This window comes from Taudactylus pleione, unplaced genomic scaffold, assembly GCF_031769625.1.
Source record: "Taudactylus pleione unplaced genomic scaffold, aTauple2 ptg000270l, whole genome shotgun sequence".
Taxonomy (NCBI): domain Eukaryota; kingdom Metazoa; phylum Chordata; class Amphibia; order Anura; family Myobatrachidae; genus Taudactylus; species Taudactylus pleione.
In genome coordinates, this window is record NW_028284672.1 from 1,338,022 (window position 1) to 1,410,110 (window position 72,089).

The 72,089-nt window shown below is 46.5% G+C and overlaps 3 protein-coding genes across 5 annotated transcripts in view; all 3 read left to right on the forward strand.

Moving 5' to 3' along the window:
• APOA5 (apolipoprotein A5) overlaps positions 1–3,660 on the forward strand; it is an 8,383-nt gene extending 4,723 nt beyond the window's left edge. Inside the window, exons 2-3 of the mRNA XM_088481403.1 lie at positions 1,372–1,477; positions 2,784–3,660. Of these exons, the coding sequence (XP_088337529.1) occupies positions 1,372–1,477; positions 2,784–3,660 (983 nt within the window). The remainder of the gene's footprint in view (positions 1–1,371; positions 1,478–2,783) is intronic.
• A 28,480-nt stretch (positions 3,661–32,140) lies between these two features.
• ZPR1 (ZPR1 zinc finger) lies at positions 32,141–59,009 on the forward strand. 3 transcript variants are annotated; one of them, XM_088481354.1, is made up of 14 exons: positions 32,141–32,410; positions 35,528–35,689; positions 38,350–38,440; positions 38,522–38,592; positions 41,170–41,256; positions 42,169–42,291; positions 47,668–47,733; positions 52,044–52,110; positions 52,770–52,840; positions 52,923–53,012; positions 54,177–54,287; positions 56,787–56,876; positions 58,146–58,211; positions 58,314–59,009. In XM_088481354.1, exons 1-14 carry the CDS (start codon positions 32,297–32,299, stop codon positions 58,446–58,448), a joined length of 1,344 nt encoding a protein of 447 aa, XP_088337480.1. In that variant the 5' UTR covers positions 32,141–32,296; the 3' UTR covers positions 58,449–59,009. The 3 variants fall into 3 exon arrangements, with proteins under 3 accessions (XP_088337480.1, XP_088337481.1, XP_088337482.1); XM_088481355.1 differs by having other exon boundaries at positions 35,528–35,668; XM_088481356.1 differs by lacking the exon at positions 35,528–35,689.
• A 9,774-nt stretch (positions 59,010–68,783) lies between these two features.
• The window catches only part of BUD13 (BUD13 spliceosome associated protein), a 28,685-nt gene continuing 25,379 nt past the window's right edge, over positions 68,784–72,089 (forward strand). The window contains exons 1-2 of the mRNA XM_088481357.1: positions 68,784–68,947; positions 70,187–70,277. Of these exons, the coding sequence (XP_088337483.1) occupies positions 68,811–68,947; positions 70,187–70,277 (228 nt within the window). The 5' untranslated portion in view covers positions 68,784–68,810. The remainder of the gene's footprint in view (positions 68,948–70,186; positions 70,278–72,089) is intronic.

Below are 72,089 nucleotides of genomic sequence, written 5' to 3' on the forward strand. Positions count from 1 at the left end.
GACCCCTATGTCGTTTGTCCCCTGTATTTAAGCACACCCAGCACTGGGTCACTAATGCCCGGGGCTGGTTGCTCTTTTTTTGGGGGGGAGGACGCCATTTTTTTCTCTTTTTACACAGGTTTTTTTTTTTTTATTTACCACAGCAGCACAGACGGGTCTCACGGACCCGTTAGTGCTCTGTGTCAATGACACAGATGCAAGTAGCACGGATCTCCTGGTCCGTGCGTGCATCTGTGTCATTGAAATACACAGCAGCACAGACGGGTCTCACTGACCCATCTGTGCTCTGTGTCACTGTCAATCACACAGATGCATGTAGCACGGATCTCACGAGTCCGTGCTACATGCAAATGAGCACCATAATGCTGATTGGCTGAGAGCCGTGACAGACGGCTCTGTCAGCCAATCAGCACTTTGCCCATTAAAGGCAAAGGCATTTTTTTTTAAATGGCCGCTCGAGGCAAAACCTCGAGATCCGACAGCAGATCTCGAGGTTTTGCCTCGGGAGAGGGATCCGGGGCAGACAGGGAGATCCGAGCTTGGGCTCGGATCGCCCCGGATCCCCGAAGTTCGGGTGGGTTCGGTTCTCAGGGAACCGAACCCGCTCATCCCTACTGTGAACCTGGACAAACCATGTTGCAATGTAAGGGGTGCAGATACATATATATTGTTTGCATACAAGGTAAATAATGGCTGCTTTTGCATGTAGCCCACAAATACTGCACAGCTTTATTTTTACACTGCAATTTAGATGTGGACATGCCCATCCCAAATGTAAATCTCTCTGTACATTTTACATCTGCCCCACCTGCAGTTCAGCATGGTTTTACTGCGGATGGACCGACATATCGGTAGCTTGCACACACTAGACCAGGTCTGGCCAACCTGTGGCTCTCCAGCTGTTGAGAAACTACATTAGGGAATTCTAAAGCTGTGGCAGGGCATGCTGGGACTTGTAGTTTCACAACAGCTGGAGAGCCACAGGTTGGCCAGGTATGCACTAGACGATCCAGTGCCCAGCCGCCTTATATGTCTCACCCTACCACATCCCGCTGCATGGGGTCATCAGCCGCATAGTCAGGTTGGCCGCATGTAGGGCTGACCTGATGATGTAACTGACGACTGCATGGGAGTGTGCATCGGACGAGATAGAGCATACACACTAGATGATTTTGAACGATATGTCGTTCCGATGCGTCAGAATCAGGCATATCGTTCAAAAAATCGTCTAGTGTGTACGAACCTTTACTCTGTTCCCATAGCTGAAACGGATAAAATGTTTGGCTCAGCTGTGATTACACCGTAGGGATCTTCCGTGCTCAAAGATGAGTGATGTGATCATCTGTTTGTCTTTGATTTAACTCTTTATAGGCTGCCAAGCAAGCGATTCTCACAGTGGATTCTGGGATTATTTTAATCAACTGACCATTGAGAAAAATAGATGGAATCTGCAAGAAAATGCTGTCAGAGAAGTCACGTAAGTGTGCCATTACTGTACATCTCGCACTGTTACCTGTACCTCCAAGAATTATGTTTCCCAGTCTCTTGCACTAACTAGTTAGATGTATGAACTATTAATGAAGTGTGTTTTGCAATACAGTCCTCCAGCATGAGGAACTTCAAACCAGTACTCTACAGTTCGAGGACTCCTCTCCTTCCACGGTCAAATGCTCAATGTAATGTGCTGCTTCATCACCAGCTTGCAGGTGTTTCTAGTGCAGATGGATTGCCGTGGTGTTGCGATCCTGCAACCCGACACCCCAGGATCGGTAAACTCCAACATGTTCGATTTCACTTATTTGCCAATAACGATCAAAATATGAACGTGATTTGCAAATTAGTGAAATTTAACATGGATAATTTCACTGATCCTCCTACGGATTGGAGAACATCGATGGCCGCCGGTCGGCATTTCCGATGCGAACGCAGGATCAGGCTATCCATCGCCTAGTGTATGGGGACCTTTAGCCAGAACTAACTGCTGGGATCATTACTACCATTTGTAAAAGTTTAGCTCAGGCCACAGATCCTGCTTAAGTTCCTTTTCCCTAATCAGCTACTTTGAACATTCTGAGTTCCTGAAAGGGCAGTAGGCAAAATACTGTAAAATGAAATCATTCAATTCTTGCACACACTTATATATGAGGAAAGTGCCTACATACTTATCTATGAAACTCTGGAAATGTAATTATAGGCCTGATTCAGGAGTGCATGCAGTGTCGATGTCGCAATGTGTCCTGCTAGTTACCGCTGGGGGCAGCAAAACACATTTTGTCACAGAGAGACACAATTTCTGTGGGTGTTCCTAGGAGGTCCAGGGAGGTGGCTAGTCAGATGCGAGCATGTTGCGGCCTGCGTCTTTTTTTGTAGTTGTCCTGGCGGACATGTTCCGATGAACATTCTGATTAGCATTAGCGTCCACTTCAGAATCAAGCCATATGTATTGTATCATCCATGTAAAACTTTTTTATATTCTATATACTGTTATAAATATAATACAAGATTATGGGGCCCATTTATCAGCAAGTTTTAAAACTTGTTGCATCTGATAAAATAGTGCTCCAGCCAATCAGCTCCCAACTGTCATTTTGCTAACAGATGACAGTTAGGAGCTGATTGGCTTGTGCACCATTTATCATACGGAATGAGCTTTAAAACTCTTGATAAATGAGCCCCTATATTATTGAACGTGGTTATAATCTATACCACTATTTTTAATGCATTTAACTACCAGTGTGATTGATCCTATTCATATAAATATTATTTTCTCTCTTCCTCAACAGTGGCCTTAAAAACAGCTTTCACAATGGAGTGAGCTATGTGGGTGATTTCTTTGGGCCCATGAAGAGTGGTTTCCAGAAGCGCCTGTATGAAGATTCAGATGGGCTTCGCAGGTTGATACAAAGGGAGGTGCAGGAGCTGCAAAGGAAGATTTATCCTTATATGGATGAAGCGCACCAGAAGATAAACCAGAACCTTGAACTACTACGAAACCGTTTGTTGCCTTATACTGAAGAACTGAAATACCATGTGGGATGGGGGACACAGGAGCTCAATATGCAGTTTAATCTTCTGAAGAATGATGTAAGTAATGGGGTGTCAAACAAGGTATCACAAAACATCCAGGACCAAATAACTTTGCACACAGGGAAAATGAGACAACTGCTTTACCCTCTGACTGAGAGATTGTTAGCAGAGATCCGTCACGCATCTGAAGAACTCCATGGAAATCTGTCCCCCCATGCTCTCATCTCCCAGGAGAAACTAACCTTACAGGTACAAGAACTGTCTCAGAAACTGACTCGGAATGCAAAGGAGCTGCATGAGAAGATCCACAAAAACTTGGATGATTTGAAGGTACAGCTTGTGTCCTATCCCTGGGAGGTTAGAGAAAGGTCTCCTGATAGTCAGGTGGCTGAGCCTGTAGCCCCCTACGTGGAAGAGATGGCAGCCCAGGTGCAGAAAGAAGTGGAGGAATTCCATAGGAACACTCAGATGCAAATCGATGAGTTTACACGGACCATTAACACAGAGATGGAAGAGATGCAGTACAGGCTGTCCCCTGCTTCTTCTGACTTCCAGGACACAGTCAGTTCCATAGATGACGTACAAGAGAAATTGGAGTCACTATGGAAGGACATATCCAAGCACTTACAATAGAGAGGACTGTGTAAACTTGGGAGTCCTGCTGACAACAAGATGACCATACTGTACCCTACACCTAAAGTGGAACTAAACGCTGAAAGTGAAAGCACTTATTTTAACATTCCATGTACTGTGCTAGGCATCTATGTTTACATGTGAACCTGATTAATCTGTGTATTATATTGACTGAAGTTATTTTTACAAATAAGGGAAGCTGTAATTACAATAGTCAGTAATGCTCTTCTTTAGCAACAAAAAGCAAGGCAAATTATATGATAATGGAAACACATTACAAATATTATCTAGTTTTGTAAATGTGCAATATACTAACAGGCACAAGGTAAAAACTAGTCTGCTGCATCACATTGTGTGGCTCGCAAATGTGTTTTCTTATCAAGAAGCCAGTGACTACGCATGTAGGGTGATTGAAGGAAAAGTTAGATAGTAGTAAAATTACCTCAGTCTGCCCCCTGCTCCACCCCTGCTGTCTGCTACCGCCCCCTCTCTATCCGCTGCTCCCGCCCCTTCTCTATCCGATGCTCCTGCCCCTTCTCTATCCGATGCTCCCGCCCCCTCTCTATCCGATGCTGCCGCCCCCTCTCTATCCGCTGCTCCCGCCCCTTCTCTATCCGATGCTCCCGCCCCTTCTCTATCCGATGCTCCCGCCCCCTCTCTATCCGCTACTCCCGACCCTCTCTATCCGATGCTCCCGCTCCCTCTCTATCCGCTGCTCCCGCCCTCTCTCTATCCGCTGCTCCCGCCCCCTCTCTATCCGCTGCTCCCGCCCCTTCTCTATCTGATGCTCCCGCCCCCTCTCTATCCGATGCTCCCGCCCCCTCTCTATCCGCTGCTCCCACCCCTTCTCTATCTGATGCTCCCGCCCCCTCTCTATCCGCTGCTCCCGCCCCTTCTCTATCTGATGCTCCCGCCCTTTCTCTATCCGATGCTCCTGCTCCCTCTCTATCCGCTGCTCCCGCCCCCTCTCTATCCGCTGCTCCCGCCCCTTCTCTATCTGATGCTCCCGCCCCCTCTCTATCCGATGCTCCCGCCCCCTCTATCCGATGCTCCTGCCCCTTCTCTATCCGATGCTCCCGCCCCTTCTCTATCCGATGCTCCCGCCCCCTCTCTATCCGCTACTCCCTCCCCCTCTCTATCCACTGCTCCCGCCCCCTCTCTATCCGCTGCTCCTGCCCCCTCTCTATCCGCTACTCCGCCTCCTCTCTGCTGCTCCATCGCATTCCCTTCCCTTACTCCACTTAGGGTCCTCCCAGGCTAGGGGTCTATTCACTAAGCCTTGGATGGAGATAAAGTGAACTGTGATAAAGTACCAGCCAACCAGCTCCTATCTGTCATTTTTCAAACACAGCCTGTGACATGGCAGTTAGGAGCTGATTGGCTGGTACCTTATCTCTGTTCACTTTATCTCCATCCAAGGCTTAGTAAATAGACCTCTAGGTCTGTCTCGTCTCCCTAGCAGTAGGAGCCATCGAAGCATGTACCCCAGCTCCTACTGTGCATGTATGTTGGAGCCAGGACAGACCTTAATGAATTATTATATAGATTACATTATATGCACTTACTGAGCTGGTCATGTTCCCTCTCTGACGTTCCATGGTTATAATACCTGGTGGTGCAAATCACATGTTTTATTTACACACCATATATGACTACACACAATTTAGAAATAGTTTACATTTCTTCTCTTTTTCTAAAGAAAATGTAATATAGTAAAATTCCCCCTTCAATGTTTAGGATTACTGACACTGTACACATTTGTACGTTTATTTGCCAGAACGTATACTGTAGTCAGTGTTTAATAATCTAATATTACATATGGTGTCACTCTGCTCCAGGATGCACTACTGGCGTTCTATGTGACAAAACCTTGTGTATAATGAAACTTGAAATTTCAACTATGCTGACACCGGCATTGCATATATTTTGGGTCCACCTCTGAAACAGAGTGCCCTAGGAATATAGTGAGACTCTATCGGACAGAGTGTCGGGGGACAGGTTGCCGGTGGTGAATGAAGAGGATGATAGTGGAGAGGTTCTTATGGGCACGGGAACATGAGTAGGGAAGACAGTGCCAGGCTATAAGGTTCCAGGGGAGAGGGAAAAAGACCCAGGGGAGAAGGGTAAGATAGACAGGTGGAAAAGGGTTAAGGGAAGAGGGTAAAAAAGTGTAATTGTAATGTTTACATCCTGTGTCATTTCATTGATTACTCTGCAGTCTGTTCTGTATTCTCTCAGTCTCTCTCAGGGGTATATTTACTAAAGTGAGAGTTTTTAGAAGTGGAGATGTTGCCCATAGTAGCCAATCAGATTCTAGCTATTATCTTCTAGAAGCTGCTAGATAAATGACAAGTAGAATCTGATTGGTTACTATGGGCAACATCTCCACTTCTAAAACCTCTCACTTTAGTAAGTATACCCCTCAGACTCACTCACTGTCAGTCCTCAGAGGACATGGCTAATGCAGCAATCTGTCTAGTCTCCAACATGCGCGTGCTCCAGTGACCCCCACTGCTAGATAGAATGGACAGACTTTAGCCTAACAGGAGCGAGGAGTAAAGGAGGAACACACTACTGGGAAACTGAAGGGGGGGGGGGGTTGTTATTAAGTGGGGGTGTGCAAGACTGAGTGGGGGGATAGGCGTTGCAGAGGGGACAGCTAGGGGAGCAGCGTGACAGAACAGGGACGGAGTGGTCCGGAGCAGCCAGCCGGACACTGAGGTGACCAGGCATATGCCAGGTCCCTTTACTAGTGTAGTATATAAAGTATACCTTGCAACTAAGGCCATCCTAGGATATGACAAACATGCTATCCTACTGTACCTCATGTAATAATAGGACTGTTCATGCTTTGATAAATCTGCCACTTAGTGCATATAAAATGCAGTATCAAAATCTCATTAGTGCTTGTGTTTCAAGTTTGATGAATAGGATCCACAATGTATAAGAATAAATAGCTTTGTTAAGAATATATAGCTTTATTAACAGACTACAGGGTTATATCCACAAAATTGAAAAGTGACTAGTGACAGGTAGACATAATTAGGGTGGGATACAAATGGTGAATAGATTGGACAACCAATTACCAGATAAAAAAAAGGTCATCAATGTAGCAACCATAGAAAACAATGTGTGCCCCAAAGTATCCATCTGGTGCTTTTAATACTCCCATAGCCGACAATGACCAAAAGGAGCCATCAGCCAGCTATGATATTACTGCTCAGCACAATGCTTCCAGACTGAAGGGAGGACATGTCCCATTTAACTTCCTATTACAATTCCAGGATTTTCCTCAGTTGAGGAATGTCCAAGCTACTTAGATATATGAGTAGCTGCAAAGAGGGCTGGCAAAAGCTCGGGGGGGTGGGAGGTTGCAGACCTCTCAAAGGGGCATATTCAATAGGCTGCGAGAATAGCAAAAAATCTGTACCTGCGAGGTTTTTCCTGCAGGTGTGGGTTTTTTGCTATTCTATTAGGTGCGTGTTTTGTTTTAAAACACGCGCTGGGAGGTTTTTATTTACACACATCCTGAGCAAGCGTGATTTTTCATAAAATCGTTGATTTTATGAGAAATCACCGGAACTTGCTCTGACACCCCGGCGACACCCCCCTGAGGACTAATTAAGCAAATGGAAGTATCCAATTAGCTAAATTAGGCCCTCATTCAGAGCTGTACGCTCTGAGCAGAGCGCACGCTCTGAAAGAGGGCCGCCCTCCATAAAAATGGAGCGTCCTCCTGGACGCTCATATAACTGTGGGTCACCACCCACAGCCTATACGAGCGTGCAGTTTGATGGCCACGATGGTCGTGACCATCGCGACCATCGAAACTGCGAGCCGGAGCCTGCGGTTGAGGTTTTCAACCGCAAGCCCCGGAGTGATTTTGGCTCTATCAGAGCCAAAATCACTCCCACTGACATCACTAGTGATGTCAGTGGGCACGCCCCCGGCACGCCCACCAAAGGGGGCGTGCTGTCAATCAACATCGACAGCACGCCCCCTTTGATCAGACACAACGAGCGAAGGACTTTCCTTCGCTCGTCGCGTCTGGCGCATGCGCACGACGGAGCTCCCTCCGTCGTGCGCATGCTCAGTGCAGACCATCGACCCACTTGCGAGCGGACAGCCGCCTGCGAGTGGGTCTGAATCAGGGCCTTAGTCCTTAATTACTTACTTTCTGCAGCACTATCTTCGGCATCTTCTTCTTCATCCAGTGTCGGAAGCCGGGTCTTCTGCAGCAGCAGTGAGTATGTCAGTGTGTGTTGTATGTAATTGTGTATGAGTGTGTGTGTCCATGAGCGTCAGTGTTCCTGCCACAGTCTCACTGTGGTCCCCCCGAAATGGGCGCTGGAAGAATTACATCTCCCAGCAGCCCTTGCCCCTCCCACCATGCCTTGGGGCTCCCAGCAGCCCCCTCTCCAGTAAGAAGAGAGAGGGGAAGCCACCGGGAGCCGTGGAGAACCCCGCGCAGGTAAGTGGGTTTTTTTTTTTAAATTTACGCGGAGCAAGGTTTACAATGATGAAAACCCACATCCACTATTTTTTAAATTGAATCCCGCGGGTATCGGGAGTGTGCATACCCGCGGGATTCTGAAATTGGGTGCGAGGGACGCAAGGATTTAGCCTAGCTAATCCTTGCACCCAATTGAATATGCCCCAAAGAAGGAAAACACTTTATTTGCAATAGTAACTTACGTGGAACTTTCGGAAACTGAGCTTCTGGACCAGATGAAAGGGACCATGCTGAAACATCTTCAATTTTTATTAGCCTTTACTTTATGATTAAAGTATATTTTATTTTTTCATTATTTAAATTTCTGTCATTCTGCAGTTATATATTATTTCATATAATTTATCTTTTCACAATCTGTTTGTTCTTTAATAAAATCTGTCTTTATTGTACATTATATATTTATTTATCTGGAAAGTAATATACAGTTCGCAGGAACCTTGTTTTGCCTGTTCTGTGCTCTGGAGCACTTCACCCCCTTTGCCCAGAGTTTGTTCTGGCAAAAGAACCAGCATTAGGTGCTCGTTCCTGCACCTAGAAAAAGACGAGCAATACGAAGTAGTATATTCTCAATGCCCACCTTCTGGTCTATAGTGATCAGAAATCTGCGGGTTTCAGGGACAGTCTTCTCATGCAAGGCCAACCCTGCATGAGATCCAGAACTGGTCTGTAAAGAATGGTCATGGAAATGGTTACTGTAGATCAGGGGTCTTCAACCTTGACCCTCCAGCTGCTGTGGAACTACACATCCCAGCATGCACTGCCACCTTTTTGATTTAACAGCATGCTAAAACTATGTGCAGTGCATGCTGGGATATGTAGTTCCACAGCATCTGGAGGGCCAAGTTTGAAGACCCCTGCTGTAGATAGTGAAGAAGCTGACCGCAGACCACCCCATTTGCTCACGTCATATTTTATTTGCTTTGCGACAGCTGGCTTTTAATTGGCCTCTGGTGCTGACAAATTAAAAGCAGCTGTAGCTGATGCTATGAAACAAAATACTCGGAAATTTTATATACTGATGGTTATATTGGGTATCACAACTGCTATATATCTGCTTGGCCTTTTAAACTAATTGCCAGTATGGGCCTCTCCAACTTATAACTCTCCAACTGTGCATGCACCACCTTTCCCTGGACGATGTGCTGTATGAACAATATTGGTGAAAGATTTCCCCTGAACTACTGTATCTGTAGCGCAGGACAAACGATATTGAGTGTACACACTGAAAGATATCTTTAAACATATCTTTCAGTGAAGTCATCCTGCCACATCTCTGAACAGGCATTTCTTGATGATATCGTCAGATTGGCCTGCATGTACGGACGACCAAAAGACATAATTAAAGACCTGCGGGAGCGCACATTATTGGTCATTTACTGCATACACACTGAATGATATGAATGATATACCATTGCACGATATCGTTATCGTCCATATCGTTCATAAAAATCGTCTAGTGTGTATGTGGCTTTACTCACCAACTGTGCATGCGTCATCTTTCCCTTACTCCCCATTTGTGCATAAGCCACCTTTCCCTTTCTCCCCAACTGTACATGCATCACCTTTCCCTTACTCCCCAATTGTGCATAAGCCACCTTTCCCTTACTCCCCAACTGTGCATGCATCAACTTTCCCTTACTCCCAACTGTGCATGCATAACCTTTACCTTACTCCACAACAGTGCATAAGCCACCTTTCCCTTACTCCACAACTGTGCATGCATCACCTTTCCCTTACTCCCAACTGTGCATGCGTCACCTTTCCCTTACTCCCCAACTGTGCATAAGTCACCTTTCCCTTACTCCCAACTGTGCATGCGTCACCTTTACCTTACTCCCCAACTGTGCATAAGTCACCTTTCACTTACTCCCCAACTGTGCATGCGTCACCTTTCCCTTACTCCCCAACTGTGCATAAGTCACCTTTCCGTTACTCCACAACTGTGCATAAGCCACCTTTCCCTTACACCCCAACTGTGCATGCGTCACCTTTCCCTTACTCCCAACTGTGCATGCATCACCTTTACCTTACTCCCAACTGTGCATAAGCCACCTTTCCCTTACTCCCCAACTGTGCATGCGTCACTTTTCCCTTACTCCCCAACTGTGCATAAGCCACCTTTCCCTTACTCCCCAACTGCGCATGCGTCACCTTTCCCTTACTCCCCAACTGTGCATAAGCCACCTTTCCCTTACTCACCAACTGTGCATGCGTCACCTTTCCCTTACTCCCCAACTGTGCATGTGTCATCTTTACCTTACTCACCAAGTGTGCATAAGCCACCTTTCCCTTACTCCCCAACTGTGCATGCGTCACCTTTCCCTTACTCCCCAATTGTGCATAAGACACCTTTCCCTTACTCCCCAACTGTGCAGGTGTCACCTTTCCCTTACTTGCAACTGTGCATAAGACACATTTTCATTACTCCCCAACTGTGCATGCTTCACCTTTCCCTTACTCCCCAATTGTGCATAAGCCACCTTTCCCTTATTCCCCAACTGTGCATGCATCACCTTTCCATTACTCCCAACTGTGCAAAAGACACCTTTCCCTTAACTGTGCATACTTCACCTTTCCCTTAATCCCCAATTGTGAATAAGCCACCTTTCCATTACCCCCCAACTGTGCATGCGTCACCTTTCCCTTACTCCCAACTGTGCATGCGACACCTTTACCTTACTCCCCAACTGAGCATAAGCCATCATTCCCTTACTCCACAACTGTGCATGCATCACCTTTCCCTTACGCCCAACTGTGCATGCGTCACCTTTCCTTTACTCCCCAACTGTGCATAAGTCACCTTTCCCTTACTCCCAACTGTGCATAAGCCACCTTTCCCTTACTCCCAAACTGTGCATGCGTCACCTTTCCCTTACTCCCCAACTGTGCATAAGCCACCTTTCCCTTACTCACCAACTGTGCATGCGTCACCTTTCCCTTACTCCCCAACTGTGCATAAGTCACCTTTCCCTTACTCCCAACTGTGCATGCGTCACCTTTACCTTACTCCCCAACTGTGCATAAGTCACCTTTCACTTACTCCCCAACTGTGCATGCGTCACCTTTCCCTTACTCCCCAACTGTGCATAAGTCACCTTTCCGTTACTCCACAACTGTGCATAAGCCACCTTTCCCTTACACCCCAACTGTGCATGCGTCACCTTTCCCTTACTCCCAACTGTGCATGCATCACCTTTACCTTACTCCCAACTGTGCATAAGCCACCTTTCCCTTACTCCCCAACTGTGCATGCGTCACTTTTCCCTTACTCCCCAACTGTGCATAAGCCACCTTTCCCTTACTCCCCAACTGCGCATGCGTCACCTTTCCCTTACTCCCCAACTGTGCATAAGCCACCTTTCCCTTACTCACCAACTGTGCATGCGTCACCTTTCCCTTACTCCCCAACTGTGCATGTGTCATCTTTACCTTACTCACCAAGTGTGCATAAGCCACCTTTCCCTTACTCCCCAACTGTGCATGCGTCACCTTTCCCTTACTCCCCAATTGTGCATAAGACACCTTTCCCTTACTCCCCAACTGTGCAGGTGTCACCTTTCCCTTACTTGCAACTGTGCATAAGACACATTTTCATTACTCCCCAACTGTGCATGCTTCACCTTTCCCTTACTCCCCAATTGTGCATAAGCCACCTTTCCCTTATTCCCCAACTGTGCATGCATCACCTTTCCATTACTCCCAACTGTGCAAAAGACACCTTTCCCTTAACTGTGCATACTTCACCTTTCCCTTAATCCCCAATTGTGAATAAGCCACCTTTCCATTACCCCCCAACTGTGCATGCGTCACCTTTCCCTTACTCCCAACTGTGCATGCGACACCTTTACCTTACTCCCCAACTGAGCATAAGCCATCATTCCCTTACTCCACAACTGTGCATGCATCACCTTTCCCTTACGCCCAACTGTGCATGCGTCACCTTTCCTTTACTCCCCAACTGTGCATAAGTCACCTTTCCCTTACTCCCAACTGTGCATAAGCCACCTTTCCCTTACTCCCAAACTGTGCATGCGTCACCTTTCCCTTACTCCCCAACTGTGCATAAGCCACCTTTCCCTTACTCACCAACTGTGCATGCGTCACCTTTCCCTTACTTCCAACTGTGCATGCGTCAACCTTTACCTTACTCAGCAACTGTGCAAAAGCCATCTTTCCCTTACTCCCCAACTGTGCATAAGCCACCTTTCCCTTACTCCCCAACTGTGCATGTGTCACCTTTCCCTTACTCCCCAGCTGTGCATTCGTCACCTTTCAGTTACTCCCCAACTGTGCATGCGTCACCTTTCCCTTAGTCCCCAACTGTGCATGCGTCACCTTTCCCTTACTCCCCAGATGTGCATGCATCACCTTTCGCTTACTCCCAACTGTGCATAAGCCACCTTTCCCTTACTCCCCAACTGTGCATGTGTCACATTTCCCTTACCCCCCAACTGTGCATAAGCCACCTTTCCCTTAGTCCCCAACTGTGCATGCATCACCTTTCCCTTACTCCCCAACTGTGCATAAGCCACCTTTCCCTTACTCACCAACTGTGCATGCGTCACCTTTCCCTTACTCCCAACTGTGCATGCGTCAACCTTTACCTTACTCACCAACTGTGCATGCGTCACCTTTCCCTTACTCCCAACTGTGCATGCGTCAACCTTTACCTTACTCCCCAACTGTGCAAAAGCCATCTTTCCCTTACTCCCCAACTGTGCATGCGTCACCTTTCCCTTACTCACAATTGCGAATGCGTCACCTTTACCTTACTCCCCAACTGTGCATAAGCCACCTTTCCCTTACTACCCAACTTTGCATAAGTCACCTTTCCCTTACCCCCAACTGTGCATAAGTCACCTTTACCTTACTACCAACTGTGCATGCATTACCTTTCCCTTACTCCCCAACTGTGCATGTGTCATCTTTACCTTACTCACCAAGTGTGCATAAGCCACCTTTCCCTTACTCCCCAACTGTGCATGCGTCACCTTTGCCTTACTCCCCAATTGTGCATAAGACACCTTTCCCTTACTCCCCAACTGTGCAGGTGTCACCTTTCCCTTACTTGCAACTGTGCATAAGACACATTTTCATTACTTCCCAACTGTGCATGCTTCACCTTTCCCTTACACCCCAATTGTGCAAAAGCCACCTTTCCCTTATTCCCAAACTGTGCATGCATCACCTTTCCATTACTCCCAACTGTGCATAAGACACCTTTCCCTTACTCACCAAATGTGCATGCGTCACCTTTCCCTTAATCCCCAATTGTGAATAAGCCACCTTTCCATTACCCCCCAACTGTGCATGCGTCACCTTTCCCTTACTCCCAACTGTGCATGCAACACCTTTACCTTACTCCCCAACTGTGCATAAGCCATCATTCCCTTACTCCACAACTGTGCATGCATCACCTTTCCCTTACTCCCAACTGTGCATGCGTCACCTTTCCTTTACTCCCCAACTGTGCATGTCACCTTTCCCTTACTCCCAACTGTGCATAAGCCACCTTTCCATTACTCCCAAACTGTGCATGCATCACCTTTCCCTTACTCCCCAACTGTGCATAAGCCACCTTTCCCTTACTCACCAACTGTGCATGCGTCACCTTTCCCTTACTTCCAACTGTGCATGCGTCAACCTTTACCTTACTCAGCAACTGTGCAAAAGCCATCTTTCCCTTACTCCCCAACTGTGCATAAGCCAGCTTTCCCTTACTCCCCAACTGTGCATACATCACCTTTCCCTTACTCCCCAACTGTGCATAAGCCACCTTTCCCTTACTCACCAACTGTGCATGCGTCACCTTTCCCTTACTCCCCAACTGTGCATAAGCCACCTTTCCCTTACTCACCAACTGTGCATGCGTCACCTTTCCCTTACTTCCAACTGTGCATGCGTCAACCTTTACCTTACTCAGCAACTGTGCAAAAGCCATCTTTCCCTTACTCCCCAACTGTGCATAAGCAACCTTTCCCTTACTCCCCAACTGTGCATGTGACACCTTTCCCTTACTCCCCAGCTGTGCATGCGTCACCTTTCAGTTACTCCCCAACTGTGCATGCGTCACCTTTCCCTTAGTCCCCAACTGTGCATGCGTCACCTTTCCCTTACTCCCCAGATGTGCATGCATCACCTTTCCCTTACTCCCAACTGTGCATAAGCCACCGTTCCCTTACTCCCCAACTGTGCATGTGTCACTTTTCCCTTACTCCCCAACTGTGCATAAGCCACCTTTCCCTTAGTACCCAACTGTGCATGCATCACCTTTCCCTTACTCCCCAACTGTGCATAAGCCACCTTTCCCTTACTCACCAACTGTGCATAAGCCACCTTTCCCTTACTCCCAACTGTGCATGCCTCAACCTTTACCTTACTCCCCAACTGTGCAAAAGCAATCTTTCCCTTACTCCCCAACTGTGCAGGCATCACCTTTCCCTTACTCCCAATTGCGCATAAGCCACCTTTCCATTACTCCCAAACTGTGCATGCATCACCTTTCCCTTACTCCCCAACTGTGCATAAGCCACCTTTCCCTTACTCACCAACTGTGCATGCGTCACCTTTCCCTTACTTCCAACTGTGCATGCGTCAACCTTTACCTTACTCAGCAACTGTGCAAAAGCCATCTTTCCCTTACTCCCCAACTGTGCATAAGCCAGCTTTCCCTTACTCCCCAACTGTGCATACATCACCTTTCCCTTACTCCCCAACTGTGCATAAGCCACCTTTCCCTTACTCACCAACTGTGCATGCGTCACCTTTCCCTTACTCCCCAACTGTGCATAAGCCACCTTTCCCTTACTCACCAACTGTGCATGCGTCACCTTTCCCTTACTTCCAACTGTGCATGCGTCAACCTTTACCTTACTCAGCAACTGTGCAAAAGCCATCTTTCCCTTACTCCCCAACTGTGCATAAGCAACCTTTCCCTTACTCCCCAACTGTGCATGTGACACCTTTCCCTTACTCCCCAGCTGTGCATGCGTCACCTTTCAGTTACTCCCCAACTGTGCATGCGTCACCTTTCCCTTAGTCCCCAACTGTGCATGCGTCACCTTTCCCTTACTCCCCAGATGTGCATGCATCACCTTTCCCTTACTCCCAACTGTGCATAAGCCACCTTTCCCTTACTCCCCAACTGTGCATGTGTCACTTTTCCCTTACTCCCCAACTGTGCATAAGCCACCTTTCCCTTAGTACCCAACTGTGCATGCATCACCTTTCCCTTACTCCCCAACTGTGCATAAGCCACCTTTCCCTTACTCACCAACTGTGCATAAGCCACCTTTCCCTTACTCCCAACTGTGCATGCCTCAACCTTTACCTTACTCCCCAACTGTGCAAAAGCAATCTTTCCCTTACTCCCCAACTGTGCAGGCATCACCTTTCCCTTACTCCCAACTGCGCATGCGTCACCTTTACCTTACTCCCCAACTGTGCATAAGTCACCTTTCCCTTACCCCCAACTGTGCATAAGTCACCTTTACCTTACTCCCCAACTGTGCATAAGCCACCTTTCCCTTACTTCCCAACTGTGCATGCGTCACCTTTCCCTTACTACCAACTGTGCATGCATCACCTTTCCCTTACTCCCCAACTGTGCATGTGTCATCTTTACTTACTCACCAAGTGTGCATAAGCCACCTTTCCCTTACTCCCCAACTGTGCATGCGTCACCTTTCCCTTACTCCCCAATTGTGCATAAGACACCTTTCCCTTACTCCCCAACTGTGCAGGTGTCACCATTCCCTTACTTGCAACTGTGCATAAGACACATTTTCATTACTTCCCAACTGTGCATGCTTCACCTTTCCCTTACTCCCCAATTGTGCATAAGCCACCTTTCCCTTATTCCCCAACTGTGCATGCATCACCTTTCCATTACTCCCAACTGTGCATAAGACACCTTTCCCTTACTCCCCAAATGTGCATGCGTCACCTTTCCCTTACTCCCCAATTGTGCATAAGCCACCTTTCCCTTATTCCCCAACTGTGCATGCATCACCTTTCCATTACTCCCAACTGTGCATAAGACACCTTTCCCTTACTCCCCAACTGTGCATGCGTCACCTTTCCCTTAATCCCCAATTGTGAATAAGCCACCTTTCCATTACCCCCCAACTGTGCATGCGTCACCTTTCCCTTACTCCCAACTGTGCATGCGACACCTTTACCTTACTCCCCAACTGTGCATAAGCCATCATTCCCTTACTCCACAACTGTGCATGCATCACCTTTCCCTTACTCCCAACTGTGCATGCGTCACCTTTCCTTTACTCCCCAACTGTGCATAAGTCACCTTTCCCTTACTCCCAACTGTGCATAAGCCACCTTTCCCTTACTCCCAAACTGTGCATGCATCACCTTTCCCTTACTCCCCAACTGTGCATAAGCCACCTTTCCCTTACTCACCAACTGTGCATGCGTCACCTTTCCCTTACTTCCAACTGTGCATGCGTCAACCTTTACCTTACTCAGCAACTGTGCAAAAGCCATCTTTTCCTTACTCCCCAACTGTGCATAAGCCACCTTTCCCTTACTCCCCAACTGTGCATGTGTCACCTTTCCCTTACTCCCCAGCTGTGCATGCGTCACCTTTCAGTTAATCCCCAACTGTGCATGCGTCACCTTTCCCTTAGTCCCCAACTGTGCATGCGTCACCGTTCCCTTACTCCCCAGCTGTGCATGCATCACCTTTCCCTTACTCACCAACTGTGCATAAGTCACCTTTCCCTTACTCCCCAACTGTGCATGTGTCACCTTTCCATTACTCCCCAACTGTGCATAAGTCACCTTTCCCTTACTCCCCAACTGTGCATAAGCCACCTTTCCCTTACTCACCAACTGTGCATGCGTCACCTTTCCCTTACTCCCAACTGTGCATGCGTCAACCTTTACCTTACTCACCAACTGTGCAAAAGCCATCTTTCCCTTACTCCCCAACTGTGCATGCATCACCTTTCCCTTACTCCCAACTGCGCATGCGTCACTTTTACCTTACTCCCCAACTGTGCATAAGCCACCTTTCCCTTACTACCCAACTTTGCATAAGTCACCTTTCCCTTACCCCCAACTGTGCATAAGTCACCTTTACCTTACTCCCCAACTGTGCATAAGCCACCTTTCCCTTACTCCCCAACTGTGCATGCGTCACCTTTCCCTTACTCTCAACTGTGCATGCGTCACCTTTCCTTTACTCCCAACTGTGCATGCATCACCTTTAACTTACTCTCAACTGTGCATAAGCCACCTTTCCCTTGCTCCCCAACTGTGTATGCATCACTTTTCCCTTACTCCCCAACTGTGCATAAGCCACTTTTCCCTTACTCACCAACTGTGCATAAGTCACCTTTCCCTTACTCCCAACTGTGCATGCGTCAACCTTTACCTTACTCCCCAACTGTGCAAAAGCCATCTTTCCCTTACTCCCCAACTGTGCATGCGTCACCTTTCCCTTACTCCCAATTGCGAATGCGTCACCTTTACCTTACTCCCCAACTGTGCATAAGCCACCTTTCCCTTACTACCCAACTTTGCATAAGTCACCTTTCCCTTACCCCCAACTGTGCATAAGTCACCTTTACCTTTCTCCCCAACTGTGCATAAGCCACCATTCCCTTACTCCCCAACTGTGCATGCGTCACCTTTCCCTTACTATCAACTGTGCATGCATCACCTTTCCCTTACTCCCCAACTGTGCATGTGTCACTTTTCCCTTACTCCCCAACTGTGCATAAGCCACCTTTACCTTAGTCCCCAACTGTGCATGCATCACCTTTCCCTTACTCCCTAACTGTGCATAAGCCACCTTTCCCTTACTCACCAACTGTGCATGCGTCACCTTTCCCTTACTCCCAACTGTGCATGCGTCAACCTTTACCTTACTCCCCAACTGTGCAAAAGCCATCTTTCCCTTACTCCCCAACTGTGCATGCGTCACCTTTCCCTTACTCCCAATTGCGAATGCGTCACCTTTACCTTACTCCCCAACTGTGCATAAGCCACCTTTCCCTTACTACCCAACTTTGCATAAGTCACCTTTCCCTTACCCCCAACTGTGCATAAGTCACCTTTACCTTACTCCCCAACTGTGCATAAGCCACCTTTCCCTTACTCCCCAACTGTGCATGCGTCACCTTTCCCTTACTACCAACTGTGCATGCATCACCTTTCCCTTACTCCCCAACTGTGCATGTGTCATCTTTACCTTACTCACCAAGTGTGCATAAGCCACCTTTCCCTTACTCCCCAACTGTGCATGCGTCACCTTTGCCTTACTCCCCAATTGTGCATAAGACACCTTTCCCTTACTCAACAACTGTGCAGGTGTCACCTTTCCCTTACTTGCAACTGTGCATAAGACACATTTTCATTACTTCCCAACTGTGCATGCTTCACCTTTCCCTTACTCCCCAATTGTGCATAAGCCACCTTTCCCTTATTCCCAAACTGTGCATGCATCACCTTTCCATTACTCCCAACTCTGCATAAGACACCTTTCCCTTACTCACCAAATGTGCATGCGTCACCTTTCCCTTAATCCCCAATTGTGAATAAGCCACCTTTCCATTACCCCCCAACTGTGCATGCGTCACCTTTCCCTTACTCCCAACTGTGCATGCGACACCTTTACCTTTCTCCCCAACTGTGCATAAGCCATCTTTCCCTTACTCCACAACTGTGCATGCATCACCTTTCCCTTACTCCCAACTGTGCATGCGTCACCTTTCCTTTACTCCCCAACCGTGCATGTCACCTTTCCCTTACTCCCCAGCTGTGCATGCGTCACCTTTCAGTTACTCCCCAACTGTGCATGCGTCACCTTTCCCTTAGTCCCCAACTGTGCATGCGTCACCTTTCCCTTACTCCCCAGATGTGCATGCATCACCTTTCCCTTACTCCCAACTGTGCATAAGCCACCTTTCCCTTACTCCCCAACTGTGCATGTGTCACTTTTCCCTTACTCCCCAACTGTGCATAAGCCACCTTTCCCTTAGTACCCAACTGTGCATGCATCACCTTTCCCTTACTCCCCAACTGTGCATAAGCCACCTTTCCCTTACTCACCAACTGTGCATAAGCCACCTTTCCCTTACTCCCAACTGTGCATGCCTCAACCTTTACCTTACTCCCCAACTGTGCAAAAGCAATCTTTCCCTTACTCCCCAACTGTGCAGGCATCACCCTTCCCTTACTCCCAACTGCGCATGCGTCACCTTTACCTTACTCCCCAACTGTGCATAAGTCACCTTTCCCTTACCCCCAACTGTGCATAAGTCACCTTTACCTTACTCCCCAACTGTGCATAAGCCACCTTTCCCTTACTTCCCAACTGTGCATGCGTCACCTTTCCCTTACTACCAACTGTGCATGCATCACCTTTCCCTTACTCCCCAACTGTGCATGTGTCATCTTTACTTACTCACCAAGTGTGCATAAGCCACCTTTCCCTTACTCCCCAACTGTGCATGCGTCACCTTTCCCTTACTCCCCAATTGTGCATAAGACACCTTTCCCTTACTCCCCAACTGTGCAGGTGTCACCATTCCCTTACTTGCAACTGTGCATAAGACACATTTTCATTACTTCCCAACTGTGCATGCTTCACCTTTCCCTTACTCCCCAATTGTGCATAAGCCACCTTTCCCTTATTCCCCAACTGTGCATGCATCACCTTTCCATTACTCCCAACTGTGCATAAGACACCTTTCCCTTACTCCCCAAATGTGCATGCGTCACCTTTCCCTTACTCCCCAATTGTGCATAAGCCACCTTTCCCTTATTCCCCAACTGTGCATGCATCACCTTTCCATTACTCCCAACTGTGCATAAGACACCTTTCCCTTACTCCCCAACTGTGCATGCGTCACCTTTCCCTTAATCCCCAATTGTGAATAAGCCACCTTTCCATTACCCCCCAACTGTGCATGCGTCACCTTTCCCTTACTCCCAACTGTGCATGCGACACCTTTACCTTACTCCCCAACTGTGCATAAGCCATCATTCCCTTACTCCACAACTGTGCATGCATCACCTTTCCCTTACTCCCAACTGTGCATGCGTCACCTTTCCTTTACTCCCCAACTGTGCATAAGTCACCTTTCCCTTACTCCCAACTGTGCATAAGCCACCTTTCCCTTACTCCCAAACTGTGCATGCATCACCTTTCCCTTACTCCCCAACTGTGCATAAGCCACCTTTCCCTTACTCACCAACTGTGCATGCGTCACCTTTCCCTTACTTCCAACTGTGCATGCGTCAACCTTTACCTTACTCAGCAACTGTGCAAAAGCCATCTTTTCCTTACTCCCCAACTGTGCATAAGCCACCTTTCCCTTACTCCCCAACTGTGCATGTGTCACCTTTCCCTTACTCCCCAGCTGTGCATGCGTCACCTTTCAGTTAATCCCCAACTGTGCATGCGTCACCTTTCCCTTAGTCCCCAACTGTGCATGCGTCACCGTTCCCTTACTCCCCAGCTGTGCATGCATCACCTTTCCCTTACTCACCAACTGTGCATAAGTCACCTTTCCCTTACTCCCCAACTGTGCATGTGTCACCTTTCCATTACTCCCCAACTGTGCATAAGTCACCTTTCCCTTACTCCCCAACTGTGCATAAGCCACCTTTCCCTTACTCACCAACTGTGCATGCGTCACCTTTCCCTTACTCCCAACTGTGCATGCGTCAACCTTTACCTTACTCACCAACTGTGCAAAAGCCATCTTTCCCTTACTCCCCAACTGTGCATGCATCACCTTTCCCTTACTCCCAACTGCGCATGCGTCACTTTTACCTTACTCCCCAACTGTGCATAAGCCACCTTTCCCTTACTACCCAACTTTGCATAAGTCACCTTTCCCTTACCCCCAACTGTGCATAAGTCACCTTTACCTTACTCCCCAACTGTGCATAAGCCACCTTTCCCTTACTCCCCAACTGTGCATGCGTCACCTTTCCCTTACTCTCAACTGTGCATGCGTCACCTTTCCTTTACTCCCAACTGTGCATGCATCACCTTTAACTTACTCTCAACTGTGCATAAGCCACCTTTCCCTTGCTCCCCAACTGTGTATGCATCACTTTTCCCTTACTCCCCAACTGTGCATAAGCCACTTTTCCCTTACTCACCAACTGTGCATAAGTCACCTTTCCCTTACTCCCAACTGTGCATGCGTCAACCTTTACCTTACTCCCCAACTGTGCAAAAGCCATCTTTCCCTTACTCCCCAACTGTGCATGCGTCACCTTTCCCTTACTCCCAATTGCGAATGCGTCACCTTTACCTTACTCCCCAACTGTGCATAAGCCACCTTTCCCTTACTACCCAACTTTGCATAAGTCACCTTTCCCTTACCCCCAACTGTGCATAAGTCACCTTTACCTTTCTCCCCAACTGTGCATAAGCCACCATTCCCTTACTCCCCAACTGTGCATGCGTCACCTTTCCCTTACTATCAACTGTGCATGCATCACCTTTCCCTTACTCCCCAACTGTGCATGTGTCACTTTTGCCTTACTCCCCAACTGTGCATAAGCCACCTTTACCTTAGTCCCCAACTGTGCATGCATCACCTTTCCCTTACTCCCTAAATGTGCATAAGCCACCTTTCCCTTACTCACCAACTGTGCATGCGTCACCTTTCCCTTACTCCCAACTGTGCATGCGTCAACCTTTACCTTACTCCCCAACTGTGCAAAAGCCATCTTTCCCTTACTCCCCAACTGTGCATGCGTCACCTTTCCCTTACTCCCAATTGCGAATGCGTCACCTTTACCTTACTCCCCAACTGTGCATAAGCCACCTTTCCCTTACTACCCAACTTTGCATAAGTCACCTTTCCCTTACCCCCAACTGTGCATAAGTCACCTTTACCTTACTCCCCAACTGTGCATAAGCCACCTTTCCCTTACTCCCCAACTGTGCATGCGTCACCTTTCCCTTACTACCAACTGTGCATGCATCACCTTTCCCTTACTCCCCAACTGTGCATGTGTCATCTTTACCTTACTCACCAAGTGTGCATAAGCCACCTTTCCCTTACTCCCCAACTGTGCATGCGTCACCTTTGCCTTACTCCCCAATTGTGCATAAGACACCTTTCCCTTACTCAACAACTGTGCAGGTGTCACCTTTCCCTTACTTGCAACTGTGCATAAGACACATTTTCATTACTTCCCAACTGTGCATGCTTCACCTTTCCCTTACTCCCCAATTGTGCATAAGCCACCTTTCCCTTATTCCCAAACTGTGCATGCATCACCTTTCCATTACTCCCAACTCTGCATAAGACACCTTTCCCTTACTCACCAAATGTGCATGCGTCACCTTTCCCTTAATCCCCAATTGTGAATAAGCCACCTTTCCATTACCCCCCAACTGTGCATGCGTCACCTTTCCCTTACTCCCAACTGTGCATGCGACACCTTTACCTTTCTCCCCAACTGTGCATAAGCCATCTTTCCCTTACTCCACAACTGTGCATGCATCACCTTTCCCTTACTCCCAACTGTGCATGCGTCACCTTTCCTTTACTCCCCAACCGTGCATGTCACCTTTCCCTTACTCCCAACTGTGCATAAGCCACCTTTCCATTACTCCCAAACTGTGCATGCATCACCTTTCCCTTACTCCCCAACTGTGCATAAGCCACCTTTCCCTTACTCACCAACTGTGCATGCGTCACCTTTCCCTTACTTCCAACTGTGCATGCGTCAACCTTTACCTTACTCAGCAACTGTGCAAAAGCCATCTTTCCCTTACTCCCCAACTGTGCATAAGCCACCTTTCCCTTACTCCCCAACTGTGCATGCATCACCTTTCCCTTACTCCCCAACTGTGCATAAGCCACCTTTCCCTTACTCACCAACTGTGCATGCGTCACCTTTCCCTTACTCCCCAACTGTGCATAAGCCACCTTTCCATTACTCACCAACTGTGCATGCGTCACCTTTCCCTTACTTCCAACTGTGCATGCGTCAACCTTTACCTTACTCAGCAACTGTGCAAAAGCCATCTTTCCCTTACTCCCCAACTGTGCATAAGCCACCTTTCCCTTACTCCCCAACTGTGCATGTGACACCTTTCCCTTACTCCCCAGCTGTGCATGCGTCACCTTACAGTTACTCCCCAACTGTGCATGCGACACCATTCCCTTAGTCCCAAACTGTGCATGCGTCACCTTTCCCTTACTCCCCAGATGTGCATGCATCACCTTTCCCTTACTCCCAACTGTGCATAAGCCATCTTTCCCTTACTCACCAACTGTGCATGTGTCACTTTTCCCTTACTCCCCAACTGTGCATAAGCCACCTTTCCCTTAGTACCCAACTGTGCATGCATCACCTTTCCCTTACTCCCCAACTGTGCATAAGCCACCTTTCCCTTACTCACCAACTGTGCATGCGTCACCTTTCCCTTACTCCCAACTGTGCATGCGTCAACCTTTACCTTACTCCCCAACTGTGCAAAAGCGATCTTTCCCTTACTCCCCAACTGTGCATGCGTCACCTTTCCCTTACTCCCAACTGCGCATGCGTCACCTTTACCTTACTCCCCAACTGTGCATAAGCCACCTTTCCCTTACTACCCAACTTTGCATAAGTCACCTTTCCCTTACCCCCAACTGTGCATAAGTCACCTTTACCTTACTCCCCAACTGTGCATAAGCCACCTTTCCCTTACTCCCCAACTGTGCATGCGTCACCTTTCCCTTGCTACCAACTGTGCATGCATCACCTTTCCCTTACTCCCCAACTGTGCATGTGTCATCTTTACCTTACTCACCAAGTGTGCATAAGCCACCTTTCCCTTACTCCCCAACTGTGCATGCGTCACCTTTCCCTTACTCCCCAATTGTGCATAAGACACCTTTCCCTTACTCCCCAACTGTGCAGGTGTCACCTTTCCCTTACTTGCAACTGTGCATAAGACACATTTTCATTACTTCCCAACTGTGCATGCTTCACCTTTCCCTTACTCCCCAATTGTGCATAAGCCACCTTTCCCTTATTCCCCAACTGTGCATGCATCACCTTTCCATTACTCCCAACTGTGCATAAGACACCTTTCCCTTACTCCCCAACTGTGCATGCGTCACCTTTCCCTTAATCCCCAATTGTGAATAAGCCACCTTTCCATTACCCCACAACTGTGCATGCGTCACCTTTCCCTTACTCCCAACTGTGCATGTAACACCTTTACCTTACTCCCCAACTGTGCATAAGCCATCATTCCCTTACTCCACAACTGTGCATGCATCACCTTTCCCTTACTCCCAACTGTGCATGCGTCACCTTTCCTTTACTCCCCAACTGTGCATAAGTCACCTTTCCCTTACTCCCAACTGTGCATAAGCCACCTTTCCATTACTCCCAAACTGTGCATGCATCACCTTTCCCTTACTCCCCAACTGTGCATAAGCCACCTTTCCCTTACTCACCAACTGTGCATGCATCACCTTTCCCTTACTTCCAACTGTGCATGCGTCAAACTTTACCTTACTCAGCAACTGTGCAAAAGCCATCTTTTCCTTACTCCCCAACTGTGCATAAGCCACCTTTCCCTTACTCCCCAACTGTGCATGTGTCACCTTTCCCTTACTCCCCAGCTGTGCATGCGTCACCTTTCAGTTACTCCCCAACTGTGCATGCGTCACCTTTCCCTTAGTCCCCAACTGTGCATGCGTCACCTTTCCCTTACTCCCCAGCTGTGCATGCATCACCTTTCCCTTACTCCCCAACTGTGCATAAGTCACCTTTCCCTTACTCCCCAACTGTGCATGTGTCACCTTTCCATTACTCCCCAACTGTGCATAAGTCACCTTTCCCTTACTCCCCAACTGTGCATAAGCCACCTTTCCCTTACTCACCAACTGTGCATGCGTCACCTTTCCCTTACTCCCAACTGTGCATGCGTCAACCTTTACCTTACTCACCAACTGTGCAAAAGCCATCTTTTCCTTACTCCCCAACTGTGCATGCATCACCTTTCCCTTTCTCCCAACAGCGCATGCGTCACTATTACATTACTCCCCAACTGTGCATAAGCCACCTTTCCCTTACTACCCAACTTTGCATAAGTCACCTTTCCCTTACCGCCAACTGTGCATAAGTCACCTTTACCTTACTCCCCAACTGTGCATAATCCACCTTTCCCTTACTCCCCAACTGTGCATGCGTCACCTTTCCCTTACTCTCAACTGTGCATGCGTCACCTTTCCTTTACTCCCAACTGTGCATGCGTCAACCTTTACCTTACTCCCCAACTGTGCAAAAGCGATCTTTCCCTTACTCCCCAACTGTGCATGCGTCACCTTTCCCTTACTCCCAACTGCGCATGCGTCACCTTTACCTTACTCCCCAACTGTGCATAAGCCACCTTTCCCTTACTACCCAACTTTGCATAAGTCACCTTTCCCTTACCCCCAACTGTGCATAAGTCACCTTTACCTTACTCCCCAACTGTGCATAAGCCACCTTTCCCTTACTCCCCAACTGTGCATGCGTCACCTTTCCCTTGCTACCAACTGTGCATGCATCACCTTTCCCTTACTCCCCAACTGTGCATGTGTCATCTTTACCTTACTCACCAAGTGTGCATAAGCCACCTTTCCCTTACTCCCCAACTGTGCATGCGTCACCTTTCCCTTACTCCCCAATTGTGCATAAGACACCTTTCCCTTACTCCCCAACTGTGCAGGTGTCACCTTTCCCTTACTTGCAACTGTGCATAAGACACATTTTCATTACTTCCCAACTGTGCATGCTTCACCTTTCCCTTACTCCCCAATTGTGCATAAGCCACCTTTCCCTTATTCCCCAACTGTGCATGCATCACCTTTCCATTACTCCCAACTGTGCATAAGACACCTTTCCCTTACTCCCCAACTGTGCATGCGTCACCTTTCCCTTAATCCCCAATTGTGAATAAGCCACCTTTCCATTACCCCCCAACTGTGCATGCGTCACCTTTCCCTTACTCCCAACTGTGCATGCAACACCTTTACCTTACTCCCCAACTGTGCATAAGCCATCATTCCCTTACTCCACAACTGTGCATGCATCACCTTTCCCTTACTCCCAACTGTGCATGCGTCACCTTTCCTTTACTCCCCAACTGTGCATAAGTCACCTTTCCCTTACTCCCAACTGTGCATAAGCCACCTTTCCATTACTCCCAAACTGTGCATGCATCACCTTTCCCTTACTCCCCAACTGTGCATAAGCCACCTTTCCCTTACTCACCAACTGTGCATGCATCACCTTTCCCTTACTTCCAACTGTGCATGCGTCAAACTTTACCTTACTCAGCAACTGTGCAAAAGCCATCTTTTCCTTACTCCCCAACTGTGCATAAGCCACCTTTCCCTTACTCCCCAACTGTGCATGTGTCACCTTTCCCTTACTCCCCAGCTGTGCATGCGTCACCTTTCAGTTACTCCCCAACTGTGCATGCGTCACCTTTCCCTTAGTCCCCAACTGTGCATGCGTCACCTTTCCCTTACTCCCCAGCTGTGCATGCATCACCTTTCCCTTACTCACCAACTGTGCATAAGTCACCTTTCCCTTACTCCCCAACTGTGCATGTGTCACCTTTCCATTACTCCCCAACTGTGCATAAGTCACCTTTCCCTTACTCCCCAACTGTGCATAAGCCACCTTTCCCTTACTCACCAACTGTGCATGCGTCACCTTTCCCTTACTCCCAACTGTGCATGCGTCAACCTTTACCTTACTCACCAACTGTGCAAAAGCCATCTTTTCCTTACTCCCCAACTGTGCATGCATCACCTTTCCCTTTCTCCCAACAGCGCATGTGTCACTTTTACATTACTCCCCAACTGTGCATAAGCCACCTTTCCCTTACTACCCAACTTTGCATAAGTCACCTTTCCCTTACCGCCAACTGTGCATAAGTCACCTTTACCTTACTCCCCAACTGTGCATAATCCACCTTTCCCTTACTCCCCAACTGTGCATGCGTCACCTTTCCCTTACTCTCAACTGTGCATGCGTCACCTTTCCTTTACTCCCAACTGTGCATGCATCACCTTTAACTTACTCTCAACTGTGCATAAGCCACCTTTCCCTTGCTCCCCAACTGTGTATGCATCACTTTTCCCTTACTCCCCAACTGTGCATAAGCCACTTTTCCCTTACTCACCAACTGTGCATAAGTCACCTTTCCCTTACTCCCCAACTGTGCATAAGTCACCTTTCCCTTACTCCCCAACTGTGCATGTGTCACCTTTCCATTACTCCCCAACTGTGCATAAGTCACCTTTCCCTTGCTCCCCCACTGTTCATAATCCACCTTTCCCTTACTCCCCCACTGTGCATAAGCTACCTTTCCCTTACTCCCCAACTGTGCATGCACCACCATTCCCTTACTCCCCAACTGTGTATAAGTCACCTTTCCCTAGCCTCCCAACTGTGCATGCATCACCTTTCCCTAACCTCCCAACTGTGCATGGATCACCTTTCCCTTATTCCCCAACTGTGCATAAGCCACTTTTCCCTTACTCCCCTACTGTGCATAAGTCAGGTTTCCCTAACCTCCCAACTGTGCATGCGTCACCTTTTCCTTACTCCCCAACTGTGCATGCGTCACCTTTCCATTACTCCCCAACTGTGCATAAGCCACCTTTCCCTTACTCCCCAACTGTTCATAATCCACCTTTCCCTTACTCCCCAACTGTGCATAAGCCACCTTTCCCTTACTCCCCAACTGTGCATGCATCACTTTCCCCTAACTTCCCAACTGTGCATGTGTCACCTTTCCATTACTCCCCAACTGTGCATAAATCACCTTTCCCTTACTCCCCAACTGTTCATAATCCACCTTTCCCTTACTCCCCAGCTGTTCATAATCCACCTTTCCCTTACTCCCCAACTGTGCATAAGCCACCTTTCCCTTACTCCCCAACTGTGCATGCATCACCTTCCCCTAACTTCCCAACTGTGCATGTGTCACCTTTCCCTTACTCCCCAACTGTTCATAATCCACCTTTCCCTTTCTCCCCAACTGTGCATAAGCTACCTTTCCCTTACTCCCCAACTGTGCATGCGCCACCATTCCCTTACTTTCCAACTGTGCATGTGTTACCTTTCCCTAACTTCCCAACTGTGCATGCGTCACCTTTTCCTTACTCCCCAACTGTGCATGTGCCACCTTTCCCTTACTCCCCAACTGTGCATAAGCTACCTTTCCCTTACTCCCCAACTGTGCATAAGCCACCTTTCCCGTACTCCCCAACTGTGCATAAGTCACCTTTTCCTTACTCCCCAACTGTGCATGCGTCACCTTTCCCTTACTGCCCAACTGTGCATAAGCCACCTTTCCCTAACTTTCCAACTGTGCATGCGCCACTTTTCACTCTCCACAACTGTGCTTACTCCACCTTTCCATACTTGCCTGCCCTCCCGGAATGGCCGGGAGGCTCCCGATAATCATGTGGCACTCTCAGTAAAGTAGGCAAGTCTCCTGCACCCCCCTCCACCCACATCACCCTGCGGCCTGTCACTTACAGAGCACAAATGGACGGTCCAGGGGGTGGGGGGGATGACGCGATACGCTGTTTTTCTGCACTGTATAGCAGGGGGGCAGGTCCACGCAATCGTGCCACCACGATGCACAGCCCACCTTTCTGGCCGCCACGCTGACTTGACTGCCGGAGGTGGGGGCAGCAAAGTCGGCAAGTATGCACCTTTGCCTAACTGCGCCTTTATGCCCTAACTCCCCAACTTTGCATGTGTGAAAATAATATTGATCCTGGGCAGGGGTGTTTTAAGAGAGGAGGGGGCCCATGTGCATCCTTCAATTGGGCCCCTTCCTCTCTGATGGCGCACTGAGGACTCGCAAAATGTGAGCACTCGCTCAGAATGAGGACGGCCGCATCTATTTTCTGACCCTGCCTCCTGGCCGCTCGCTAGGCTGTAGGTGACCACCCACAGCTTTAGCGAGCGGCCAGGTTGATGGTCGCTATGGTCAAGACCATCGCGACCATCGGGGCTTGCGACGAGACCCTTGTGGTAGGGTCTCATCTACCGCAAGCCCCCAAACGGCAGGCGTTCCTTCGGGAACGCCTCCGTTTGGCAATCCACCCCACCTACAAAACGATGCGAGCTGTCGATCACCATCGACAGCCGCCCCTTTTGTAGTAAGCCCTGGAGTGAGAGAATTTCTCTCTCGCTCCGGTGCTTGCGCACGCACAGTGCGGCCACTGCGTGTGCGCAGGACCTCTACATCGACCCACTTGCGAGCGCATCGGCGCTTGCGAGCGGGTCTGAATGAGACCCTGAGTGCGGTAGATTCTGGCTTCATGCCAGAATCTACTGTGCATGTGCGGGTCTCCGTGAAATTGGTGCCCTTGCCTATTTTCCCAGAGACATCTTTTCTGCACATGCGCAGGTCACCGGGAAAATGGCCGCAGCCATTTTCCCAGTTATTTTTTGCTGCTCCTCAGCGCTGGTCTAGGGGCTTGTGTGCACCGCACACCTTGCACCCATTATAAAGACACCTATCATCCTGGAGAAGAGTATTCTCCATACTTGCCAACTCTCCCTGATTGTCAGGGAGACTGCCTGAAATAGCAGCAATTTCCCTGACTCCCTGAAGAGTCTAGCAATCTCCCTGATTACACCTTGCCCCCATTTGCCCCTACATTTGCAACGAGACCCTGGGGTGGCTGCCGCAAGCCCGAGTGGACTCCCTGCTCTAATAGTGCAGGAAGTCCACTACTGACATCACTAGTGATGAGTATGCATTGCGGCTCGCGTGCGGCTCCGAATCAGGCCCTTGGTTCCAACCCAGGTCAGAAACCGTTTACACAGCCCCATCGATCTGGGTTATTCTCAGCTCAGCCCCGTTCACACTGAACTTGGGTCTGCCCTGCCAAACTTGTGATGTCATAAAAAGTGGGAGGTGACTGCTCCGCAACCACCAATCAGCTCATTTTAGGCATGACCCAGGTCGGATAACCCGGGTTGTACCGTTTACCCTGCACCATTACCCAGGTCCATCCTGGGTCCGACCCTGGTAGCTACCTGGGTTGGATTGCCGGGTCACTTGACCCGGGTTATTTGACCCGGGGGGTCGGGAGCGGCACCCGATATTCGAGAGGCTCCCAACCAAATCGGGAGGGTAGGCAAGCCTGTATATACATTCAAATTGGATCATTAGTATAATTTCCCTGCATTGGTTATAAGGCACAATGGGCCTGATTCAGCAAGGAATGCACACTATCAGACGCACACACCCGTCCGCTGCAAGAATATGCTAATGAATGCATACGCAAGTAGACCGCAGGACAAGATGTAGACGCCCAGCCCCATACTATGCTTCCCATCTACCTTTACTCACAGCCTGATCAGCATGCAAGATAGCGTAAACATCGGTAACATCGAAAACCATCGGACCCTTTAGCATAATAGTAATTGGCCTGACCTGCCGCAGGAATTTGGCCGCTTCCTGTGTACAGCTTACGATATGGCTGCATATGCTGCCGCACTGGCTTAATTATGTACGCCCCTATAACGGCGTTATAATGCCTGTGTTCCACTGACCTCCCCCTGTCACCACCCACAAACGGCACTTCCTGTCAATCAATTTCAGAAGGGCTTGCGTACACACTGCGTGTAGTCTGCGTACCATAACCCGATCGCACTAGCAAGTTCGCGCACATGCAGTGTGGTGCATACGCATGCACAGAGCAATACATCGGCCAAGTGTGTTCTCTCCTGTGCGTTCCTCGCTGACTCAGGCCCTATGATCCCTATGCTTTTCCTGATAAGTATCAGTGTGTTTTCATCAACAAATAGATCTTACTAACTGCTTTGGGGCTCATTCACATTTGCATATAAGTACATATTCTGACACGCCTCTCAGATGCAGCAGTACACGCCAACTTTACCACACACTCATACCTGTTGCTTTCACAATTTACCTGAAATGCTGTTTCAAAAGTAGGCAAATATGGTATTCTCTGTATTGAATACAAACATGCCTATCTCGTAGTGATCCATACTGGTTGCCGTGCCACCCTGGGGTGCCTCAGGGCACTGGCAAGGGTGCCTTGGGTTGGTGGTCCAGTACCAAATAAACTGATTTTTAGTCAGTGTGATAGGCAAAGCCAGTGCTGGCTGCTGCCAATCAAAAAATATGTGGACAAAAATAAGTGCAGCCCTGTCAACAACCACATAACTGAACCTACGGGTCACATATAAGCACAATTTACTTCATTTAATTTTTGCTGAATTTCTCAATAGGAAACCTTGGCCCAGGGGTGTCGTAGAAAAAATGTTGATACTCGAGGGCGCCGTGATTCAAAGCAGTTTGGGAGCCACTGCAATAGATTGATATGGGGCCGCAGACTGGCCATCACTTGTAGAACCACTCTACAGGCCTATACTGGTGGCAGAAATAAATAACATATTAGATATTCTTCCATTGGAAATACTGATCAGAATGGCACTCTATCACTACCCGATTAAAATGAGCGATTGAACGATTATGACATCGTTATCATTCAATTGTTTGTTAATCGGCCACAAATCGGGCAGCTTAATGTCAAAAACAACCAGCGATGCACGCTCCCGCTGGTCGTTTCTGACATCTATCATCGCCCGAACATGCTGGTCAATCTGCCGATTAAGACAGGTTGGCCATGTTCGGGGGTGAGGGAGGATGCCTACACTGACCGACTGATCGTTCAGTGTAGGCACAGTACAATCTGTGAAACGACTGCACGATTATGTTGTAATCGTGCAGTCTTTTCACAGTCTGCTAGTGGATGTGCCCCTTTAATGTTTATTATCATTATATGGAAGAGAAACATCAAACCATCATATGACAAGTGAAGATTTCCAATACCAACCAATCAGCTTCTAGCTATCATTTATCAATTACATCCCATAAAATGATAGCTAGAAGCTGATTGGTTGCTATAGGCACCACCTAAACTTGTTCTTGTTAGAAGGTGTGACACCCACGTTTAGCTGACAGCTAGTTCCGGGTCACACAGAGGGAAGCTGCAGCACATGGTGGTAACCGGAGGAAGCGGCGCCGGCTCTGCTGACAGCTGAGTGACCGGAGGACGCAGTGTAGGAGGCGGCGTTATGTCGGTTCTCCGTCCCCCCTCCTCTGCCCCGGTGTTCCGGGATATCAGCGCTGAGGATGAGGAGCAGCAGCCGGCAGAGATCGAGTCCCTGTGCATGAACTGCTACCAGAATGTGAGCCCCGGGGAAAGAGGAGCATGGCTGGGGAGCAGAAGGGGATCTATCTACTTCCCTAGAAGCAGTGGGTGGGCAGTGGCCGGGCTGGGGTGGGTGTAAACACCGCACATAGATATTAGGCTACATATAGTCGTTATATTTTCAACACAATAATATTTACAAGTAATTTGGGCACATGTAAAAGGCACCGCACCCTCCTGTGCCTGGGGATAACTAGGATAGCTGTATATAGCCTTATATATACTAAGTGTGCCAGTGACTCCTGGATATTGCATTCACTGATAAGTGTGCCAGCAGTGACTGCTGTTTATAGCATTATATATACTGATAAGTGTGCCAGCGGTGACTGCTGTGTATAGCATTATATATACTGATAAGTGTGCCAGTGGTGCCTGCTGTGTATAGCATTATATATACTGATAAGTGTGCCAGTGGTGCCTGCTGTGTATAGCATTATATATACTGATAAGTGTGCCAGTGGTGCCTGCTGTGTATAGCATTATATATACTGATAAGTGTGCCAGTGGTGCCTGCTGTGTATAGCATTATATATACTGATAAGTGTGCCAGTGGTGCCTGCTGTGTATAGCATTATATATACTGATAAGTGTGCCAGCAGTGACTGCTGCGTATAGCATTATATATACTGATAAGTGTGCCAGCAGTGACTGCTGCGTATAGCATTATATATACTGATAAGTGTGCCAGCAGTGACTGCTGCGTATAGCATTATATATACACTGATAAGTGTGCCAGCAGTGACTGCTGCGTATAGCATTATATATACTGATTAGTGTGCCAGCAGTGACTGCTGTTTATAGCATTATATATACTGATAAGTGTGCCAGCAGTGACTGCTGCGTATAGCATTATATATACTGATAAGTGTGCCAGCAGTGACTGCTGCGTATAGCATTATATATACTGATAAGTGTGCCAGCAGTGACTGCTGCGTATAGCATTATATATACTGATAAGTGTGCCAGCAGTGACTGCTGCGTATAGCATTATATATACTGATAAGTGTGCCAGCAGTGACTGCTGCGTATAGCATTATATATACTGATAAGTGTGCCAGCAGTGACTGCTGCGTATAGCATTATATATACTGATAAGTGTGCCAGCAGTGACTGCTGCGTATAGCATTATATATACTGATAAGTGTGCCAGCAGTGACTGCTGCGTATAGCATTATATATACTGATAAGTGTGCCAGCAGTGACTGCTGCGTATAGCATTATATATACTGATAAGTGTGCCAGCAGTGACTGCTGCGTATAGCATTATATATACTGATAAGTGTGCCAGCAGTGACTGCTGCGTATAGCATTATATATACTGATAAGTGTGCCAGCGGTGACTGCTGCGTATAGCATTATATATACTGATAAGTGTGCCAGTGGTGACTGCTGTGTATAGCATTATATATACTGATAAGTGTACCAGCAGTGACTGCTGCGTATAGCATCATACTGTATATACTGATAAGTGTGCCAGCAGCTGCTGTGACAGTGTGCTCTTGTTACCGCCTGTTCCACTTATTTTCTAGTTGCAAGTAAAAATGCCAATGGCTTGGGTAATTAGAAACAACAGTTCTACTATCAGACCCAATTCCGTGCATTTTCCAAGTATTACAAATGCATTTAAGTCCCACCAGCATGTAAGTAGCAAGATATGCCAAAATGGTAATATGCATGTACAGCAAACAAATACTGCATTCTCCAGTGTGTAATGGTATGTACAGCACGCCTACGAAAATGGAGCAAATTAGACTGTGCCCCTTCTGAGACCACCGCCTCTTGTCAGCACAGTGAGGACCATTGGGAGGTACAGATGTGTCCTCGGTCATCATACTCAGCGTAGTGTGAAAAACCCAGCGGTGGTGAAGCTGTGTATTTCATGCCGTGGGTTCTCTTGCGCCTCACCACGCCCACCCACGCTATTGCCATGCCACGACTAGGACGCCTGTTTGCTGCGATACAGCAAGCGTGAGCTTGGACACATTTGTATTTATAAGTATCCCATGCCCAAAACATTCCCTACATAGCCAGATACCATCAATGTACATATATATCGTGAATGTTTAGGTGCATTTTATTAACTGAAAGCTAAAAAGTAAAATCTGCTTCACAACACCCCTAAAGCATGTAGCAGATATTAGGGGTATTCAATATGTGTGCGATAACATCGTTTTTTGCGTTAATATCGCACTTTTTAACTTTTTTGCTTTAATATCACTGGTTTTAGTTTTACACCGTATTCAATTTCAGAGACTTATCGCAGTTTTGAAAAGTCTTTGATAAAAAACGGTGATAACTTTTCACCATTGAATAGGTGTCGAAAAAAGTGCAGAATTGGGGTTTAGGGGGTGCAGGCTTAAAAAAAAATAGCCTGCACACCTGAGATTGACATTTAAAAAAGAGCTGTCAAAAAAAGTAAAAAAAAAAAAAATAGGGACACCCCAAAAAATTAATTTAAAAATTGGGGTGAAAAAAAAAAATGGGAAAAAATTGTTAAACAATAGGGAAATAGGTTCACGGCTATTCTGCAACTATGCGGCAGGTGTATTGAAGAATAGAATTATAGCGGCAGGTGCACAAATGCAGAATTTTTAAAAACTTACTTTAGGGACATCAAAATATGCTAGTACCCATTTTCATGTACCCCAAATTTGATGGGACCATTTAAAAAAACGAAAAAAATAACCTAAGTGCTCTTCTGCATCACTTCTTCAATGTCGGGAAAAAAACACCTGCTGCGGCTATTTAAATCCCCAACTTTCAATTAAAGGCTAAAACGGGGGTACCCATAGTGTTCCCCCATGTTTTTACAACTTTAGGGGGGTCTTACAATTATTTTAAGGAAAAATTCGTAACTTTACGCAAATCCAACTTCGGAGTTTCCCGTTTTCGTTAATTTGATATTGAATACGGGGATAAGCGGGAGCGCGCACCAGACTTAACGCAGAAAAAAACTCTGATATGAAACGTTAACTTCGGCAGTGAAGTTAACGTTTCATATTGAATACCCCTCATAGACTTGTCTCATGTTTGTGAACCTGAAGGCACAGCTTGCTTAGGGGTCTTTCTTTCTGTCTGATTCTTCTCTCTACAGGGGATGACGCGTCTTTTGCTGACCAAAGTGCCTTTCTTCAAGGAGATCATTGTCAGCTCATTCACATGCAATTCATGTGGCTGGTGCAACACTGAGATCCAGTCTGCGGGCCGGATAATGGAGCAAGGTGTCCAGTATTCGGTCAGTGTCAGGAACAAGAGGGTGAGGAGCAGTGTGGCTACAGAAGCTGAACATATTGTTAAGACAATTGTGATAGAATGTAAATTGCAACAAAGTTAGATCCGAGGTGACAAAGTGACTTAAAAGAAAATACAACCTTGAGTACATGTATGTGCTCCCTCCCATAATCCTGCACTGGATAAAGGTTATAAATTATTGTCCAGTGCATCTAGTATGTTTGTGTGGTCATGGAATACTGAATCTTTCTTTTTGGGTGGACACTGTAATGCTTTGCTTGGGGAAGGGGGGACATGGTGGTGATATTGTTTTGTAGAGACAGTTTAGCATTTAATAGGGTTTTGTTTTTTTTTCGGGGGATTGGCTGGTTGTGTGTTTGGAACAAACAATGTATAATATGGTTATTTATGCTTTTTACCATGTAACTGTTTTAGTAATCATTTCCTGGTAATTATGAGGTATGGTGCTGGTACCAGCCTATTTGTATATCTGTGCCCCTAGTTTGTGTTACTTGCAAGTTTAGAATTACAAATCAGACTCCTAACTTATGGCTAAAGTTGTCCAGCCTGAGATGAACTGTTTTTGCCCATAATGCATATTCCTTTGTAATACTTACTGGTTGTGTGGGCCCTCCTGTAACTTTATACTAAATGCATTGCTATATATTTTCCACTTCATCATGTTTTTTTGTCTTTATGAAAACCAGGTGTAGTGAGGTTTGCTTTTATTGCCCTATGATACAATCTGTCATAGTTACATATACTGGGTTTGATTCAGAGATGTACTTTCATCTGCGATGTGCAGAATGGGTACTTTGATTACACTCGCAGAACCCTCCCAGCTGCAGTATGACTGACATGCTGCTGCATTTGCGGCCGAGGCTGGTCATCGTTCCTGTCGCCTCTGTTTTCCGGGAGGAATGAGGGGCTAGGGTTTGTGTTGGCGGACGCAGATTCCTGGCCTCTGAAGTAACCAGCACCTGGTCAGGCTGCGGGTTGCGATGGTGCTTACAGATGCAGCAAGGAGATGTATGACGCTTCCTTCTGCATTAAGACGGCCGGAATTGCAAAGCTGCTTGTATGCGGCTCTTCAATTCCGTCCATCTCTGTATCTGGCTCACTGGGCACAATGAATTCCTGTGGGGTATGGATTATTCAACTCTCATCCGAGTAGCAGCAACAGATCGTGTTCTAAGGAATTCATGCACAATTGATTATTCTATTTCATTTGGTCTGTTGTACCCACAGGATAATCCTCACATGTCCTGGTGTGGGTACTAGGTGACCAAAGCCGACAAACCTTGCTCCTTAGAATAAAAGGAGAATGGTGAGCGGTGATGATTGATGCGGTTGGTTAGTTTGTAGGAGGACCTAGAAGAGAAAAGCATGTTTTTTCTAGTTTGTCTGAATATGGTCGATGGGCCAGTCCATATTCATGTTTATTCCTGTTATTCTTTTATCTATATGGCACAAGTGTCCAAATCGCTAAACAGAGTAAAGCTGGGTATACACTTAGCGATGTGTACCCAGCCCGACATCGCCAACGACAGTACCTAATGGGGGAGCCGGCATCGGTAAGTGCAGGGCCTTAGAAGGATGTCTCTGACGAGGCATGCATAGTCGGCGACATAGCTGGTACACACTAGGCTATATGCCCGATATGTCATTCCGAACCGCTGGATCGGACGACATATTGTCTAGTGTGAACCCAGCATAAGAGTCGCATTGAAGCACACTCTTTTAATATAAAAAGTAAAACATGTATAAAAGGGAAATACTACACTATGAAGTAAGATGACTTTGCAAGTGATAATAAATAAATAATCCTCAATAACCCACCAGCAATTGGGAGGATGGGCAGACACCCCAGACCCCCCCCCCCATATTTCTGACAGAGTCTGCAGCCCTCATACACAGCAAAGCTCTTAGATTTACCAACCTCTGGAATGCGGTGTTGGCCCCCACAGTGAAAGCCATCTGAAGATGGCATTAGCTCTTTGTAGTCTGTGGGCTACGTTTTGCTAAAATTACTTAGAAAGGGTATCTCCAGGGCCCTCCCCGGTAATGGTCGTCGTACATGCGTGGTCAGTAGACCGTGCATGCGAGGAGCGAAGAGACCGCTGCTGCTGTCATTTCACCATCGCATGTGAATGTTAATACATTTGGGTGGCATATACCTTCTTATTTCTGCAAATAATGGTGATAAGAAATAAGAATCATTGGGTCTGAGACCTGCTAATTGATAAATATGCTCCAAAGGGAGATGGGATATAACCGGAGGGGAACTTTGAAGAATGAGGTGGGAGGGCAGAGAGAAGACGGCTAAGAGGGTGAGATGATCTAATCTGCTTTGATGAGCAGGTGTGTTTTCAGGAATCGATTGAAGCAGTGCAGGCTGGGCGACAGTCTGATGGAGCAGGGAAGTGGGTTCTAGAGGAGGGGAGCAGCATGGGAGAAGTATTGGATGCGGTAGTGGGAGTAGGTAATCGGCACAGAGGCAAGGTGATCGTCAGAGGAAGAGTGGAGAGAGAGAGAGAAAGAGGGGGAGTGTGGATTGTATGAGAAGCTTGGTCTAGCACACAGGAAAATGAGAGCGAGTACATACAGGGGTCCCCATGGCCTGTATGATTGTCTCTCTGCCCCAAATCCACATATTTCAATGTACACACTGTTTTCTCTATATAGGATGTGAACCGTGAGGTGGTGAAAACAGACTATGCAACAACCCGCATCCCTGAGATTGATTTTGAGATCCCAGCTTGTACGCAGAAAGGATGTGAGTATACATAGCTGAGCACCTTTTTGTTGTACAGCCCAGAACATACACGCGTGACTCACTATCTCTGTTCTCTACCAGCGCTCTCTACAATTGAAGGAATCCTTGAAAGAACTATTGTGGGTCTGCAGCAGGAACAGCCCCACCGAAGGGTAAGAATCTGCTACTGTGATACCTTTCAGGAGCCAATACCATCCTCCCCTCCCTCCTGTGCATGCTACACTTAGGAATGCAAGTCTGGTACACAAAGGTTTGATACTGATGACATTTGGGGGGTTTATTTGCCATGTGTTTTTGCCTGCAGAATTGATAACAACAATGGTATTAAGTGCAACACAATGTGGGTGCTATATGGGTTGCATATCCAAACTTATCAGGAAAGAGTTCTAGACAGTGTTTACCAAACTCAGTCTTCAAGGCACTCTACCAGACCAGGTTTTAAGGGTATTCATGCTTGGGAACAGGTAACTTAATACTACCTTGGTCATTTTGATTTAACCAAGCATAGATGTCTTTAAAACCTGTACTGTTAGGGTGCCTTGCAGACTAAGTTTGGGAAACATTGTGTCAAGAGCTGAACTTGTACAGAAACAAACACTGGGGCAGGTAGTACTACCCGCGCCTGTGTATTTTTTATTTTTATTTTTTTTAGCAGCCATGAAAGCGGGACAGACTCTCATTGGCTGCTGCACCCACGGCCGGAGCTCACTGATGAGCTCCACCTTCCGGCTCCCGCAGCGGGTGTTGGGAGAGATGTCATGACGTCTCTCCCGTAGAATGGGCCTGGAGGAAGGTGGAACGGACAGCAACAGGCGTGGGGATTCAGGTAAGTGTTTGTCCTATATATGTAAGGGGTACTGCATAGGGTGGGGGGGGGGACTACTACTGGGGGCACTGCAGAGGGGGGCAGTTATGGGATATAATTGTTTGAGGATGGGGGCAACTATCATTAAAATTAATGGAGGAAGAGGGACAGTTATGGGGCATAATTATAATTGTGGGAGGAGGAGGACCGTTCTGGGACTTAATTAAAATTTGTAGGAGGGGGCACTTATGGGGCATAATTGTGTGAGGAGAGGGCAGAGTCTAAATACCACAGTATAGATTAGTTTAGTTGTATTTATTTTTTAATGTTGCCCACACTGTCTTATAGGTTGAAGATCCCTGGGTTAGAGGATAGGACAGAGTTTATGATCTAAACATTCAGATATTTCAGTATTCCTGTAGAGATAAGGATGGCAGTATGTTCCTTTAAAATAAAAGCTCTTCTAGAACAAGGAGACACTGAAATTGGAGGAGAAATGTTCACAGAATAGTCTCCCAGCAGTTGTGGAGATGAATCCTACAGTAAAAGCTTCAGAGCGCATGGGATAAACATATTGGTGCTGCTGAGAATTAGAAAATACTAGCTATTGCCACAGCTTCACCAATGATAATATATCGTTTAGGCCAGCATTCCGTGTATTTGAGGTGTTCCAGTTGTTTCACTTTGTATAGGGGCCCTGTCGTGGGAGTGGCCCATATGACCTGCAGCTCTATCCAGACTGGTGACAGCTGGGGCCTTCACCCACCTCTCACACCAATGTCACTGTGTGCCCTGTGCACAGACTGCTATGTAGTCTGTCCTGTTCAAGTGAATGCTAGCCCAAATCACCTCTCCCCTCACCCCTTATCAGCCACACACATGGTGCCACACCTATCTCTTGCAGTAATGATGTAAATAAATAGTTTTTGTAATTGCTCAGCTTTTACTTGAATGATATGAAACAAAGTGCAGGTTATTTCTAGGAGTTTCCACTACAAAATGATGGAGTTTATATGAAAATCAGTTCAGTAGTTTTTGCGCCAAATTGGAAGAAACAGACACAACGTGCTTATTATATTAGTATAGATTAATACGGGGAAGAAAACACACAGAAATGACAAGACTATGACAAGACTATAAAACTTGTACTTTTATGACTTATCTGCTGTTTTAAGCTCAGATTTACACTGTATAAGCGAGTAACTCTCACTTCAATAGCAGAAATGTACGGACAAATCAGCTGAGACATACAGCCAGGTAACTTGCACAGAGCTGTTATAGTTGCTACATCTTGCTATTGAGCTCTGTGCATACAGATGTGCCCACCTAGCGTTTTTGTGCCATATAGCGTTACTCCGTCGCAGGTACGATTCCCAGACTTTTGTATCTCTTCCTGAATTTTGTGTCTTATGTGCATAGTAGACGCATATAAAGTCACTTACGGTGTACCAGGCAGACTAGCTTAGTACTCTTGTCACAAAAGAATTGGTATAAAGTTGCAGAATAAGCATAGCGATACGTGGAGCAGGACACCCCTCTATCGGACCTTCTCTTTTAACTGACTGGCACACAGAAGTACATGATACAGTATGCCAGCACCAATAGTCACTGTCATTTTGCATTAGTGATGTGAATAAAACGCACATATTGTGAAAAGGTCTCTGGCTGCAAATTACATGGTTCCTCAAACAGGGCTATTTGGCACCATATGAGGATAGGTGTAAGTGGGCACATCTGTAATTCTGGGCCTAAATCCTGCACATTGTTTAGAAAGACTCTTCAACATGTAAATGAATTTTGAAGCTGGAGCCCAGGACTGAGCTATTTTAGTTATGAATCTGATAAAGTGTTTATTATTCTTTAAAGGGCTTAATTTATCATACAGTAAGTGTATAGGCATCACATATCACACTTTTTCCTGCAGGCTGAAGATGCGCAAGTTGCACAGAAAATTGATGATTTCATTGCAAAACTACAGAGTATGAAAGCTGGGGAGACGTCCTTCACATTTGTAAGCAGAGTAGCCTTAGACTGGTTCTAGTGTCGGTGAATTAAACACTCAAGCGTCGTGTGTGTGTGTGTGTTGTGCATGTCTAGAATATGTAAAGCTGGGTACACACTATATGCACAGACGGTGTAACGGTTAGCATTACTGCCTCACAGCACTGAGGTCATGGGTTCGATTCCCACCATGGCCCTACCTGTGTGGAGTTTGTATATCTCCCTGTGCTTGTGTGTGTTTCCTCCGGGTACTCCGGTTTCCTCCCACACTCCAAAAAATATACTGGTAGGTTAATTGGCTCCCAACACAAATTAACCCTAGTGTGTAAGTGTGTGAGCATGTGGTGGGAAATATAGATTGTAAGCTTCACTGGGGCAGGGACTGATGTGAATGGCCAAATATTCTCTGTAAAGCGCTGTGGAATATGTGTGCGCTATATAAATTACTGCTAATAAATAATAATAATGATATATCTTACACATTGTATAGTGTATAAGCCAGATACGTCCATCGCATCCAACTTGCTGTATGAACATCAGTATACTTGGCAAAGGAACGTACACTCATATTCAGTACATCTTGTACTCATGGAGACAAATGCACTGTGACAGTATTACTGTGACAGTATTACAGAGGGTGCATGTATGTATCAGACACAGAGGGGTTGATGTAGAGTTGCTGTGTGTAGTGGAAGTACCAGAAGCCGGAACACCTAATATATTTCTGGCCTTGTTAAAGGCAGACTGAAAGGGAGGAGAAACCGTTGGAATGTATAACCCACGTCCACTAGATGTGGAGCTCTATCCATACTTGGGGGGGATGTGGGCACTGCCCTTGAATGAAATTGGATGGAGAACTTACTGGCTCAGACATAATGTCTATTATAATATTGGTGTATGTCCAAAATCTATTCTGTTTTAGGTCCTAGATGACCCCTCTGGGAACAGTTTTGTGGAGAATCTATTTGCCCCCCAGACAGATGAAGCCCTTACAGTTACACATTACAGGAGAAGCAAAGAACAGGATTCTCTACTAGGGATTGAGGTGAGATCAACTTACATTTATGTAACATTTTTGCCTTTATTTCTCCTTCATCCACTAGGGGACACTGGAGCTTCATGACAGTGGGGTATAGACGGTGGGTTGAGTTGAGCCTGGCACTTTAAAAATCTACAAGTGTGACTGGCTCCTCCCCCTCTATGCCCCATCAGCCCCAGTTTTTAGAATGTGCCCGAGTAGAGCCGGTGCACAGGGGCTGTCTCCAGCCCTTAAGTGTGTGTGTATATATATATATATATATATATATATATATGTATATATATATATATATATATATATATATATATATATATATATTAATTTATAAAGAAGAAACAAGAGGACAGGCAGACTGTTAGCTGTGACAGTCTGCCTGCATCGTGGGAGCCGCCAGAGAGGGGACCACACGGCTACTGCAGCCTGTGTCCGGTCACCCTATGGAGGGGAGGCTGCCTTTTGGCAGTGAAGGAGTCATCAGACTCAGCGGGGCCCGCCACAGCTAACACTGGCTTGTGTCCGGGTCCCCGCTCTCCCCTCACAGCCCAGCGCTCTGGCCGCAGCAGCCCTGTGAGTATGCACACCTCTCCTGTCTAGCAGGAGAGGTGAAAATAATTTGCTGGGGTTTTTTAACAGCGCGCGGCTGTCAGTGCCACGCTGGTGTTGCGGAAGAACACCAGCGCTGGCTGTTAGGTAGGCTCTGCAGAGGAAGCGGCGGTCCTACCTGTGCGTGCCGGTGCTTGTGTAAAGGCACCGGCACGTTAATCACTGGCGGCAGTCGTGCCGCTGGCCCCCGCGTGCGGCTGGGATGCAGGGCTATGCCGCGCGCATATAATAGTGGCGGCCATTGACAAAAGGGGGTGGAGCTTATAGGCCCTCCTCCTCTTCCTCCTTCACTGCTGGGCTCGTTTGGCGCGCTCTGAGAGGGAGTGGCGCCTCTGTAGAGCTAGAGCGGATCGGAGGGGAGAAGACTGAGCTTCTACAGGGGGTCTGTAATTACAGTAAGGTAGTTCACTACCTTCTGTTTTTTTTTATTGATCTGCTCCTCCCTTATATTGCACTGTCTGCCCCTGTTACTGAGCTGCATTATTATTGAAATTCTGCTCCTCCTATACTGCTCTGTCTGCATCCTGAGTAGCATTATTATTGAAATTCTGCTCCTCCCTTATTGCTCTGTCTGCTCCCATACTTGAGTAGCATTATTATTGAAATTCTGCTTCTCCCTATACTCCTTTTGCACTACTGAGTTGCACGTGGTGTCTGTCTGTGAGTGAATGATGACATCCAGAACAGAAAAAGCTGCTTCACAAAAGCTGTTTGCCTGCAGTAAGTGCAGGAAAAAATTTACCCATGCTCGCTCCGAAGGGTCTTCCCTGTGCGAGACGTGTGAAGCAGAGAGTGCTAGCACGCAGTCTGTCACTCCCTCCTTCATAAATAGTTTGGCAGGGGTCGTGGCGGATCTTTCTTCTGAATTAGCCGCTTCCCGTAGGGAACGGGAGGCCGCCAGAGATCTACCTAGCACATCTCACCCTTCTTTTCTAGCAACAGAACCAGCGTGGGCTAAGAATTTAGTCCGCTCGGTGAATAGCCTTGCTCAGGTTATGGGTTCTGCGTCTAAAGCTCCTGAAGCTACGGTAAGTCGCTCATCTAAGAAGAGGGCTCTTCCGGCGGTTCTCCAGTCGGATGAGGACTCTGCAGCGGATCACTCGTCTCAGGAGGAAGGGGAGATGCTGGACGAATCAGACGTAGAGACTTACTCACAAGAACCTGAGGCAATGCAAGGTATTGATTCACTCATCCTAGCGGTGAGGGAAGTTCTTAAGATTTCTGGCCCGGAAGCTCCAGAATCGTTAGAAGACTCCTTGTTTGCCAGGTCACAGAAGATTGCTATCACATTCCCTGTTTCTCTCCAGTTGGACGAACAGATGACGGCAGCTTGGCAGAATCCGGACCGTAAATTCCAGATTCCTAAGCGTTTTTTCTCTTTACCCGTTTCCTGCCGAAAATAGAAAGAGGTGGGAGACCCCGCCACCTGTGGATTCTTCGGTTTCTCGGTTGTCAAAGAAGACCACGTTACCGGTTCCAGGAGCTACTACATTGAAGGAAACCTCAGAGCGGAGATTAGAAACCACTTTGAAATCCATTTATACGGCTGCAGGTGCTCTTCTCCGGCCGGCCTTGGTAGGATCTTGGGTCAACAAGGCTGTGGAAAAGTGGGCGGAACAATTGACTGAGGGTCTTAAATCCAACACTCCGCGGGCAGATCTGATTACCTTGGCAGAACATATTCAGGAGTCTGCAGTATACTTAGGAGACGCCTCCAGAGATATCGGCCAGGTAGGCTCTAGGATTTCTGCTTCGGCGATCTCTGCTCGCCGGGCACTTTGGCTTCGTGCCTGGCAAGCGGATGCTGAGTCAAAGAGAGCAGTGGAAGCTCTTCCTTTCACAGGCGATATTTTATTTGGTCCAGAGCTGGACAAGTGGATCTCGCTGGCCACTGGAGGTAAGAGTACTTTTCTACCGTCATCAGCACCTCCTCCGCGTCGCTCATTTAGGGGACCTTCATTTCGTTCCTTTCGAGCATCTGCAAGATTTCAGGGACGATCGCGAGGTTCGTCTTCAGCGGGGCGAGGAGGCCGGGCTAGAGGACGTCAAGCGACTAATGCCCGCCGTCCAGATCCCAAGCCAGCAGACAAGCCTGTGGCATGACGGGCTCCCATCCCATCTCAGAGATCCGAAGGTGGGGGCTCGCCTCCAGCGTTTCTCGGAGGTTTGGAGATGGACTTCTCCAGATACTTGGGTTCGGAATCTGGTATCTCAGGGATACAAGATCGAGTTCGCTTTCACTCCTCCTGTGCGTTATTTTACAACAGGTTTGCCCGTCGATCCCTTGAAGCAACTAATTTTGCGTCAAGCGATCGAGAAACTTTTGCTGGCCGAGGTTCTGGTGGCGGTTCCCACTGCACAAAGACAACAAGGGTTTTACTCAAACCTTTTTGTGGTTCCGAAACCGGATGGGTCAGTCAGACCCATTCTGAATCTGAAATCCTTGAACCAGTATCTTTCATTTCACAGGTTCAAAATGGAGTCTCTCCATTCTGTCATTGCGGGACTAGAGGCAGGAGAGTTTCTGGTGTCGATCGATATCAAGGACGCCTATCTGCATGTCCCAATTTGGGTTCCTCACCAGGCTTTCCTCAGATTTGCCATCAAGGAAGCTCATTATCAGTTTCAGGCCCTGCCGTTCGGTCTCTCGTCAGCTCCCAGGGTATTCACCAAGGTGATGGCCGTCATGGTATCCCACTTGCGCTCTCGGGGGGTGACGATAGTTCCGTACCTAGACGATTTACTCATCAAGGCTCCAACGGCAGAAGTCCTTTTACACCAAGTGTCCCTTACACATCAGATTCTCATTCAACACGGATGGATTGTGAACTTCCAGAAGTCTCAGTTGATGCCGTCCCAGAGACTTCAGTTCCTAGGAATGATTCTAGACACTGTTCTGCTTCGTGTATTCTTGCCAAGGGACAAGGCCATAGCCATACAGGAGCTGGTTCGTTTGGTGCTCAGACCCAGGAAAATGTCCGTGCATCTTTGCATCCGTCTCCTGGGAAAGATGGTGGCTTCCTTCGAGGCCATCCAATTCGGCAGATTTCACTCCAGAATTTTTCAACTGGATCTTCTGTCTCAATGGTCCGGGTCCCACCTACAGATGCATCGGCTGGTGCGTCTGTCTCCATTCCTACCATGCTTAGGGCTAGAAAACCGGTAACATCAGCGCATTATCATCGCATTTGGAGGGCTTATATCTCCTGGTGTGAGGGTCGTGGATCTTCCACTTCCTCTTTTCATTTACCTCGTCTTCTTCTTTTTCTTCAAAAAGGCCTTGATGCGGGCCTACGCTTGAGATCGCTTAAAGTGCAGATTTCTGCTCTTTCTATTTTTTTCCAGCGTCGCCTAGCTCTGATTCCGGAGGTTCAGACCTTTTTTCAAGGGGTACTTAGAATTCAGCCCCCCTTTGTGCCACCCACGGCTCCTTGGGACCTGAATCTTGTTTTATCTTTTCTTCAGTCATCCACCTTTGAGCCTTTGCAGGATGTGGAATTGAAGTATTTGACTTGGAAGATGATCCTTTTATTGGCCCTGGCTTCGGCCAGACGAGTGTCTGAACTTGGAGCCTTTTCCTGCTGTTCTCCTTACTTGATTTTTCACGAAGATCGGGCGGAACTTCGTACCCGCCCTTCCTTTTTGCCCAAGGTGGTCTCGGGTTTTCATCTGAATCAGCCGATTGTAGTCCCAGTGTTGTCGGACTCTTCCGGGGATTCTCACTCTTTGGATGTGGTTCGGGCACTTCGCATTTATGTGGCCCGTACTGAGGGACTACGTAAATCAGAGGCTCTGTTCGTCCTTTATGATGCTGATCGGCGTGGCTGGCCTGCATCTAAGCAGAATTTTGGCCAGGTGGATTCGTCTGACTATTCGTCAGGCATATGTTGCTTCTGCTCGACCACCGCCGGTATCCATTTCTGCGCATTCTACGCGCTCTGTGGGTACTTCTTGGGCGGCACGTAGAGGTGTCTCGGCTTCACAGCTTTGTAGAGCAGCTACGTGGTCTTCGGTTCATACTTTTGTACGTTTCTACAGATTTGACACTTTTGCGGCTTCTGCTTCAAATTTTGGTCGCAGTGTCTTGCAGGGCGTTCAGCACTCTCCCCCCCAGGAGGGTAGCTTTGGGACGTCCCCACTGTCATGAAGCTCCAGTGTCCCCTAGTGGATGAAGGAGAAAACAGGATTTTGGTACTTACCGTTAAATCCATTTCTCCGATTCCACAGGGGACACTGGACGCCCACCCAGTGCTTCTTGCCTGTTATCAATTACTTGTTCTGCTTCAGTTCTGTTGCAGTTTGGTCTGTTTTCGTTGTGTGACTGTTTATCACTGCAGCCTGCTGTGTTCTTGCAGTGTGTCAGTATGTTGGATTGTTTCTTTCCTGTTCTCCTTCTCTGTTCTTCAGTCTGTTCTCCGTCTCCTCTCGGGCTCAGTTCTTTAAAACTGGGGCTGATGGGGCATAGAGGGGGAGGAGCCAGTCACACTTGTAGATTTTTAAAGTGCCAGGCTCAACTCAACCCACCGTCTATACCCCACTGTCATGAAGCTCCAGTGTCCCCTGTGGAATCGGAGAAATGGATTTAACGGTAAGTACCAAAATCCTGTTTTCATAGTGCTGTGCTGTGTTGCTATGAACAGTGTTTGTGTGTGTGTGTGTTTGTTTCCATTCCTAATTCTTATAAGCAAATACCAAATGAAAAATGATAATGTTAGTAGTTTGAATCGGAAATTCTACATTTGAGAATGAGACTTTTTTTTTTTTTTTTTTTTTGGAAAGGGCTTGAATGGGCAGCAGAACTCTGAAGAGACATCTGAGGTCCATGCAGAAGACATGAGAGATGAGGTAAGATGCTATGCTAGGCATGTGTCACCTACTTCGGGTTAATTTGTAAATAGGAGATCCTAATCCATTACAGCATTAACAGGATTAGTTCTGTATAGATGAGGAAGGTTGGGTGATTCTGGAAGCATCGTCTTAGCCAGTGTGGTCATGGCACGCAGACATCATTTACTATATATCGAAGAGGCCCATAGGGCTACAGCCTTCAAAACCAGATGGGCCTCGTCACATGAGTTCACCTTTGGCTTTAATGGTGTGGCTGCTGATTCCATGGTACTTACAGCTGTAGATTTTTATAATGTGGGTCAGACCATGTTCAGTGTTAGGAAAACCTGTTCTGGCCAAGAATTTCTACAGTGTTGGAAGATCTTCCTGATTTTATTTTATTTTTTCCCTCCTCCTTTAGGTTGGACAGGTTTGTGGTGTTCTTGCAAGTATGGTCTGGAAGGGTGTTGTATCTCTGGTCTTTTAAATGTCCTGGTCTCTGCCCCCTCAGTTTTCTTTGCGGGAAAAAAAGGTGATCTGAGGTACAGACCTTGCTTTGGGAAGTGATCATGTGTAGCCTCACTAAAGGACTATTTACTAATTTGATTGGCTGGTACCTTACCTCCGTTCACTTTATCTCCTAACAAAGCTTAGTGAATAGACTATAGCTCGTTGGGCTCTATACCTGGTGCTGACCGGTTTACAGCACTCTCCTTTGACCCATTGGATTTGGTGGACTTAAAGTTGTTTTATCCAGAAGATTACTTCTCTGTTTGCTTTCTTCATGAGGATAAATTGGGAACCCACATTCAATCTCTGGCTCAATCCTGCTGGTTCCAGCTACACAACATCACTCGCATTAGGCCTTTCCTCTCCCAGAATGCTACCAAACTGATTATTCATTCACTAATCATTTCTCGGCTCGACTACTACAACCTTCTCCTTACTGGCCTCCCACATTGCCATCTTGCTCCCCTCCAGTCTGTTCTCAATGCTGCAGCTACACTTCTCTTCCTCTCCCGCCATTCCACTTCTGCTGCTCCCCCTCTGCCAAAACCTGCCCTGGCTCCCATTCCCCTACAGAATACTCTTCAAACCCCTCACCTTCACATACAAGGACCTCTACTGCTCCCTACATCTCCATCCTCATCCCCTTACATACTCCCTCCCGCCCACTCCGGTCTGCCAATGACTGTTACCTCGCCTCCACCCTGGTTACTTCATCTCATGCTCGTATCCAAGATTTTGCCCGTGCAGCCCCCCTTCACTGGAATGAACTCCCTCGCTTGATTAGGCTCTCCCCGACCTTGCAGAGCTTCAAACATGCTCTGATAACCCACCTGTTCATTAAAGCATATCCTTCCACCACATAACCGTGTCACCAAGTCTCTGTCCCTCCCACCATCTCTACCTCGCCTACTTCCTGCACGCAGGTGCCCCTCTACACACTTATGCCATATGTCGTCTGTCTCCCCTAGATTGTAAGCTGCGAGGAGTAGGGTCCTCCTCCCCAATGTCTCACAGCCTTCTTCTCTAGCACGTCTATGACAGCCTTCACCTTCCCAGCTGTATTGTGTATGGAGGATTGTGTTGCTAATTGTTACTTGTGCTCTGTTTATAATTTGGTTACTGTATTGTAATGTTTTGTGTACCCTTTACTCTATGTACGGCGCTGTGGACCACTTCTGGCGCCTTATAAATAAAATTTAAAAATAACCAGAAGCCCTGTCTTGTAGGTCTACATTACTCAATTCTTGGAAAATAAGTGAGAAGATAGTGCCAGCATATTTTAAGTTACTGTATATACTCGAGTATAAGTCGACCCGAATATAAGCCGAGGTACTTACTTTTACCACAAAAAACTGGGAAAACTTATTGACTCGAGTATAAGCCTAGGATGGGAAATGCAGCAGCTGGTAGTGCCCCCAGTAGTAATCCTCCAGTAGTAATTCCTCCCCCCCCCTTGTAGTGCCCCCAGTAGTAATCCATCCCCCCCCCCCTGGTAGTGCCCCCAGTAGTCCTAATAAAAATTTAAAAAAACCCACTTACCTGAAACCCTGGTCCCGCTGCTGCTATCAGCTCCTGCGGCCGCTTTGCATTATGGGAGAGACATCATCATGACGTCTATCCCCTTACCCAGTGCGGTAGCCGGAAGATGGCTCCCGCAGTGGGAGCAGCAGCAGCAGCCGATGAGTCTGACAGACTCTCATCTGCTGCCGATTACAACAAACACACAGCTGCCGGCTCCGGTGGCTGTGTGTTTGGCAGTGTGTAGTGCTGACCGAACTCCATCTGGTCAGCGCTACACACGCGGTGCAGCTGTGTCACAGAGACACCTTCTGCACCGCGGCCCGCATGGTACGCTACTCAGCTGCGTACCATGCGGGCATGACTCGAGTACAAGGCGAGGGGTGCTTTTTCAGCACAAAAAATGTGCTGAAAAACTCGGCTTTTACTTGAGTATATACGGTATCTGTGTCAGCCACCATCAACCCCTACATTGGAGGTGTACAGGAATTATGATATAAGTTTATCTGTAGTTGTCTTTCTCTTCCCATAGAGTGATAAATTCTTCTTTGAACTGCCATTAAACTAAACCGTATTAAATAATAAGTTGCCTGGTGACCACAATTCTCTGCACCGTGCAAAAGAGGAAATGCTGCAATACAAAACACGCATCAAGAAATAGGGAAACTGCACACGTGATCCAATCACTACCATGTAACATGACTGTGTACACAAGACAGTACAGAAAGTGCCTCAGCAAAAATAAAGTGCATGTGCTCGTATCAAAGAATGTGAGCTAGGTAAATTGCTTCCAAAATTAAAGTGCTAAAACTCATACCAGACATAAGTGAAAATTACACCTTTATAAAGAATCTCCTGCAGAACATCCAAATTCCTTTTAGTCCACCGCAATTTTCTCATTCAAACGAGAAAAAAAACTATAGTAATGTATGAAACTAAATGATTCTCGCACAACAAATTAACAAATACCCGTACATAAAAACAATTTTAAAGTTGTTTATCTGAGAGAGAACCAGTCCTAGTTCTTTATAGCATAGTGAAAGCGAGGGTGAAGGTCCTGCCACCGTGCCTCAATGCGCAGGGCGGTGACTTCTAAGAGCAGTGCGCTAGCCGGATCTCAGTTGCTGCGCTAAACCGCAGACTTCATATTGAGATGACTTCTATGTCTTTAACAAAAATCAAATAGGTTTTCATTAGGACCTGATGCTCATTTCCAGCCACAGTTGTACCAAGTTCCATTTAATCTGTACATTGTAGTTTATGATCTAGACTGGGATAAGTTTCCAGAGAAGAAGGACTTTATTCACTGTATGAATGTTGTCTCCTCATTAAGGGCCTGATTCAGAGATGGACGGAATTGCACAGCCGCAAACAAGCACGCCTCCTTGCTGCATTTACGTGATCCCAGCGCTGCGACAGAGGTCACCATCGGAACGTTTGTCTATGTTCCTTTGGCCAGGCTGCGGGAGTTAAAGCTTCCCACAGCCTGGCCGGGGTCCTGGCAGCTTGCAAGGCCAGAAAGTCTGCGTGCACCTACGCAGACTCTGGCCTCGACCCTCCCGGAAAACTGGGACGACATGCCCCAGTTTCCGGGAATGCTGCCAGGGAACGCCCCTGCTCCACCTCCAAATGCCGCAGCCTGCCAATCGGGCTGCGGCTGGGGGACACTGCGAGCGTACTCACAGATGGAGGGCTGCACGAGCGCAGTACACGTGCGCAGTCCTCCCACCATCGGAGATGTGCGTTAACCATCGGGTTAGTGTACATCTCTGAATAAGGCCCGAAGTTCACACATTCATAACTTTCTAAGGATTCTACAGGTTGTCTCCAAATATGCCGCATGTAAGGTGCTGCGCATGGCTGCTTCTGAGCATACCCTCCCCTGGGGACAACTTTGGTATGTCCCCAGCATATTCACTACACCTTTATATTCCCAGTCCTATGGAAGATGCTGGAGTCCCACACTTTACACTCGTGTTCTTGGTACTGTTCTCCTTTTTACGATTGTTCCTGTTGGAGAACATTATTCTCATCTCCATCTTCTGTACTCCTGGTTCTGGTCTCAGGGCTTTTGTTTGCTTTCTGTCATATCCAGTGTATCCATAATTTAACAAAAGTACATTCATTCCAATAATCCCCTGTGCATAGAAACGTTTTTAAGTGTTATCTATAGAGTGTCAGGGGCACAAATTTAGCACTGGATGAACCACTTTTGGGGGGCATTGGATAAAAGTTATTACAGACTGGAATACTTTTTTAAAATATATAAAACTAAATGAATACATTCTAATTTCTTACAGGTGCTTCAGTTTCAAACGAACTGTCCTGAATGTAATGCTCCTGCAGCCACCAATATGAAATTGGTGCGTATCCTTCAACATTACACGATTAGGACTAATAGATTTCTAAAATAAACAGCCTTGACATTGGTTTAATGGGCATTAGAGGACCTTGACCGACTGTGTATAATGGTTTTTATAGCTGCCTCCTAACAATGAAATTGAGGTATAAATAAATTAGTGTGTACTATGGGAAAGCTGGAACAAGTAGCAGAGGTTGGATGATTGTGTGTGTGTGGAAATCAGGTGAATATACGGAGGGTTCCACTTCTTCTACAGTCTTTCTGTAGCGAGAGATCGCATGTGGTGGAATGTGACTTATATCAGGCACCTTTGATAGAGGCTGCAGAGTAGTGTCCTTCGGGGTTGGGGTACAATTTCTCTGTTGGAAGGTGTCCACTTACCTGTCCTAGCTTCCCATTTTGCTAAGGTAGTTACATTTCTGCTTGGTGCTCTTATTGTCAGGGATGTGGGCACCAGGTAGTAGTTCAGTGGCCACCAGACTGGTTTAAGTGGACTATAAAAAAAAAACAAAAAAAAAAAACCTTCTTCCAACCACCTCTTAGGTAAATCCTAGGGTGCAGCAGCAAGTAGAGTTGGGCTCGGGGGATGTGTGCTAGGTGGTACCTGAGGCAGAGGTACAAACGGACAACTGATAACTGCCTCATTTCCTTAACTGAACGCCAGAAATTCCTCACTTCAAAGAAGTTGTTATCATGGCAACAAACTGCGATGTCTGCAGCCATCGGACCAATGAGGTAAGCTTTAGCTTCCCTTGGTTTTTATTTTTTTGTATACAGTACAAGAGGTTGGGAATGAGACAAATTGTATCATTTTCAGGTGAAATCAGGAGGAGCTATAGAACCTTTTGGTACCAGAATTACTCTTAACATCACAGACCCATCTGACCTCACTAGGGATATCCTAAAAGTAAGTTTTATGTTAGTACAGATTTATTAGCATGTACATATAACCTAAAGCACTAATCACATTTAATTAATAATTGGAAACTGTACATTTAAATGTTTATTTTTTATTTGAAAAGATTATCTTCAAAATATTTGAAGTGTTACATCTTATTACCACTTGTCTTCATTGTATTTACTCTCTTGGGGTCAATCCAATTAGGTACGAATTGTGAGTTTGTTTCATGAAACTCATAGACTTCGCACGAATACGCGCACCTGAGAATTCTCCAATCCAATTAAAAATACCTATTCGCGGTACTGGCAGCGGAGGGGTGCGAATTGACTGGCAAATGCGATGAGAGAAGTGCATGAAAAAGTGGTAGACCCTCCTGGACCCACCAAAATGTATGATTTTGGTAGCAGGACCATATGGAAGGCTGTTTGTGGGCATTAGGAAAGTACTGAAGGATTTTAAATGGTGTCAAATACAGTGGCTGATTTGTGCTTCTCTCGCCCCCCTCTTCTTTTTTTTTTTTTTTAATACCAAAAAAAAAAAATTATAAAAAGCAAACTTCATATAATATTAAATGAAAAATATTATATAAAAATTTTTTTTAGGGTACTTTGAAAAATTGTAAAAACAAAATTAAAACCATTATCTTTCAATTAAAAATACTGTAGTTAAATTTGGGGTGCCTAAACTAACCAAAAAGTTGATTTTGGGGTAATTTGTGTATGTATGTATGTATGTATGTGTGTATATATATATATATATATATATATATATATATATATATATATATATATATATATATATATATATATACTTTATCATGTAATTATTGGTCTTATCAAGCTAATTAGTCATGCGGGGGAGTGTCCAAGGGGTTCAGCACGTTGTCCTGACATTTTAACTTTTAAAATAAAGATTTTCCTTCCCATCTCTCACCCTCCTGGGAGGTGTGAGTTGCTAATTGGATTGCAAAATTAATTTGCTCTGCAAATTCAAAGAGAAAATAGCAACTCGCAATTCACACCTAATTGGATTGACCCCCTTTATTTTATGCACTGGTATTTCTTTGCAACGCATGAACCTGTACTTGTGGTCTCTTTTTAGTGCTGTTATGTAAATATTTATACATGGGGCGCTTGGATGATGATGATAACTTCTATTTTCATTTGACAGTCTGAAACCTGCAGTGTCAGCATTCCAGAACTGGAGTTTGAGATGGGTATGGGAGCTCTAGGAGGAAAGTTCACCACTCTGGAAGGACTCTTGAAAGACATCAGAGACTTGGTAAGAGATGATACGGTTTCATGATGTTCTATGCTAGTTTTTATCCATTGTTGCGTATTTGTATTAGTTGACTTTCTCCATGTGCTTCAAATCTGGTCAATAGGATTGTTCTACTGTATGTATGCAGTGAAGCCCTTTCCAGTGTCTCCTCTCTTACACAGCACTGTGTTGTATATACTGAAGTGCCAAAAGTCATTGGATAGATTCTAGTATCGTGTAGGACCCCCTCTAGCCCGGCAAAGTGCATCAACTCGACGTGGCATCGATTCCACAAGTGGACGGTAGACCTCTGGAGAGATATTGACCCATGCCATCTGGATAGCTTCCCACATCTCCTTGATATTTGTTTGGTGCAGGATCGTGGGTACAAATGGACTTCTCCACCACATCCCATAAATTCTCGATTGGGTTCATGTTGGGTGAATGCGGTGGTCATACCATTCATCAGAATGCCCCTTGAACCAATTCTGGACAACTTGAGACCAATGACACAGTGCATTATCCTGCTGGAATATTCCATCAGTGTGGGGGTACACGAAGGGCTGCAAATGGTCATCAGGAAATGCAACTTAGTGGTTTCCTGTCAATGATGTTTTCAGACAGACCCAACCCATGCCAAGTGAACACACCCCACATCATTATGGAGCCACCATCAGCCTGCACGGTGCCTTGGTGTCAACTGGGGTCCATGGCCTTATGAGGTCAGCCCACACCCGAACCCTACCATCAGCCCGAAACAACTCCAACTGTGACTCATTGGACCATGCCACATGTTGCCAGTCGTTCAGAGTCCAATTAGCGCCGTAATAAGCCTAGTTGAGGCGCTGTGTCCAGTGTCATAGTGTTAACAGGGGCACTGTGGTGAGTCTTCTGCTCCCATATCCCATGGAAGCTAAAGAACGCTGCACTGACTTGCTGGATGTGCGTCTGGTACCTCCTGCATTCAATGTGAATGTAATTTGAGCCAGTGTCCCTTGTCTGTTACCACGGACAATTCTGGCCAAAAGTCGCTGATTATGATCATCAAGCACTCATGGTCAGCCATTGGACTGTGGGTGGTAATGCCTTCTATGAGGTATGCCCGGTACACACGTGACGCGATAGATAGAGGAATGTTGAATGTCGGCATAACTATGGAAATGGAATGTCCCATCCATCAGGCACCCACTATCATGCCCCGTTTAAACTTTGATAATTCATGTTGCTTTGCATTGAGCAGCTTAGATGGTGTTCAAATTGACTCAAGAGATGTCAGATTACAATAGATGCAGGTCTGGGCATTTCCAAGATGTCACTGTACAATAACGCCACTTGCCATTACCTTTTACATACCGCTATCACATAACTTTTGGAACTTTACTGTATAGTGCCTGAACCCAACTGCAGGAGCTTATTCAGAAAAAGGAAGAAAAGGATATTTGTCTTGCTGTGTCAGCATATGCTTAAGATTGTGGAGACCTACAGTAAGAAAGTTGTTGTAGGAACTTTTGTCTAACCTCTCCATTGAAAATGGTTTGTAAAGGTAAAGCACTAGATAAGGGGAGGTCCCAGTAAAAATCCATTTTGCAAGAGTCTGTGCTGGAGATTAGTGCAGAGTTAGCACAAGTTCTGGAGGTGTTTCCTAGATGCATGTAACAGGATTAGATGTGGGGAACAAAGGGCAGTTCTGAGTCTAGGAATAACCCTAGTCAGCGAGTAGTGCTAACAGGAATAGACACCATTAGGTAAATGGCTTTTGGTGAAAAGATTAATATATAATTTTTTGAAAAGTTAAGGTAACAATAGGACATCCAAGACAAAACGGTTAGAAAGGATAGCCGCATATGGATGTCCTCCATATTGAGGAGGAGGAGTCTTCACTTTCCAAGAGAAGTCTTATAGATAAGTAGAGGGTCTAGAGTTGGGTCTTGTGGTGCACCAGCTGATAAAGGAGAGAGAGAAACACTACTGGAGCGGTCTGACCGATAGGAGGAGGAGAACCATAATCGGGGCAGTATTGGTAGACCAAGGGAGCCTAGCATATGTATGATGAGCAATGTGTCAAATAAGGCAGGGAGACATGTGAGCTGAGTGTAGGCATGCCTATCCTGTAAGGTATAGTGGTTGGAGGAAGGGACTGTAATTTGAGAGAGAATTTGGGTTCGTAAAAACCACATGCATGAATCATGACGGGAAGTTACCAGTGAGAAGATGGGGATATTACAGATGCTAGTTGTGCCTGGAGTGAGCACAGGAGATGGCAAACTGCTGATATGTGAGGAAATGGGGTAATAGGCAGGTGCTAGAGGGCAGAGACTTCATCTATGGGATCAAGCTCTTGTATACACCTTTTTTTTTTTTAGAAACATTCATAAACTAATAATATTAACTAATAATATTAAATGATCTGGTAACACAAACTGCAAAAAAGATTTCTAATGCTCCTTTACAAGATCCTATCTGGTGTTATAATCTGTACAATGCATTTGAAGCCACTCAGTACATTTGATTCATCTCCAGGTGGTTCATAAAAATCCCTTCACTCTTGGCGACAGCTCTACATCAGACAGGAGGGAGAAGCTGCAGGAGTTTGGCAGGAAAATTGATCAGGTAAGAAGACATGTGGATGGGGGAATGCACCTCTAGCCTCTTTTGTGAGTTGCTGTGCCTTTTTGTTCATATTTTTTTCCCCTGTAATTAACTTCAAGCAGCGGTTATTTTGAGTACAGTAATTGCCTAAATGGCGGTACTGTCCAAATTGTGGTGGTGATCATTTAAAAGTCAAGTAAGTGCTGATGAAATGACGGTCAGTTATTATGGAAACATTAACTTTACTTGGTTTTATGAAGCCAGACTTGGGAGGTAGATTTATTGTCTGTTGGGTTTACAAAGCAATCGATGATCGGCAGCTTTGACCAATGAGTTTCAAAGGACAATAGCTGAATCAGGCTTGCTTAGCATTAATTACCATTGATCAACTGATTTTAAAGGGCAAAGTGCTATGAAAACCACAGTTTTCCAAATCTACGCCTAATGGTGCATACACACGATCAGATTTTTTCTTCAGATATGGACGATAACGATTTAAAAATCGTTCAGTCGTTCATATCTGAAGGAAAATCGTTCATATCTGACATGCCTGAACGATGGACGATCAACGATGCGCGTTCCCGTTTGTCAGATAACGATATCTGACATCTGATGGGTTTGCAGTCAGACTTGGACGATTCCATTCATTTTAATGCAGTCAAAAATCGTTCAATCGTTCAAAACTTTGGTCAAATCGTTCAAATCGTTCAGATCGTTTAATCGTTCAATCGTTCATCTGACAAATCTGACAAGTCTGACAAATCTGACCGTGTGTACGCTCCATTAAGCTGCATACACACACAACGATTTAGTTAATGAACGATTTTAGTAAACGATTTTCTCCCTTGAAAAAATGAACTAAAATTTGTTTACTAAAGTTGTTCATTTACTATGTTCATTTAAATGTAATGAACGATTTTTTAGAACTACAAACGATTTTTGCATATTCCCTTACTGAAAATCGTTGAGTTGACAAGTCTGACTGAACTACAAACGTGAACGCGCATGAATGAATATCGTTCATCATTTGACTCAGAAAGTGAACGATTTTTACAAACTATTATCGTTAGACGATATCGTTTAACGATAATCGTTCAAAAAATCGTTGTGTATGTATGCACCTTTAGTCTTAGTAAACGGTCTTACATCCTTGTAGTCACACACCTGTCATCTTGGTAAAACACATTTTATAGTGTAAACCTATGCCTGGAAAGTCTGTACATAACCTCTTACTTACCACGAGCCCCTACTTGCTGCATCATTTGCTAAATATTCTCCCTTTCTTTGTAGATCCTAAAGATACAAATGAAAGCTCATATTATTTTGGATGATCCAGCGGGAAACAGTTTCCTACAGGTAAACCCATAATGTTCTCCAGTGGAAAGACTGGTGATGCCGATTACAGCAAGGATAGTCAATGTCCGCATTCTAATGGTGGCATCTTTCTCTCCTCTATAGAATGTCTATGCCCCAGAGCAGGACCCAGAAATGACAGTAGAGAAGTATGAGAGGTCCTATGAGCAGAATGAAGATCTGGGGCTCAATGACATGAAAACAGAAGGCTATGAAGTGGAAGCGACGAAATGTAGTTAACGTTCAACTATACAAACCTCAATCTCCTAGAAAACCAGAAGAGACATTGGGTTATTTATAATTCTGTTATATAAGTGAATCACGTTACCCGCAGCTGCCTCCTTGTGTATAGTACATGGCGTTTCATCTGGGATCGATGTAATTGGGTAAATAAAATAATTGCTGTTTTTGGAGCTAAACCTTTAGATACTGTACATAAACACATGGAGAAGATTAGCCGTTGACACCTACAGCCCGATGCAGTCTAACCCTAATGCAGAATTGTTTTATCAACTGTAGAGTTATGTGGGGGTGTTTTTGTTTTTTTGTATTTTTTGTTTTTTCATTGATCATTTTTCAATATTCTAATGGTTTCCTTTGCTCATATTTGCGAGACCTAAAAGATGTTTTGGAAAAAAAAACACACTGTCAAATATCCCAAAGCGTTGGGGGTGTTACATTTCTAGAACACCGGTATTTTAAGTTAACTTGGAAACAGCCACAAAGAAACATGTGGTGGTATTTCTTTTTATATATTTATTTTTGGAAGATAAAAAGCAGAAAATTAAAATCCTTACAATACTGAAGACTCTTGTGTTTTAACATATACATGTTGAAAGTAACCTGTATACTCTAACGAATGGAAGGGTGTCTGTGTACTCCTAAGCAATGAAGGTTGGGAAATGAATGGAACGATTCTGAACAAAAACAGCAAACAATGTTTTTTTGCCTCTGGTTTATTTCTACGGGTAAGGCCTAAATGCAGACAACCCTCCTTGTTTGCTTTATAATCTTTGTGTGATGTAACGCATGTGTTCCAGAGGATTCCCCGTTGACTAAAGGGGGACTAAGTATAATTTTCTTTGTGTATTTAGCAAATGTTGAACGGTCCAAGGTTTCTAATGTAGTTATTGATGCTGCTGTATATTGTGGGTGGTCTCTCCTGTTAGAACCTAAAATGACTACCTGTTATTTTCTTGTTAGAGTTTTTCAAATAACAGTCTTCATGGGCAACCATGTAATTCATAATCTTCACTAAAAGTACATGAGCCGGGATTAAAAAATAACGGGTTGCCAATTTTAAAGCTTTATGAAGAGGCCAGTTTAACATTATTATCCTTTTTTTATGGCGCCACAAGGGTTCCACATCACCTTTTTACAAATGAGCAAAACAAGAAAACAATGACTTACAGTACAAAATAATGCAGGACATGGTTTATAGATATGGGTTGGGTACAGGATGCTGGCACTTGGGATCCCGGCAGTCAGAATCCTGACGCCGGCATCCCGACAGGGTAAGGATAGGGATACAGACACCTGTCAGTCGGTATCCTAAAGGGGGAGAGATAAAGTGGAGAAGTTGGCCATAGCAACCAATCGGCTTCTGGAAAGGTCACTGCAATGGCACTAACGGGCAAGGTTGGGGCAAGTGACCAACAGACGAGAGGGGGGTCTATGTACTAAGCCTTTGGGAGAGAGAGAAACTGGATGGAGATAAAGTACCAACCAATCCGCTCCTGTCACACAGGCTGTGTTTGAAAAATGACAGGAGCTGATTGGTACTTTATCTCCATCCAATCAATCTATCTCTCTGTGGCTTAGCATATAGACCTCAATGTTAGTAGTAGAAAAATTGGTCGTGCTCTGGAGGTGCGCAATACAAAACCTCCCAGCGCTCAAAAAAATCAAAAACACCGCTCCTAATTGAATAGCAAGAATCCCACTCCTGCAGGAAAACCCCTGCGGGTGTGGGTTTTTTGCTATTTTCGCCCCCAATTGAAAATGACCCATAGCATGGCTGCAACTGTCCCCAGCATTCGGGAAAGGGTCTCCCTCCACTATAAGGAGCAAATCCTAACAGAGTCGAGAGCCTTCTCTGATTAGCTTCAGTGTGCTCATGTCATCCCACTGCACTGATTGTCTGGAAGATTATGAACCTGCAACATTATTTTAAACAGGATCTCATTCAGAAAATTTCCTTACAGGGTAAAGGAGTCCCAAGATCCTTTGGAGCTGCGACTTTAATTAGTGATTAATGCCAATAATGAATAAAGTTTGAAGTTACCATGCTTAAGGACAATTAGTGTATTACAACATTGGTTTTCACCTCCAGCCCTCAAGTACCCCCAACAGGTCATGTTTTCTGTATTTAATCATGCACAGGTGTATATCTGTTTTGCTAAATCAATAATTATCCCACCTGTTTCCACAAACTGATCTCTTGAAAACATAGAATCTTGTCAAAGCAACAATCACACGGGCTTGGAGCGATGGGGGTTAACTGACCACTTCACCAGGTCTATGTGCAGTTGTGAACTGGTTAGCTGATTCATGTATGTAAAGTGGAAATTAAAGTATATTTGGCGTGCTACTAATCGGGCGTATTCATAATGAGTGCAGGGTATGTGGTGCACACCGCACACATATTTAGTTTATACTTTCTTTCCGCAGTCTTCAGAGTGCGGGCCGACGCTGCAAAACAGCAAAAATCTTTTCCCAGTGATTCGTGCATGTGCACGAAAGATGTCCCAGGGAATAAGGTGTGGGGGCCATTTTCCTGGAGACCCACGCATGAGCAGTAGATTCTGCCAGAGAGGAGGGAGCCCAAACGGAGGCTGCACAAGAGCCCCTTCCTCTCTTAAAACGCCCCTGCCACTAATATATAAAAAGGTTATTATATATTCCATCACAAAAAAAATGCATTATTCATTGGTGACGTCAGAACAAGTATTGCATCAGCACAAGCTTAGTCTGTTGCTTATTAAACACTCCGCCTCCCCTGCAAATAATGTATAAATCTGATCACTGGCTGGGGGTTACTGTATCTCCTGTGGTAGCAGTGCTATTACTAGCAGCACTTTCTTCATGAATAGGGCAGAAACATCTATTCTTGCTGGCTATAGGGCTTTTCGACATGTTGCAGCTACTTTTTATTTTATTTACTGAATCTACCAACAGCCCCAGAATAATGAACCTTCAGAAAAGATTAGTGCTGTCATGATTCCAGGTTCATGAAACATAGCTGTTGAGTCATTATAAGCAGAGGTTACAATGGTAATCCAATGTATGGACAGAATGAACTGCATTGTTTTGTATTACTATTAACTGTTTCTTTTGTGTGCTCATTTATGGACTGTGTAAGATGCTGCAGAACCTTTGTGGCGCCATATAAATAAAGGATAATATAAACACAGTGCATGATGTAGGACACTGGTGCTGTGAAGAAGACCATCAGGATCAGAAACTGCGGAGGACAAATGTTTAGTTGTTATTGTATTATAGTATTCATTCCAGGTGTGTAGAACTGGGAGGCAAATTGTCTCAGTGGGCATGCCCTGTGTCCAGGGAAATGGGCTCACAACAAGGAAATCCTACATTATATTGTGGACAGATGAGGTCACCCAGGCATTGACATGACAGCGTCTTAACTAAACTACACTGAACGCGCCAAGGCAGAGATGGTAATGGATATTCTGAAGCTGTTGGTGGGCCTATAGTGGCCTCTTCCAGGACGGCTCTGCTTATGCAGGAAATATTTTGGTGTGCTTGGCTTTAACTGTGTGACAGTTAAAGTAATTATTCTTTACAAGAAGTGTTTCTTTGATAGGGTGATCAAAACCATGCTGCGGGCCTAACTGTCAGTTTACAGATCAAAACCATGCTGCGGGCCTAACTGTCAGTTTACAGATCAAAACCATGCTGCGGGCCTAACTGTCAGTTTACAGGCTATTTGAGAAAATAACAGGAGCTGATTGGTTGGTACTTTATCTCTTTCCAAGGCTTAGTACATCTACCCCTTACCAGTTAGCCAATGGTTATACAGCATGGAATAGATAAATGTTTGGAGCTGAGTTGGAAAAAGGTTTAGATTTCTAGGGGTATATTTACTAAAGTGTGTCTTTAGAAGAGATGTTGTAAAAGGCACACGCCTGGCGTGCATTACACTGACTGCGGTTGCCATTTAACATTTCACCTGCAGCCCACTAGGAAACCCGCTGCTTTGTAAATAAAGCCCCTTGTATCAAATGAAAAAATATATTCTCTCATTTAATGCGGTAGCGTTTCTAGTTTAAACAATAGTAGGCTGCTGCTTTATAAATAAAGCCCAAGAGGGGATATATTATTAGTTTGACACAAGATTAGGGATATCTGGGTACCAGAGATCACTCATCTATTTATTTTTGTGGACTTCCCTCTTTCAAACAAGGTTACCCCCCCCCATGGGTGTTCTTTTATTTATTTATTTTTACGGGACCCTGCTGTGGACGATGTGCGGGACTCATCATTCGCTACAAAGAGCAACAGATGCAGGGCCTGATTCAGAGCCGCTTGTAAGCGGCCGCTCGTTTGCTCCGAGCGATATTCGCACAACTGCGCATGCGTATGGGTCGTAATGCGTATGCGCCAACCAGTCATTGCGGTCGGAAATCGAGCGCTCGCAAAATAGCGAGTGCCTGCTAGTTTGAGTGACAGGATGAGGCGTTTGTGGGTGGTAACAGGGGAAGGTGCTTGAAAACGGGGAGTGGTGATCCGAACGCAGGCGTGCCAAACGGTCAAAATGGGCGTTTTAAGGGTGTGCATAATTAACAAAGCAGAGTCATAGACCACGTCACTTGGTTGTTTCTTAGCCTGAACTGTTCGCATGATTGCGGTAGGAAAATCCAACCACAAGCACTGCGAGCAGTTCAGACGCCTTTCGATGTACTCGATTAATCAAATATATAGCGGAGATGACGTATGATGCGAGCGGCCAGGGGGCGTCTTTACAAAATAGCGAGCACATGTTTCGTTCGCTCGCTCAGACAGAGGCGTCAACAGACCGCAAAGCGAGCGCTCAATTTAAATAGCCGGCCCCTTTTTCTGAACGAGCGAGCGCAAATAGCGTCCGGCTCTTAATCAGGCCCACAATTTGCAAAAGGGTCCCAACAGAAAGTTAACACATACACATATTAACGTAAGCACAAATCAATTAAGTGGAACTTTTAAAGCAATCAGTCACCTGTCCCATTGATGGTGCATACATGCACGCACGGGCAACAACACACGTGACCAGCAATGGTAACTTTTTACTTTCTGCAATATAATCTATATTGCAGATCGCAGTAATATCACTACTTAGAGAAACTGAGCACAGTATATTCATGTTCTCCAATACAAATTAGAACAGTCTGACAGTACCAGTAAAAGACATTCTGTATGTTCCTGGCTTGGTAGGCAGACTCTAGTCAGCCTAGGAGGAAAGAGATATAGGGTCTCATTCAGGGTCACCGGGTCGATGGTTAGCCCTGCGCACGCACAGCAGCCGCACTGCGCGTGCGCAAGCCCCGGAGCGAGAGAGAAATTCGCTCCGGAGCTCTCTACAAAAGGGGCGGCTGTCGATGTTAATCGACAGCTCGCCCCGTTTTGTAGGCGGCCGGGGGGGTGGTTTCAAAGGAACGCACTAAAATAAAGGAAGCAGCCGCCCTCATTTAGAGAGAGCGATCGCTTCTTGCGACCGCCTCTGAATGATTACTGAATGTTACAAGTGACTATTCAAAATGGGATCGGTATGATATACCGCCGGACGAAAATCCCGACGCCGGAAGACCGGCAACAGAAGATCCCGACAGGTGAGTATTTTTACTATTACTAACCCTACCGCCTCCCCTAACCCTAGATTAGGGGTGCCTAACCCTAACCTCCCCCCCCCCCAAGTGCCTAACCCACCCCCTACCCTACTTTTGGCCCCTTAAAAAGTGGGAGGCACATATAGAAACTGTTGTAATTTGTACACCGTTCACCTGATTTGGATGTAATTACCCTCAAATTAAATGTGAAAGTCTGCAGTTAAAGCACATCTTGTTTGTTTCATTTCAAAGCCATTGTGGTGGTGAATAGAGGCCAAAATCTGAAAATTCTGTCAATGTCCCAATATTTATGGACCTGACTGTATATAATGAAGAACAATGGTAAAGGACTATGAGCCTGATTCATTGCGGATCGCTATTGCGATTACGCACGCAGATGGACGATTGTTGCGTACTGTATATGCATTGCAGTGCACGTGGATGAAGGCAACACTGCGATAGAAATGTGAGCTCAGAGTCACTGACAAGCAGTCAGCGTTTGGGGGGTGGTGACGGGGGAGAGATCGGAGAAATGCAGGCGTGCCTGTCCGTTTGAATGCCGTAGCATGGGCGTGCCTAACTTAGCCACTGCTACGGCATACACAGCTTGAGTGCTCAGTGCGTGTGGCGAGGTTAGCAATCTCTGAGTAAGGTCAGAACTGTTGTAATTGTGCGTGGGCCGATGTATACGCAGGACTGCAAGGTATTACGAATATGAGATAGCGGTAGTGGGCGGCTCTAGGCTGGCTTTGCGATGGCATTGCGATAGCATTTATTAGCATATATTCACAGAGGGTATGCGTGCATAATCACAGTTGCAATCGCAATAGCGTTCTGTAGTGAATTAGACCCTATGTAACAATGACAAGTAACAAGTTTTAGCATTATTCAATCATATTTCAAAGTGACAATGGAGGTAAATTTAAGGACATAAAGATAACTTCTTAAGCCAACATGGCATAAAGCATCAAAAGATCCTTCCATATACCCAAGCATGAAATGGGGTAGCTGAAAAGAAGAACAGAACCCCGGCTGAAATGATCAGGTGCATGGATTATCTGTATAAGTACTGGGTGAAGCAGTATTTACAGTTACTTGCAAAACATATTCTCCAGAAAGCTGGAGAGAACTCCATATGAACACTGGCATCATAAGAAACCTAGCATAAAACAGAGGGCCTGATTCAGAGCCGGACGCTCTGACCAGAGCGCTCGCTCTGAATCATGACCACCCACAGCTAACATCCTGAGATGTGCTGAAAAAATGGTCGTGGTCACTTAAAAATGGGGCGTGTCAACATGACACAACCCTTTATTTTCACGCTGAACATTCCTATCCATATGCACCTTAACCCCAGTAGTACCCCTTATACAGTACCCCCAGTATGCAGTTGTGGTCCCTCTTATGCAGGCCCATAGTAGTGCCTAGTGCCCCTTATACAGTATCCCCAGTAGTGGTCCCCCTTATACGGCCCCCAATTAGTTCCCCTTACTCAGTACCCCCAGTAGCGGCCCCCCCAAATGCAGTGCCCCATGTAGTGTTCCCCCTTATGCAGTGCCCCCAGTAGCAGTCCCCACAATGCAGTGCGCCCAGTAGCGGTATCCCCTTATGCAGTGCCCTTTATATGGTGCCCCCAGTAGTAGTCCCCCCCTATGCAGTGCCCTTTATATAGTGCCCCCAGCAGTAGTCCACCCCCCATGCAGTTTTCCCAGTAGTGGTCCCCTTATGCAGGCACTCTGTAGTGATCCCCCCTATCCAGTGCCCCCTGTAGTGGCCCTTCCTATTATTGCCCCCAGTAGTGGTCCCCCGAGTGCAGTGCCTCTAGCAGTAGGCCCCTTTTATAATGCCCCCAGTGGTAGTTCCCCCCCAAGTAGTAGTCCCCAGTAGAGTAGCCCCCCCTAAGTAGAGGTCCTCCCAATGGCGCCCCCAGTAGTAGCCACCCCTCCCCCAGTAGAGGTCCCCCCAGTAGTAGCCACCCCCCTCCCCCGTTGTGCAGATAGGTTAAAAAAAAAAAAATATATATATATATATATATATACATAAAAATATACTTACCTGAATCTCTGCGCCTGGTCCTGGTCCTGGTCCTGCTCGCGATGCCGCTCCCGCCCGGGCTGGCGCGCTCAGCATAATGGGACAGACGTCATGACGTCAGTCCCATTACCCACTGCAGGACCCGGACGGAAGTCCGGCTCTTACAGTGGGTGCAGCAGCAGTCAATGAGAGTCTATCTGACTCTCATTGGCTGCTGTTTAACACACGCATCGACGCCAGCACTGGCGGAGATGCGTGTGTTAAGCACAGCCTGAGCCCGCCTCCTAGCGCTATTGGGCAAGCGCTCAGGGGGAGGGAACGGGCTCAGGTGTGAAGCACAGGACCGGCGCTGGAAGCCTAGCGCCGGTCCTGTGTAAATGTGCAGCGCTGACCGCACTCATTGCGGTCGGCGCTACACTGGCTAACTAGGGCTAACTAGGGCGCTTGCCCTGCCCTAGTTACGCCACTGGGTAGGGTCTCGCTGCCGCACGCCCAGGAGTGATTTTGGCTCTATCAGAGCCAAAATCACTCTCACTGACATCATTACTGATGTCAGTGGGGCCGGACTCAGACGGTAGGCGTTCCCATGGGAACGCCTCCATCTGGCAGCCACGCCCCCGGCACGCCCACCAAAGGGGGGGTGCTGTCACTCACCATCGACAGCAAGTCCCCTTTGGTGCGAGACCCCGAGCGACGTATTCCTCGTCGCTCGCCGGGTCTCGCGCATGCGCCCAACATCGACCCGCTTGCGAGCGTCCTTCGCTCGCGAGCGGGTCTGAATGACCCCCAGAGTTTTTGGGGTGCAGAGCAATTGTTTATATTCCTGAAGAAAAGTGCAGCGAGCTACAAAACCAAGGATTCTTGCTGGATACAATGACAGATCTAAAAAATACAGAATCCTTGACCCAAGAACATAGAGGTTGACTATCAGCCACATGACTTTAGTTGAAAACCATAGGGATGATACGAGGGCCTTGCTAGATTTAGGTATAGAATAGGAATTGAACATTACAGAACACCAATACATCATCTGAGCAAATGAGTTCAAGCTAGGGTCGGAAAGCATGTATAATAACACACAGCTCCGAACAGAGGACAAAGTAAGGGGTTCAAGAAGGTAAAACAAAAGATTGCGTCATACCAAGCAAGTGCAATTAATACAGTATATGTGACTGCATATCCTGGAAGTAATGTGGCTGAAGGAAATAAAGTCAATGCACGACAAAGAAACCTGGATACTCCCTGAGCCATCAGCAGAGAGAAATACCATAGCCTGCAAGTGGACAAAGTTAAGTTTAAAACCGACAGCAAAGTTGAATGGTGCAAAGCCACTCTATTGGCCAAGGATATTCACAAAAGAGATAATTGGATAGAATGACGTAGTCAAGCACAATCAGGTTGGTCAATGGTCAACACACAAATCATTGACACAGAAAAGGTCGCCACTTGGTTTTTCATGATTTTTAGAGTTAGGCACTAGGGGGGATTAGGGTTAGGCACCAGGGGGAGGGTTAGGGAAAGGCACCAGGCGGAGGGTTAGGGAAAGGCACCAGGGGGAGGGTTAGGGAAAGGCACTAAGGGGAGGTTTAGGGTTAGGATGAAGATATAGGTGAATGCCTAGTGCTCCATTGGAACTGCCAGCAGACGTGACCTCTCAACAGGAAAGAGCATAAAACCCCTTCAGTAGAATACCTGGAAGTGACGTGAGTGACGGCGGAAGTGGAGATTTCTGCCGACACTTTCCACAAAAATAAGAATGTTGGCCCCTTGCGGGCTCGTTTCGCTCGCCACAAGAGTATATTCCCCCTCTATGCCCACTTGGATGGTAGGGAATGACATTGGACACTGGCAGATGATGTCATTGTACATCTACGGAAGGGTCTCTATCTCTACCCATCTAAACAGTGGCGCTACAGTTCTATTTTCAACAATGTTACAATCCCTCAAAAAAGTACTGACTGGAGTGGGAGAAGCAACGTTAGTTCTAGCAACGCGAGAGTTGTTGCAGCCAACAGTGAGTCAATTTGTTGCATATTCTTGTAAACTGGGGGCATCAGCTACAATCTTGCCAAAGGCACGTACCACTGTTCTAAAAAAGTTTATTAGTAAAATGATTGATACTGTATAACCAGATAATACCTACTAAAGAGGTTTGTGCCATGAACAAAGCCTTCATATACACGGTAAGATTTTTTTATACAATGTGCACGATTTCAATCGATCTCAACGATCAATCGTGCATATCGTGTGTGGTATGGCATGCAGTACGACGGCAATGCTCGTCCCCGCCGTCGTACATCGGCATCGTAGATCTTATGGAAAAACCATAAGATCTGCGATCCATCATGCTGTTAAATAGGTAAACGAAGCATCTTGTAAGATGCATCGTTTACCATTCACAGCAGCATGCGATACATCGGGCTGTATTTGAAAACGTACCGAGGTGTCGTACGTTAAGGTGCATACACACGGTCAGATTTTCCTTCAGATCTGTACAATAACGATTTTAAAAATCGTTCAACCGTTCATGTGACATATCTGACCGTGTGTATGCACCATTAGCCTGCTGTAGTACACACTTACTTCACATTCATGAGATATGACTGCCAGTGCTGCAGGGGTCGCTGTACAGTAGCCTGGCGGCGCTCAGTCACTGCACTGACATCGGACATTTCTTGATACTCTCTATAACATTGCGTGCCCGCCGGAAGTGCTTGTCACACGAACTTCCGCCACCGGCAACATGGCAGCGCCCGGTGGGAAGGTACATGGTATCTCCAAAGCGGAATACCTGAAACGTTACCTGGACCCTGAAAGTTCAGCAGGGGGTGATGGGCCGGCTACGAAGAAGAAGAAAAAGAAGAGACCGGAGGGGAAGGGGTGAGACGGGGGGAAGGGGTGGCTGCTGTCAGGGACCTGTACGAGTGTGTGAGCTGAGTCTATTCGCAACCTAGTGATATAATTTAGTTCAGACTTACAGATTGTGGCTCTTCTAGCCACAGATGCCCAGTCACCCAATGTAGTCATATATCCTTCTTGCTGCAAACATATTATGTCACTTAAGTGCAACTACAAGGTCCCTGCTCTAACAGCCAGCGGGAGCTACTATCCTGCCCTTTACATTGTAGTTTGCTTTTAGACTGTATCATCTGATCATGTTGCTGCAAGAGTGCATTTATTTGTGCCCCCTGGGGGTGTGGTGTCATGCCCCCCCTTATGATGGCTTGGGGTCATGCCCCCCTTATGATGGCTTGGGGTCATGCCCCCCTTATGATGGTGTGGGGTTATGCCCACCCTTATGAAGGTGTGGGGTCATGCCCACCCTTATGATGGTGTGGGGTCATGCCACCCTTATGATGGTGTGGTGTCATGCCCCTCCCCTCATGATTGTTTGGTGTCATGCCCCTCCCCTTATGATGGTGTGGGGTCATGCCGCCTTATGATGATGTGGGGTCATGCTGTCCCCTCCCCCCCCCCTATGATGGTGTGGTGTAATGCTCCTCTCCTTATGATGGTGTGGTGTCATGCCCCCCCTCCCTTATGATTGTTTGGTGTCATGCCCCCCACCCCCTTATGATTGTTTGTTGTCATGCCCCTCTCCTTATGAAAGTGTGGTGTCATGGCCCCCCTTTTTATGACTGTTTGGTGTCATGCCGCCCCCTCCTTATGGTGTGGTGTAATACCCCCATCCTTATGATTGTCTGTTGTCATACCGGGTGATGGTGTGGTGTTATGCCCCCCCTCCTTATGATGGTGTGTTGTGTGTGTGTCCCCTCATTATGATGGTGTGGTGTCATGCCCCCCTTACGATGTGTGGTGTGGCGTTCTGACACCCCCTTCGTGGTGTAGTGATGTGTTATGTTCCCCACTGGAGGTGAGGTGTTCTAACCCCTATCCCCCCACCCCACCTGAACCCCTGGTGGGACAGGTAAAATGTGAAGCCCTATTCTTCTTCTTAGCTCCTACGGTTTAATTGTAATGTTGTTTTCTATTTTGTTCCTTACTAGCGGAATTTTGTTTTGGTTGACTTTAATTTTTATTTTTGTTGTTGTCATTGTGCCTTTGAATCTGTATGTTATATTTGTCATCATGGTAATAGTTAGTCTTTTTACCTTTTAGCATGCGGATAGTAGATGATGATGCTGAGGATTGGAAGAAAGTTCCAAAAAAAAAGGAGGAACCAAAGGAAGAGGAAGAGGACCAGCCAGTGGTGAGTGCCATTGCTTCTGTCCTTTAAAATGCATTGTAACATTGTGTCCTGGACAATGGGGACTTATACATATTCTGAATGTAGATTGTAAATTATCTGTAACCCAATTTTAATCATTTTGTAAGCTGTGGATCTGATGTTTTTGTTTTTGAATAAAACATAAAAACAAATGACGTCATAAAACATAAATAATATACTTGAAACAAGTTAAGTAAAAACATAATTGATAATTCAATTTTCCATATATTTGAACTGGGACCCCCTAATGAATGTAAATAATTAAAGAACACCAATTAGATATATTTAGAAAATGTTTTTGTATGTCAGGAACTAATAAATGCATAAAAAATAAAATAGGTAAATAATATTTTCCTTCTCAAGTATAAGGCAATATTTGGCCTATGCCCATTTGCTAAAGTTGCAATAGATAGGGTTCCAGAATAGAAATTCTACTCCCAAGAGTGCCATCTGCTGCACCTTTACTAACCCCTCACAGCCCTATGGGGCAGCAAACTATAATAATTCAGGGTGATATTTATTAATTTTTTTTTTTAATCAATTAAATAATAAAGGTAATCAATAAAAGTAACCAGATCAACACATAGATCTAAAACCTCCAATAGGAAAACAAATTCCAAAGAGTCAATATTGGTGATATGTAGAGATCCCACAATTACAATAGCCCAGAAAGACCGTCTTGACCCCTGTAGCTGGAAAGAAAGGCTGATATGATTTGTATCCTTATTATTCCTCTGTCTGGCTCTGTGCGGACCATTTCTCTGGTGCATAGCCTACTCAGGCCTGCCAATATGATGGACATGTACATGAAAAAATGGGAGAAGCTAGTGTATATTGAATTAGGGGAGTACAGGGTGACAACAACAAGTTTAAACCTGAAAAACATGTAAGAATTGAGTAGCTGGGGACATAGGCCCTCATTCAGAGGCGGTCGCAAGAATCGAGCGCTCGTTCTGAATGAGGGCGGCCGCTTGTTTTTTTTAGTGCGGCCTCCTGGTCGCTAGCTAAGCTGGTCGCCACCCACAGCTTTAGCGACCGACCAGGGTGATGGTCGTGATGGTCAAGACCATCGCGACCATCGGGGCTTGCGACGAGACCTTAAGGTTGGGTCTCGGCAACCGCAAGCCCCAGGGAGCTTCCTGCTCTGATCGAGCAGGAAGCTCCCCACTGACATCACTGCTGATGTCAGTGCGGCCGTCCACAAAACGGCACGCCTCCGTTTGTGTAGCCACTCCCCCGCCCCGCCTACAAAGTGGGGCGAGCTGTCAACATCGACAGCCGCCCCTTTTGTAGTGAGCTCCGGAGCGAGAGAATTTCTCTCTCGCTTCGGGGCTTGCGCACTCGCAGGGCCATAACATCGACCCAGGTTGCGAGCGCTCAGCGCTTGCGACCGGGTCTGAATGAGACCCAAAGTCCTTCTAAATTAATGCTTACTTGATAGCAAATTAATATGGGGGCGTCTGAATTTAAGGTGATGCATAGTGTTCATTCTAAGGTGGGCAGGGCAGCTATCACAGAAGGGCACTCCTCTGCGTGTGCCCGAAAAAAGGGCGAGGTTACTAGAAAGGGGGCATGTCCTTGAGACACTCCCCCTTTTCATCATTGTAGGTGGCATTCCCAGCACTTATGGAGATGATTGGCTCCCCTCAAGCTCTCCCCGCAGTGTGAATAGATGCTGTGAGCATGCACATGGAATCCTATTCACTCACCAGGGGTTACATCACCTGAACTTTTCCCCCAGCGGGACACTGCAGCCCACGGGTGTGGACGGCTGTTTCAAGGGGCACCGCCATA

Excerpts from the sequence above, each read along its gene's own strand:
- ZPR1 (XM_088481354.1), top strand. The coding sequence starts at position 32,297 with ATGTCGGTTCTCCGTCCCCCCTCCTCTGCCCCGGTGTTCCGGGATATC. Across the intron at positions 52,111-52,769 it reads CACCAATATGAAATTGGTGC|AAATTCCTCACTTCAAAGAA; the intron begins GTATCCTTCAAC and ends ACTGAACGCCAG. Across the intron at positions 56,877-58,145 it reads TTGGCAGGAAAATTGATCAG|ATCCTAAAGATACAAATGAA; the intron begins GTAAGAAGACAT and ends CTTTCTTTGTAG.